The sequence below is a fragment of the Lathyrus oleraceus genome, chromosome 1 (genome assembly GCF_024323335.1).
Source record: "Lathyrus oleraceus cultivar Zhongwan6 chromosome 1, CAAS_Psat_ZW6_1.0, whole genome shotgun sequence".
Classification (NCBI taxonomy): Eukaryota; Viridiplantae; Streptophyta; class Magnoliopsida; order Fabales; family Fabaceae; genus Lathyrus; species Lathyrus oleraceus.
In genome coordinates this window covers 148,819,980-148,892,068 of record NC_066579.1, presented here as the reverse complement: position 1 = coordinate 148,892,068, position 72,089 = coordinate 148,819,980, and the positions used below count along the sequence as shown (strand labels likewise).

The window sequence follows — 72,089 nt, the reverse complement described above, 5'->3', positions numbered from 1 at the left end:
CATTATTAATTTAATCTACCTAACTTTTTTTGTTTTCTCTCTCTCCAACCTTGATCTCTATATAACTCAAGGACTAGTAGGTTTTTCAAGTAACACTCACTAGATTACTCTTCTTTCTTTCTTGTCCTTGCTCCAAAAAATGGCTTCAAAATCCATTCTTCTTCTAGGCATTTTTCTTGTGGTGGCCACTAAGGTATTATCTTTTTTCTACTTTTCACTTACTCATCATAAGCACATAAATATCCACACAAAAAACGGTGATGACAAAAACTTCTTTTTTTGAATATAACTATTTCTTTCTTGAATTAGTGTTATATTTTACTTGCATATATCACCTTTAAAATAATATATCTTTAATTATGTGCAGGTTTATTCCTATGAGGAAGATCTCAAAATAGTGGTATGTTGTTAACACTTAAAAAATTTTCCTTTCTATTTTTGTTTTAATCCCTTATAACATCGTATCAGAATGTTGTTTCATAAATTATATTGTCACTATCTAGAAGATTTTTTTTTATATATAAATCATTTCAATAATATTAAAAAAATTGTTGGTTTAAAAAAAGGGAAAAAAAGTTTGAAAAATTGCATTTGGTGCAGGTGAACTATGCAAACCCTTCAGCTCCTTCTGTTCTTGCTCCACCAGTAAAACCAACGCCAACACCTGTAGTGACGGCTCCAACACCACCTTCTCCGGTGAAGGCACCGCCAACAACTCCACCATATGTCAAGGCACCTCCTTCTCCTCCATTGACAAAAACACCACCTTATCAATCACCACCTTTTGTGAAACCACCTTCACTTCCACCGTTCACAGCACCAACTCCTCCACCAACTTCTCAGCCACCTGTTGCTACAACTCCACCGGCAGCACCTACTCCTATCGTCAAATCATGGAAGGGTAAGTCACCCTCCATTTCTATGTCATGTATAATTCTATAGAATCTCAAATAATTAGCTACGGTCATACTGTCACTAAATCATACAAAATTTGCTACGGTCATACTGTCACTAAATCATACAAAATTTGCTACGGATATAGTGTAACTAAATTAAATAGTGAGATGTGATGAACTAATGATACTTTGTATGTTTATTTTGTGAGCAGATTGTGTTCCACTATGTGGTTATAGGTGCCAATTACATTCAAGGAAGAACCTATGCTTGAGAGCATGCGTGACATGTTGTAACCGTTGCAAATGTGTCCCTCCAGGAACTTATGGCAACAGAGAAAAGTGTGGCAAATGCTACACTGATATGTTGACTCGTGGCAACAAATACAAGTGTCCATAGATACACAGATTCACACACCTAATTATGAGTTTGAAAAAATGTAATAGTGATTATGATTAAGGTTTTAAGTTGCTGGTTTATTAAATAATTTAGGGCCCGGCATTAATTATGCAAGTTAATTAATTACTACTAGTATGTTATATGTATGTGATCTTTGTGGTCCAGAAATTTAACATGGAATTATGGAAGTATATTTTGTTGTTGAAAATCCAGGAGTATAATTAATATGAAGTTATGATCTTGATGAGTTTGATTCTATTTTCTGGAAAATGGGAACATATTGTTTTTGTCCTTTTGGATTTGGTGGCATGGATTGATTCATGGGGTCAGTGTCATATAAATTATGCCAGCTACCTTTGTCAGATTGCTTTCAGTAAAGTCTACCCATTAAATTGGAGGGCACTTTTTTTACAGCTTGATTGAAAGGTACTCCTAAGGGTAGAACCTAGGTAGTCTAACTCCAATGTACTAGTGCAAGTTTAGGTATCTGCATTTTGGAGTAAGGAAAAAAAAGCTAATTCAAGCTGTTTGCCTTTTTTCTTACTTAGACCATTAGGATTTTCTTTTCAAGTGTTGGAACTTTAGTTCAAGCCTTCTCATGAATATAAAAGTTTTATCAAGCCAGCTGTGTATAAGGAGATCTTAATATATGTTCCCTACATGTGATATTCATGATCCATATATACAAGAAATCCAATTTCTAAGTTCAAATTGGACTTAGAAAAGCTAGCCCAAACCCAAAGTATCTTACTCGTACATAATGATATATGATAAGTTAATCTTAAAATATATATTATCTTTTATCTTAAATTTAAATTTTTATCTTAAATTTGAGTTAAGTTAGAAATTAAAAAGTAATATGAGATAAAATTTAAAATTAGTTAAGTGATTATTTTCTAAGAAAAATATATTTTAAAATTAGTAGAATTTAAATTTTAATATATTATAAATAAATAAAAGTAATATGAGATAAAATTTAAAAATAGTTTAAAAAAAAAACAATTAACTTAATATTGGTCCCCGGGCGACCACTCCTCGGGAACTGCAACCCTTATAAAATCTTCTCAATACACGATAACTATATGATAAAATAATTAATTTAATGTTCTTGAAGTGATAAGAATGATGTTAATCCACTTGTAGAAGGTGCAACAAGACTACACATAAGGAAGAGAAGATGAAAGATTTCAAAATTTTATATCTTATTCATTAATGTGTTGATGCTGATAACTTTGAGAATGTTGGTGATTGCACATCCTCAAAGGAAGTGTGAGATATTCTAGAGAAAAGTTATGCATGAGTTGATAAAGCAAAGACACTGAGGTTAAAAACTCACAAGAGGCAGTTGAAATTGATTCAGATGGAAGAGAAGGAAATCATTAGTGAATTTACTACAAGAATCACAAAATTGGTGAATCAAGTAAATACATGTGGAAAGATAATCACTGAGCAGTATATTGTTGGTAAAATCTTAAGATCTATAACATCAAGGTTCAATAATATAGTGATTGTAATTGAAGAGTCCAAGGATCTTTCAACCATTAGCAAAGAAGAGTTGCAAAGTTCTCTTGAGACTCAAGATTAAAGAATGAAGGAGAGTAATGTTGACAAGGCAAAGACTGAGATTGCTTTGTAGTTCCATTTTGTTGGAAAAGATAAGAAGGTGAAGGGAAAATGGTCCATGAATAAAGGTGGAGGAAACTATCAGAACAATGGTGGAATGGTCTCTTAAAATTTTAACAATTCAACGTTCTAAAATGGTTGTAACATCCTAATTTTATTTTAGTTTTTTAATTAAATATTAGAACATTTGTTTGTTGCATGTGGTGTGATTTATTTTGATTAATTGTATTATTTTTAGTGACTTGAGTGTTATAAGAGTATTTTGATAATTTAATAATTATCGAAATGATTGAGTTGAGAGCGTGAGATTTAGAAATTAATATTCATTGAATTATTAGTTAATTTTAAGATATTTAGTAATTATTGAAATAATTCGAGTTTTTGGATTTAATTATAGGTTTTAATTAAATAGTTGTTAATTGAAATTCTTATTTAATTGTAATGTTTTAGAATAATCATTTACGGTAACATTGAAAATATTTTTTAAAATTGGAATGATTATTTAATTGGGATAATTGTTAATAATAAAAAAAAAATTGATTATTTTAACTTAACAGCAATATGGGTGTGTGAGAGTAAGTAGGAGGTGAAGTGTTCAAATGAGATTGATACTATAGATTTTAAAAAGAGCGTGATAACTAGGTCAGAACAGGAAAAATCTCAAAATTGATGAAGCGGCGCATCTGAGAGCGAAAAAAATGAGCTTTGGGAAGGGAGTAGTACGAACAAAAAGATTTTTGAGAAAAGTTTCGATTAAGATAGGGGGGTTGCTTACCGTAAGATGACCTTTAGGCAACAGTATAATGAGGGCTCTCTTACCCTCTCATCAGCGTCAAGGAATGTTTTTGGCCTAATTGTTGAAGGGTAATTCAATATTTTAGTATTTCACCTACCTGACATTATTGTTTGTGTATATAAGTAGTAATGTGTAGCCATTAAGTAATGTAATAGATGTAAGAGAAATCTGTGTAGTAGTGTGTCTGTGTGTGTGCAACCATTTATTATAATCGTTTTAGCAGAGCAATGGAAGTTTGTTATTCTCTTTTCTCTATCTTTTTCCATCATCATCAATTTCACCTTGTGCACCAATAATTGGTATCTAGAGCTCCTTGTTCAGATCCATAGGGAAACATAGGGAAGCACGAGTGAACGGTCTAGAGTTGTGTGATTGATTTTGTTTCTTGAGTTCGTGTTGAACTTTTGATTAAAATCGTAATAGAATCACATTTCTTGATTCTGCGGGATTGGAAAATACTAGTGTTTGGTGAGATCTGAGTTTTGCACAAGGTTGAAGATGAATAAAAATGGTAGTCTGAGTACCAAGCTTCAAGTGTTCGGTGGCAAGAACTGGAGTCGTTGGATGATTCAGATGTGTGTGTTGTTTGGCGCTCAAGATGTTCTCGATCTCATCAACAACTGTTAACAGAAGAAGTACTAATCTAGAGATGATGTGTTACTCAAACTCTGATTGGTGTGGAGACAGAGTTAACAGAAGAAGTACTTCTAGATATTTGTTTAAGTATTTGGGAAGTCCTATTTCTTCGTGTTCCAAGAAGCAACTAGTTGTTGTCTCTCCAACCTGTGAATCAGAATATATTGCAGATATTGTGGTTGTGTGTCAAGTTATTTGGCTTCTGAATTTACTACATGATCTGAAGATCAAGGTAAACAAGCCTCTGAAGTTGATGATTGATAACAAGTATGCAATCAATCTTGCCAAGAACCCAGTGTTGCACGGGAGAAGCATGTATATTGAGACTAAATATCATTTTTTGAGAAGTCAAATTCAAAATGGAGTGCTAGAAGTTATGTACTGTAGAACTCAGAAGCAACTGGCAGATGTTCTGACGAAAGCGATCAAGATTGATTAATTTCTCCACTTGAGGGATGAAATTGGTGTTGTTAGTTTTGATTAGTTAAATCCTGAATTAAGGAATGATGTTGAAGGGTAATTTAATATTTTAGTATTTCACATATGTGGAATTATTGTTTGTGTATATAAGTAGTAGTGTGCTTAGCCATTAAATAATGTAATAGTTGTAAGAGTAGTCTGTGTAGAAGTATGTGAATGTGTGCAACCATTTACTATAACTGTTTTAGCAGAGTAGTGGAAGTTTGTTATTCTCTCTCCTCTCTCTTCTTCCATCTTCATCCATTTCACATTGTGCACCAACACTAATAACCCTGTTTTATTTATCGATCATATTTTGTTTTGTTTTTATAATCTGTATTTTATGTGTTCTGTGTATTTGTTGTTTTAGCCAAATGGAGTTTCCCTTAACCCCTTTGGCTTTGATCTATGTAATATCCTCAATAGTGTTAATAATATTAAAGTTGTTATTATTTATATATATATAGGATTAAATAACACCAAGTGTCAAACTTAGTAATATGACACCTACAATAACTCTTCACTACACATCTCTATAACAAAATCTACCGTTGAATTGAAAATTATTATCATATAAATCATCCCTATAAAATTTAACATCAATCAAAAATCATTTGTTATGTTAAAGAGAATGATCAAAATTAACGGTTTTCTTAAAGTTTTGTAATCCGTTAACTTTCATGTTGACATATCAAATGATTTTCAATTTGATGTTAAAATTTATAAAGATGATCTATATGAAAATATCTTTCAATCCTAAAAAAAATTATATCAAAAATTGGTTTTTTTTCGTTCGAACTCGTATGGCGATACGGAGAAGTCGAAATATTAAAAAAAACTAAGTTAAAATAATTATTTTAAAGATTAATATTATTAACATTGAGTTAATTATTATGGTGATAATATCGAGTTAATAATCATTAAGATAAAATAATTATTTTAAAAATTAATATTATTAATATTGAGTTAATAATTATTTTGATAATATCGAGTTAATAATTTTTAAGGTAAAATATTTTTTTTTTTAAATTTATATTGAGTTAAAAATTATTATTAATATTGAGTTAATACTTATTTAGATAAACTAAGATAAAATAATTAAAATTTTTTAATTAATATTATTAGTATTGAGTCAAACCACCCACCCCTATAATTATAGTAGAATTATCACTTTTGGGGACCCTTTCGATTTTTTTAGAGTAATTTGGATGTTTTAGTGTGGATTTGAGATATAGAATACTATAACATATTTGTTGAGTGTGTTGGAATTTTGGGCGATTATAAGTATTAAGTAATTATTTTGTTGTGATCAGTCTGGTGGAACTATATTGGTGGTCTTTTATTTGACATGTGTGGTTCGTATATGGAACTACTTTTTGGTGAATAATATTATAAATAATTTTTTGGCGGAATATGTTAAAACTTTTCTTTTGTGAAATGCATGTTTTTCTTTTTTATACTACCATGCATGTATATACAATGAAGTTGGTGGGACCTCGGTCCATTTTTATGGCCTTAGATCTATTTGGTGGGATCGTTGGTCTAGTTGAGAGATCAAATACGGGTCTCAGATCTATTTGGTATGGTTCTTTGGTTCAGGTGAGGGACTTGAGACCGTGGAAGAAATCAGTAACATACCTTTGTCATCCACAAAAACTTGGTACCACATGCATATAGGTGATGAAGTTGGTGCATGATAGCATTGCGTATGTTGAGAATGATCTTTGTGTTTGTATTGGTGTATGTGTTTGTCTATTAATCTTAATGTTGCATTCATCTATCATGTTATTGTTAAATTTCACTGTTCTTACTTGCAAGTGTATTCTTACCCCTTATTTACTTTGTTGGATTGGCTTTGTGTATTATTGTGCAAATAATCAACATGAGTGATAGATGTGATGTTCGTGAGATGGCTTCGACGCTCTCTTAGCATTTATCATTTTTCTCTATTTAGTCGAATAAATGCTCTGGTCTGTAACATCGGGGATTTGGGCGCTTGTGATTTTATGTAATGAGCTATAACTCTCTTTTATGGAGTTTTTTTCAGAAATGTTTTATTCAGACTCATGATGTGTTTTTATTTATCTTATGTTGTGAATTATTTAATTGCATGTTTATGTACGAGGGTGTTTGGTGAAGTAACATCCTATGTATGATTTTATCTTTAAAAATTTACGTTTAGGGTTTAGGGTGTTACAATAGTAGCCACAACAGAGGTGGTGGATCAAGCAATCACAAATGCGGCAACAATAGAGGAAGAAGGAAAGATGATAAGAACAATATTCAATGCTATAATTTTCAAAAGCTTAGACATTTTGCTCGTGAATATAATGAAAACAAGAATGATTCACAAGAAGGAATCATTAGCGAGAGAAGGATTTTGTAACTGGTTACAAGCCCGCAATAATCGGTTACAACCAATTGGAAATGTGATGGTGACTGTGAAAGAAGATAAAGAATGTAGCGATCAGTGTTATCTTGACTCTGGGTGCTCAACGCACATTACAATAAGAAAGGATTGGTTTGTATGAAACAATGAAGACATAAGAATAAGGTGAAATTTGCATATGGAAGCACACTAGAAGCAGAGGGGATTTGTGACATATCAATAAAGAGAAATAATGGTGAGCATTATTTGATTCAAGATATGCTTTATATTCCCAGAGTCAAGTGTAATTTTCTGAGCATTGGTCAATTGCTTGAAAGTAATTACAAGATTCACATGGAAAATAAAGTTTTGAAAGTTACGAATGAAAATGAGAGTTTGATCCTAAAGGCCTTTATGGCTCAAAACTGAACCTTCAAGGTTGAACTAAAAGTAATGGAACATAGGTGTTTTGTAACTGCAGCTGGTAGGGAGGAACAAATTCAGCACTATAAGCTTAGGCATTTGAATTTCAGAGATCTCATTACTATACAAAAAATCAACATGGCTACGGGGCTGCCATTGATCAATATGCCAGCTGAAGTATGTGAAGAGTGTGGGTAGGCTACGCAACATAGAGGCAATTTTAGCAAAGATGCATGATCCATAACCAAGTATCATCTTGAGTTGGTGTATTAGGATGTCTATTGACCTTTGCAAGTTAACTCAATCGGAGACAATATGTACTTTGTCACTTTATTAATGATTATAGTAGAAAGTTATGGACTTATTTTATTAAAAGAAAAGATGAGGTGCTTGACGTAATCAAGAAGTTCAAATTCATGGTAGAAAAAGTGACCACAAAATCAAAAAACTCTAAAATCAAATGATGGATTATGTCACAATTGATTTTGGGAAGTTTTGTGATCAAGAGGACATTGTACATGAGGTAATGCCATCCTATACGCCTTAACAAAATGGAGACATCAAGAGAAAGAATTGGTCAATTATGAACATGGTAAAAAACATGTTGAAAGGGAAGCACTTTTCAAAAGAATTATGGGTAGAAGCGGTACAAAGAAGCTGAAAAATATCACACCCGAAGAGCCATGGTATGAATTTAAACCAAGTATGAGTCACTTGAGGGTGTTTGGTTCGGTGGCACATAGACATGTTCTGAATAAGCTTAGAAAGAATCTAGATGACAAGGGAGAACAAATTATACTTGTTAAGTATCACTCAACAGGTGGTTACAAACTCTATGACGCAGTAAACAAAGAATCGTAATTCATAGATGTAGCGGTAAAATTTTGAGATTAAGATATTGATTAACTTAACTCGCAAAGCAAGAGTCGCCACCACATTTTTATTATTTCCAAAGGAAAGGGAAAAAGTACGAACAAAATCCAAAGAAGTTTTAAAACAAAACTAATAAAAAGAGATAAGGGTCCGGGGATTAGTTATGCAAAGGGAGGATATTAGCATCCTAAACATCCATGGTACTCCATGGGAACCTCTTTGAAAATCTGTGCATTTTGGCTTAAAAATGGTGTTGTTTGCAAAAGATTGGGGGAGGTGAGAAGATAAATGTTTTTCATAATTTTTGTGTTTGCCAATATTTTTTAGTTTCATGCCTACATACCAACAAAGTGAAATGGAGGATCAAAACCTCATAGTTCATGGTAAAAATAACAAAGATGTTTGTTTTGATTCATTTTTTATGAAAAGATATTTTGTCGTTTTAAGGGGAATACTCAACTAGTCACCCACAAGTATGAGAACTTTGCATCACCACAGAGAAGGGCCCCAACTTGGATAAGGATCAACAAGCATGCCACTAGCTCTCTTAGATGGAAAATAATTATCATCAATACTATGGGGATATGAGAGTTATATCTCAACTATGGAAATTACTCATGTCTAAACTTTGAGAAAAAAGTTTTAAAAGAAAAAGTGCACAAAAGGCACAAAATAGTTTGAATGAGTTATGTATTTTTTAGTCTTTTTAAAATGGGTATGAGTATGCTTAAGATGTGTTAGCATTTATTAAGAAAGAATTTGAAAATCACTTGACAAAAGTCAAGGTTTATTGGGAAAATGGTTTAAGTTTTAAAACAATAAGGTTTTTGAAAAGAGGGAGAAGATTTTGAAATTTAAAGAAGGGTGAGGAGAAGAAGAAACTATCATAGAAAATAAAGTAAAAGCTAGGAGGAAAGATCTAACCAAGAGATAGCAAGTTTTATGGCATAAGTCAAGCAAGAATTCCCTCCTTTGGATTAAGCCTCAAGCAAGCCAAGTAAGCAAAGAATATATCATGCATCAGATGAAATCAAAGTAACCAAGCCAAGTATTCAAAAGAGGGTCCAAAGTTAAAGTTACCAGATGAATCCCAAGGTCTCAAATCACAACTCCTAAAGTAGGGGGTCAAGATCCTAGTTCTAAGTCCATAACTCCACAACAATGCTAAGGACAGTAGCCTCAAGTCCATAAATCAAGAGAACCAATTTTTTAGGGGGGGGGGGTCCTTTATTAATGTCTTTAAAAGAAAAAGAAATCCAAATAGACAAAGAGTAAAAGAGCATAAACATAAACAAAATGATATGGAATGCTAAAGTAAAAGCATAAAATAAATGACAAAAAAAGTAAAGAACATAAGATAAATGACATTAAAATAAAGTTAATACAATAAAATGTTAGTAGATGATGTTAGTAATCAAAAGGGAAATACAATTTGTCATTTTTTGGAGAATACTCAACTATTCAACTCACAAGCATGAAAACATGGACCTTTACATCATTTGTGAGAAGGGCACCAACTTGGATAAAAGTCAATAAGTATGTCACTAGCTCTCATAAATGAAAAAGAAGCAATATTTTCACACAATACCAAGAGGAGTAGGAGACTTACAATCTCACTTATGAAAATGACTTACTTTCGGGACAAATTTAACGCTATGTGAAGCAATCATAATTGGACTTATATAGAAGTCACAACTATCTGAGACTGGTCAATAATAATGTTTGTGTTAATACATGCTACATACATAATATGTAAATCATTCTCCTAAAGCCATGTCACACAAAAAGAAAAGAAATGATCAAGCACAAAGGCTAGGATAGTGGTCCATTACATTAATTCATACTTCATAGTACTTAGGACAAACTTATACATCAATCCAAAATATCTTAAATGATCCATGGCCAATTAGGAGGTACATTTGAAATTATGGAAGTTCATCAAGTACCAATTCACACATCATGAACAAGATGGACGCAAACCATCCAATTGATCAAGAGGAAAAGAAAGATACGAAGAAGAAGAGGACAAGAGAGATCACACCCAAATTGGATAAAAGGTTTGATCAAGTCATCATCAAAATCAATCATCTATTTTGGTGGATTAGGGTTTTCACCCCATCAACACCCAAAATCCATTGAATTTGATGAGACTTATGATCAAAACAACTATAATCCAAGGCCAACAGAAGTCAACAAATGTCAAACAAATATAAAATGTAATAAAAATGAAATAAAATGCATCAAAAATATTTTTAAAATGAATTTTAAAATGGAAATAAAAAGAAAAATCCATAAGATCCTTCAAAACACCAAATAAATGGCAAAGAAAATTATGAAAGGTTTGAAATAAAATAATAAGCATATAATAAAAATTTTAGAATTTTAAAATGAAGAAAAGTATTTTTAAACCAATTAAAACAAAGGAGAAAAGATAAATTTCATGAAAAATAGAAAATCAATAAACTAAAACGTGGAAAAATAAAAATCAAATGAAGAAAAATAAAAGAGAATTTTAGAAATTATTTTGGGATTTTTTGGATGTAAAATGATTTTTCTATGAATTTTAAAAGAAAATCAAATTAAAAATAAAAATAGATAAAGAAAAAAATCAGAAAAAACGCGGAGCGTTGGATCTGACCTCATTAATTGATGTGGCATATTCAACAATCCTCAAGTTGGGGCGTACGATGGAAATTAGCAAAAATGAAACACGTGATTGCATTTAAATTGAACTAATAAGTACATTTCAAATGTTCAACGTGTCTGGCCAAACTCAGACGACCTGAAACACTTCGGTCATCTTCCCCGATTATCCCTCACCGGAGCTTCATCCTTTGGTAAATTTAGAACATGAGACCACCACCAATGTGATCGTCTCCTCATTACGAATTCAATCTCATGCTACAAATTCATTTATCTAAATTGAGCATGGGGAATTTCAGAGAAGTTTCAGAAGCAGGCAAGCCACAAAAAATAAAACTAAATAATGAACACGATCAATCAACACCGGTTAGGGGAAAGCATCAGAGAGTGAAAGACTATATTGTGGTAACTTGATTGAGTTCAAATGGTACTTAGAACTACCTTGTCCAAATGGTTATCAGAAGTTGATGAAGCTCGATCTGGTTAGAGCACTTTAGGAGGTCTCAGAGCTTGGGAACTGTTGCAAAAGCTTTTGAAGGGGACGAAGATGCTAATGGAATTAAAAAATTGGATTAAAACAAGCTGGAATTCAAAACACGATAGTTGATTTTTTTTTGGAAAATTTCAGATTGAAGCAGGGATTTCTTGGCTCTCAAAAGCTTGGAAATGAATGCAATAGCTTCCTCTATTTATAGGGAATGTGTTTGGATCCAAATACGTGTGGAATCAAGCTTAATTCGTGTAAAACGATTTGATATGAAGTGAGAAAAGTGTGACTTACATCCCCTTAAAATTCATCCAAATGATGCATTTCAAGGGTCAATTAACTTCTGGAGACTTGGTTAAACATGTTTAGGTCGAAAACACATATTAATTTGGCTTGTAATTGAGATTTAGTGAAGTTCAAATTTGGACCATGGTGATTTCTTCAGTTTCAAGTCACCATGTTCAACTCAATGGGGTATCTTACTTAGGAGGCTTTTTGATCCCATTCTTCTTGCATTGCGTTGAAATCATATCAAAGGTTATAATGTGCCAAGAAAGGTTGCATTTGGATGCTTGAGCACAAAGTTATGTCATGTTGAAGTTGACACGAAAAATTGGTCATGTAACTTAGAAAATTTTAAGTATCTAATGGCTGAAAATGACATGTAATGTCTCAATGAGTTTCATGGCCTTCCAAGCATATTTTGACTTTGATCATTGAAGAAAACTTATAGAGGGCATCACAAATGATATTGTGCAAAAATAATAAGCCTCAAATGTTAAGAATTGAATAAGTTATGAATCTTGATGATCCTCAAATGACCTATAATGTCTCCAAATATCTGATGATCCTCAAATGACCTATAATGTCTCCAAATATTTGATGATCCTCCAAGTATAATTGGCTCTTGTTATGTAAAGAGAAGTTGTAAAGGATAATGAGAAGAGTCATATGAAAAAAGAAGCATTAGAAAATGTTGAGAATTGAAGGAGTTGTGATCTTTGGAACTTTGATTTCAAATGTTGACTTTTGGTCAAACCATCTTGGAATAAGCTTATGCATTTGAACTTTTCTTGCATTTCAAGGTACATGATGATCATATGAACTCAAAATAAAGTGTCTTTGAATGTCCTTTGGTTGGATTGCTCAAAGTTTGAGGAAACTTGTTGAAGAAGGCATGGAAATAAACACATGAACCTTTGACTTTTCTTGAGAAATAAGCCACAAAAATTTGAGATACTCTTGGTCCAAATGAGATTGAAAGGTGCTTGAGGACCTTGGAGATCATGCTTGATGCCCTTGTTGGAAAATACCTACCTTGCACAACAAACTTAAAGAAAACAAGACTTACTTTTGCCATTTTGATCAGTGATTAGATAAGCAATTAACATATCAACATAAAGGTAAAACACCAACAAAGGGGTACTTGATGATCCCTACAAAAGAAAAACCCAAAGATGAGAGGGAGAGGACCAAGATATGACCTTGTTTGTATGCAAGGATGTAAGTGGTATATGGGATATTAGGGTTAAAAATTAGGGTATGACAATAGATACATGATTTTTGATGAACTCAGGGACTGGAAGTATGTAGTAATCGATTACCAGCTAGCTCGAATTGGTTACCACAACTCTGGTCTTATTCCAACAATGTTTTAAAGGCCAGAAACTACAACTGGCGAAGTCCAAGTAGAAGAAAATTTGAGAAGATCAATAAGAGAAAGAGGCATGCCTGCGAGATTACAAGATTGTGAGATGTTCCCAAATAATGAAGTAAATGTTAATCGTGATCTTGTCCATTTTTCACTTATGGATGAATTCGAACTAGTGAAAGTGAGGGAGGCTTTGAGTGATCCAAAATGGATATGTACAATGAAGTAGGAGCTTAAGTCAATTAAGAAAAATAAGACATGGGAGCTAGTTGATCTACCTCAAAGTAAGAATCCAATTGGTGTAAGATGGGTGTACAAAGTCAAGGAAAATCCCAAAGGTGAAGTGATCAAGCACAAGGCTAGATTAGTGGCAGGTGAAAGAAAAGGCATAAACTTTGAAGAAGTATTTGCATAGGTGGCTAGGATTGAAAGTATTAGAATAGTTGTTGGAATTGCAAATAACAATAATTGGTCCACCTATCAAATGGATGTCAAATCTGCGTTTTTGAATGGTCCATTAGAGAAGGAAGTGTATGTGGCACAACTACCTAGCTTTGTTGTATAAAAAACCAGAAATCCAAGTTCTATAGATTGAAAAAGGAGTTGTATGGGATGAAGCAAACACCAAGTGCTTGGAACAAGAAAATTGATGGGTTTCTAAAAGAGATAGGATTTCATAAATGTGTATCTGAATATGGAGTGTATGTGAAGAAGGATATAAGTAAATGAGTGATCATCATATGCCTCTACATCAATGATTGACTGATCTAATGAAAGAGTTTAAGATGACTGGCCCTAGTCTCATGACATATTTCCTTGGCATTGAGTTTTACAAGTCCAAAAAAAGGTTTGCTCATGCATCAAAGAATGTATGCGCTTGAGATATTGAAGAAGTTTGAAATAGAGCATTGTAATATGGTAATTACCCTTGCAGAACCAAGATTATAATTGTCAAAGAATAAAGATGAGCAAGATATTAATTCAACACAGTACAGGAGGGTGATTGGATCATTATGGTGCTTGTGCAATATGAGACCAGACTTGGCATAAAGCAGGTGCATAGTGAGCAGATTTATGGGGAAGCCAAAAGCATCATACTTGGCAACAGTCAAGAGAATTCTAATATTTGTCAAACGTTCGATTGGCTGTGCAATTCTATTTTCAAAAATTGACAAAGGTAGAAACTGCAAATTGCTCGATTATACCAACTCAAATTGGTGTGAAGATAAAGATGACAGAGAATCCACTGTTGGATACATATTTATGTATGGAGAAACACGAATCTCTTTGTGTTCTAAGAAGCAACCAGTTGTGGTGCTTTATTCTTGTGAGGCTGAGTATGTTGTAGTGTCTATGTGTTCGTGTCAAGCTGTATAGTTGATAAATTTGATGAAGGAGTTGTGCAGCAAAGAGAATGAAGTTATGACTTTGATGATATACAATGTTTTCGCTATATACCTTACAAAGAATCCCACTGCACATGAGAGAAGTAAGCATATAGAGATGGGATTTCACTACTTTGGAATGAGTAAATTTAGTGTGTGGAAAGTAAAAAAGAAGAATAGAGAGAGAGAATTGAGGGTGGTAATGAGACATTTCATTAATTAGGATGAGAGGGCATCCTACACACTTATATACAAGTTACACAATAATTAGAATGTGAAATGACCAAGTACAATAGCAGAAAACACAAAAACTCGGGGATATAACCGGTTACGCCAAAATTGGTAACTAGTTACATCTAACACTAAAATTAAAATAAATTAATTTAGTTTCAGTGGTAACCGGTTACACCATTTATGGTTACCCCTATGAAAACTTCACTTTTCTACTACTGGAATGCATGTCAGCTCCAGCTGTAACCGGTTATACACCCGATGGTAACCAGTTACATCACATGAAATACATCATAAACTTAAACACACCACCTTAATTCATGTGTTGCAAGTCCACCATGCTTGTGCTTTTATTCAACCTCTTGAATATATCATTTGTGACCCCTTTTGTTAGCAAATAAGGAACTTGGTCCTCACTTATGCAATATCCCAATCGTAGCATTTCATCACTAACAAGTTCACTCAAATAATGTGACATCATCTCAATGTGCTTGCTCCTCCCATGGACAATTGGATTCTTAGAAAGATTAATCATGGAAACATTGTAAACTAAGAGTTTGACAGTTTCACCATCACTGCTGCCAAACTCCTCCAATATATTCATAAGCCATACAACTTGGCACACACATAACGAAGCGGAAATATACTCGGCCTCACAAGATAAGAATGCAACTACCAGTTCCTTCTTCAAACACCAAGAGATTGGTGTCGTACCGAACATAAAGATGTATCAAGCTGTATACTTTCGATCATCCTTTCTCCGCACCAGTTAGAATCGAGAAAACTAAGAAAATTACATTTTCTGCTCGTATCCCTTGTGGGAAAGCGTATTCCGCAACCACCAGAATCTTTGACATATTGAAGGATCCTCTTGACTGCTGCCATATAAGATACCTTCGGTCTCCATGAATTTACTCACAATACCGACACTAAACATCAAATTCGGTCACATATTGCAAAAGTTACGCAAAGATCTAATTAACCTCCTATATTGAGTTGGATTAACATCTTCCTCATCCTCATTCTTAGACAATTGCAACCTTGGTTCAACTGAAGAAATGGCAGCATTGCATTGCTCAATTTCACACTTTTTCAATATCTCAAGAGCATATCTCCTTTGATGCATGAGCAATCCCAATTTTGACTTGTAGAACTCAATGCTAAGAAAATAAGCCATGACACCAAGGTCCGTCATCTCAAATTCATGCATAAGTTCACTCTTGAACTTTTAAATGCACTCACCATTGCTTCTTGTGATAAATAAATCATCAACATATAGACAAATGATGATTACTCCTTCACTAGCATCCGTCTTCACATATACTCCATACTCCAATACACATTTCTTGAAGCTAATGCCCTTTTGGAAACCATGAATTCTTTTATTCCAAGCTCTTGGAGCTTGCTTCAAACCATATAGTGTTTTCCTTAACTTGTAGAACTTCAGCTCTTGATCTTTCACTATAAAACCAGGGGGCTATCCTACATATACCTTCTCTTCAACTGGTCCATTCAAAAAATGAGAATTTGACATCCATGTGGTAAATACGCCAATTATGGTTATTTGCGATACCAACAACAAGAATAATGGTTTCAATCCTAGCAACTAGTGTAAATATCTCCTCAAAGTTTATACCACCTATTTGCAAAAATTTCTTAGCCACTAATCTAGCCTTATGCTTGATTATCTCCCCCTTGTGATTTACTCTCACTTTAAACACCCATTTCACACCAATTACCTTCTTCCCTTTTGGTAGATCAACAAGCTCCCAAGTATTGTTTTTCTTAATGGATTCCAGTTCCTCTTTCATAACACAAATCCACTTTTGATCACTTAAAGCCTCTTCCGCATTAACGGGTTTAGATTCGGATATATGTGAAAAATGAACAAAATCACCATCATCATTAACCTCATTGCCACGAGACAACTTACAATGTTGGAGTCTTTGAGGCAAACCCCTTCCCCTTGTTGACCTCATAACATTTCCTTCATCACGGGCTTCGACGACATGATATTTTGTACTTCCTGCAACCTTAGAATCCAAAATTTCGTACATGTGACCGGTTACAGGATTCTAGTAACTGGTTACAGCCCACTTGTAACCAGTTACAGACTGTTGGTAACTGGTTACACCATGTTTCAACTGCTTCATTTCATCGATTATAACATCCTTATTGATCATGGTCCTCCTGTTAAAAACATCAAATAAATTGTAACCATCGGAAGAGTGATATCAAACAAGAATCATCACCTCTCCCTTGTCATTCAACTTTTTTCTAAGTTGGCCCAGAACATATCGGTATGCAATGGAACCAAAGACTTTCAAATGGTTCAGATTTGGCTTGAACCCTGACCATGCTTCCTTCGTTATTACATTTTCCAGCTTCTTAATAGGGCGCCTATTCAACAAATAGGCATCTATGGATACTGTTTCTCCCCATAGCTCCTTCGACAAGTTCTTCCCATTCAACATGTTTCTCACCATGTTCATAATCGAACGATTCTTCCTTTTGGCTACACCATTTTGTTGTGGTGTATAGGGTGGCACTACTTCAAGTGAAATGCCTTCTTGATCACAAAACTTCCCAAAATCATTTGAGACATATTCGCATCCATCATCCGTTTTGAGCACTTTGAGCTTGTGACCACTTTGCCCCTCCACTATGGACTTGAACTTCTTGAACACTTCGAATACCTAATATTTTCTCTTGATTAGGTATATTCATAGCTTCCTACTATAATCATTGATAAAAGTAACAATGTATTTATTGCCACTAATGAAATCTACTTGCATCGGTCCACAAACATCTGAATACACCACCTCAAGGTGATTCTTGGTTCTCCGGTCAGCATCATTGCTGAATTTTCCCTTATGTTTCTTAGCTTGCACACATTCTTCACACATTTCAGGTGGTATGTTGATAGATGGCAACCCCATTACCATACCGTTATTTTACAAATTCTTGAGATCTCTAAAATTGAGATGCCTAAGAAGATAATGCCACATTCACTCTTCTTTACTTGCTGCAGTAGCAAGACATTTATGAAGGAGAATTGCGATCCAAAACGCAGCGGAAATTAAAATTTTCTCCTTTAGAGATCCTTACGAATGGTCATGATCAGTGATAGAATATTTACCTCTTGTGACGATTGAAACCTTTGGTGCAGATCTTTTGTGACGATCAAAACCTTTGATGCAGATCCACGGAGCGATCACGAACGTTGAACGATGACAACGTCTCTACTCAGTCCACACAAACGGATTCCTTCAATCTCAGTGCTAGCTGGTATGAATGAAGGCTTTGAGTGAGAGAGAGAGAGAGAAAGAAAACGAAAATAATGCAACCGCAACCAATGCTTCTGCACAAGGGTTCTATTTATAGAACCACTTGTGTGGGCTTCAAGCTAAAAAGCCCACTTAAGTGTATTTTGGCCCATATCTTATAATATGCCCAAAATCACTTAAGCTCATGGTACCTTACCATAATTCGTATTCTACTCAAGTACACTGTACCTTTACGATGTTCTACAATTCACTTAAGGGCACCGTACCTTACGGTGTTCCTTAGTTACTCTATCTCTCATCAATCCGTCCTTTGTGTGTGACCCTGTAGGTTTTCGCGGCATTGGCAATTATATTAAATCATGTATTTAACATAATAAACAGTGAGCGGTATCTAGCAACACATCACTGCTACCCAAGACATGAAAATGTCATGTGATCTGACAATTCCTTCTGTGATAATACTTATGTATATAATTACCCTTTTACCCTTATGTCTATATTGAACACAAGGCATAGACCGTGTCATCCTTGTCCAATTCAATATTGGGCCCATAGACATTTATCCTGTTATGCAGGATGGGCAAATTTCATCTAGGTCACTCATGTACCTCAGCATGCTTCGTGGAGTACCATCAACTATCTTTATGGTTATCCAGTTACGGACAACGTTTGATCAGCAATAAAGCACTTGACTCTACATCTAGGGTCCATAGTGGTTTCAGGTAGAAGAGTGGTATACACCATTATCACCATGAGAATAACTTATGACACTTTGCATAACTTTCTATATAGTATTCTCATAGCGGGTCAATCCGGTATAAATATTACTCTTAATATTCATACCTATGTCTAAGACTTGATAACTCCTTATCCATGATCCATGAGATGTGATCATCAGTCTATATACATAATAGTCTTAATGCTTTAATGTCATCCCACTTCACAATAAAGCTCGACTACGGATACTTTAAGAATAATGTCCTTATGTTTAATGTGATCTCATGATTAAGTCATACTTGATACATTAAACAGATTAGCTATTTTAGGGACTTTATTAAACAAACATAATAAAGAAAAAGCCTTTTATTATTAATAAATAATTCGATACAAGTACTAAAAGTATTGGCCTCTAGGGCTTACACCAACAATCTCCCACTAGCACTAGAGCCAATCAGGAATACCCTTAATACCCATAGATCTAGTATGGCCATCATGCTTCTGCTGCGCAAGAGGCTTTGTTAGTGGGTCAGCAATATTGTCAAGTGTAGGTACTCTGCATATTTTCACATCTCCTCTATCTATTATCTCTCGAATGAGATGATAACTCCTAAGTATGTGTTTGGATCATTGGTGAGATCTAGGCTCCTTGGCTTGTGCGATAGCACCATTGTTATCACAGTAGAGACCAATAGGATCCACAATGCTAGGAACTATGCCAAGTTCACTAATGAACTTTTTGATCCAAACAGCTTCCTTTGCTGCACTTGAGGCAACAATACACTCGGCCTCGTTTGTAGAATCAGCAATTGTATCTTGCTTTGAACTTTTCCAGCTCACAGCGCCACCGTTTAAGCAAAAACACATAACCAGATTGCGATCTAAAGTCATCCTTATCTGTCTGGAAGCTAGCATCGGTGTATCCAATTACAGTCAACTCTTCCTGACCTTCATATATCAAGAATGAGTCCTTAGTCCTTCTCAAATACTTAAGGATATTCTTGACAGCTACCCAGTGAGCATCACCAGGATCAGATTGGTACCTACTCGTTGCACTTAAAGCATACGAGACATCTGGTCGAGTACATAACATGGCATACATGATAGATCCTATTGCAGATGCATATGGAATCTTATTCATGCGATCCCTTTCTTCCTTAGTTAAAGGGGATTGTGTTTTTGATAGACACAGGCCATGTTGCATAGGTATGAATCCTTTCTTGGAATCATGCATATTAAAGCGTCTCAACACTTTGTCTATGTATGTACTCTGACTTAGGCCAAGCAGTTTTTGTGATCTATCTCTATAGATTCTGATTCCTAATATATAGGCTGCTTCACCTAGGTCCTTCATATAAAAACATTTCCCCAACCAAGACTTTACTTGTTGTAGGGTAGGGATATCGTTTCCAATGAGTAATATGTCATCTACATATAATACCAGGAAAACGATCATGCTCCCACTAACCTTCTTGTAGACACAAGGCTCATCTTCGTTCTTGATGAATCCATATTATTTTACTGTTTCATCAAAATGAAGATTCCAGCTTCTGGAAGCTTGCTTCAATCCATAGATTGATCTTTGCAACTTACATATCTTTTGGGCTTCCTCTGGTATGTCAAATCCTTTAGGCTGTGTCATGTACACATCCTCAAGAAGATTTCCATTAAGGAAAGCAGTTTTGACATCCATCTGCCATATTTCATAATCATGATATGCAGCGATAGCAAGTAAAATCCGAACAGATTTAAGCATTGCAACTGGTGAAAAGGTTTCATCATAGTCAATCCCATGAATTTGTTTATATCCTTTTGCAACCAGTCTTGCCTTATAGGTATGTACCTTACCATCCATGTCAGTCTTCTTTTTTAAGACCCACTTGCATCCTATAGGGTTAACTCCTACAGGAGGCTCTACCAAGGTCCAAACTTGGTTTGTGTACATGGAATCCATTTCAGATTTCATGGCTTCTAGCCACTTCTCAGACACGGGACCAGTTATGACCTCTTGGTAGGTCACAGGCTCATCTTGATCCATGAGTAATACATCACCTTGATCAGTTATGAGATATCCATATCTCTCAGGTAGTTGACGTATCCTGCTTGACCTACGCTGGTCTTGTTCTACTTGAGCAGGTTGCTCTTCCACAACTTCTTGTGTTTCCTGCTCTAATTCCTCCATAGGTGTATCTATGTTTTGTGATTCTTGAATTTCTTCAAGCTCTACTTTCCTCCCACTAGTTCCTTTGGAAATAAAATCCTTTTCTAGGAAAACTCCAGTTCGAGCGACAAACACTTTGCCCTCAGAAGGATTGTAGAAGTAATACCCTCTTGTTTCTTTAGGATACCCCACAAATAAGCATTTGTCAGATTTGGGCTCAAGCTTAGTTGAAATTTGTCGTTTCATATAAACCTCGCAACCCCAAATCTTTATGTAAGACATATGTGGTTTCTTATAACTCCATATCTCATATGGTGTCTTCTCAACCTTTTTGGATGGAACACGGTTAAGTGTGTAAGCTGCTGTCAATAGTGCATGTCCCCAAAAGGAGTTTGGAAGATCGGCGTGACTCATCATGGATCGGACCATGTCTAACAGGGTTCGATTTCTTCTCTCAGATACACCATTCCATTGGGGTGTTCCAGGAGGAGTAAGTTGGGATAGGATCCCACACTCTTTCAGATGGTCATTAAATACTTACCACCTCGATCTGATCGAAGAGTTTTAATATTCTTACCTAGTTGGTTTTGTACTTCATTCTTGAATTCCTTGAACTTTTCAAAGGACTCTGATTTGTGTTTCATTAAATACACATAACCATATCTACTGAAATCATCAGTGAATGTGATGAAGTACTGAAACCCTCCTCTGGCTGGTATGTTCAGTGGTCCACATACATCAGTATGTATGAGGGCCAAAAGATCATCAGCTCTTTCACCTTTTTCCTGTGAATGGAGATTTTGTCATCTTCCAAGTACTTTGGGCAGTTTCTCTTCCAGTGTCCGGTCTTACCGCAATGGAAGCAGGTGCCTGCCTTTGCTACGCCTCCACTAGGCTTCAAAGTAGCAACAGTGGGTATGGGTTTGGCAACTTCCTTTCCCTTCCCTTTATCACTCTGTTTGGTGGGCCTTTTGTTCTGTCTCTTTCCATTTCTGATCATCAGAATGGACTTCCCTTTTGTCTTCAGATTCTGCTCAGTAGTTCTTAACATGGCTAGCAGTTCAGGAAGAGATTTATCCATATCATTCATATTGAAATTTAGGACAAATTGACTGAATCCATCTGGCAACGATTGCAAGATCAAATCAGTCGCAAGTTCCTTTCCGAGGGGAAAACCCAACCTTTCAAGGTTCTCCACATACCCAATCATCTTGAGCACATGGGGACTTACAGGGGCTCCCTCAACTAACTTGCTTTGAAAAGGGCTTTTGAAACTTCAAGCCTTTCATGCCTTGCTTGCTCTTGATAGAGCATCTTCAGGTGTTCGATCATATCGAATGCTATCATGTTCTCATGTTGCTTTTGCAACTCTGAGTTCATGACATCCAACATGAGACAAGCAGTTTCATTGGCATCATCGACATGCTTCTTATAAGCATCTCTTTCTGCCTTAGGTGCAGAACTAGGAGGTTCCTCTTCAGGAATAGGTTTCTCCAAGACATACAACTTTCTATTATGTTTGAGGACAATCCTCAGGTTTCGGTGCCAATCTAGAAAATTTGTCCCAGACAATTTATCTTTGTCAAGGATTGATCGCAAAATGTTCGTTAGAGGTGTTTGTTGAGATTAATGAAAATATAAGTATCATTGACATATTTAATTAGGCCTTTAATTAAATATGCTCCCACTATTTTACTCAAAACAAATGACCCTCATCATTTGATTCGGAAAATCCCGTTGGAAGATTTTCTAGTGGGTCGAGATCCATATTTCACTTCGTTCTAAGTCCGCGTAGGCGGATTACACAAAACTAGGTTATTTAGGTAGGAACTCCTTCCAATTGTATCTCATACAACTCTCGAAAATTTCAGTTGGGTGAATAACTCCTTATTCCAATCCATCATATGGATCATTACCAACTCTTGATTCTAAACACATATAATATTATTATAATTAAGTTTGACCCATCGTTTTAGCAGTTGGATATTACAATTATCCCATCGCACCTTACCAATATAGAACATGCACCTCGCGTAGGCGAAACCTACATTATCCGATACTAGTCTTGATGAGTGCTAAAACTTGGAAAGCAAACATATATAATATTATTATAATTTGTTTAGTTAAGTTTGACCCATTGTCTTAGCAGTTGGATATTACAATTATCCCATCGCACCTTACTAATATAGAACATGCACCTCGCGTAGGCGAAACCTACATTATCCGATACTAGTCTTGATGAGTGCTAAAACTTGGAAAGCATAAACTTAACATTTAATTTGAGGGAATTGTAATTGTTATGATCTCACCGGCTTATTTATCATATAAATCGTCTCTCACATGTATCAACATATATTCACATGCATCAACATACATACACATGCATCAACATACATAATGAAACAGTTATGGCCCCTAGCGCAATTGTTCTCCCAAGCCAATGAGAGAACCTAAGCTAACCTAATAACGATCTAAGCTTCTCCAAGCAAGATCTTCAAGGCTGTCCTCCTTTGATCTTCAAGGTTGTCCTCCTTTGATATTGAAATCTTCTCTTTCTTTATAACATTGTCTTCTTCTCTTCCCTCATAACATTACATTACAGAAGAAACTCGTTTTACATACGAGGGATTTAGATGAGAAAAGAAGTTACATTAAGAGATTAAAAGGAGAGGCACGACACGCAGGTCGTATTAAAAACCCAAAACAAAATGAAGGAAGACTAAGGCCATAACTGATCACCATAAGGCAATAATGATAAACACATTATTATTATTATTATTATTAATTTTTAATTCCTTTAATTTATTAAAACCAAATTAAATTTCGGCGACCGATCATATTACGCAGAGTTAGCCGGGGGTTCCGCTGCCCGGTCATCGTTTGAAATGGACATCGTTTTGCATCAACACAACCCTTGCGTAGTCACAAAACAGAAACCCTGAGAATTCTGACTCTGTGAGTGTGACGACCGTCACAGGCATGTTACGACCTTCACAGGCCCATGACGAATGTCACGCGGCCAAAAACAAAAACGCCTAGAATTTTGGATTTGTGAGTGTGACGACCGTCACAAAGCATGTGACGACCGTCACGTCCAGCTTGTTACGATCGTCACAAGCTCGTGACAAACGTCACGCGGCTAAAATAACAAAACTTTGAAATAGTCAACAGACGTGTTCCAAAAGCCCTAAATTCACAACTCTTTGACGGCACAACCCTTGCGTCGTCACCAACCCTAATGCACCAATTTCAGACCGTCAAACACACCTCGATTGTTGATTCAGTATGATTGATCAACGGGTCATTGCTTCACCATACTAATGTCGGATTCCGAAGCAAATAACCATTGATCGCTCAAAGTAAAACAACCATTTAGTGTTTGAATGAACGAAACAGAAACAGCATATCACATATATCGTACTTTGCATTAGGATTACTTATATCATATGTAAGTTGATCGGTCTCAATTGCGTAACCTATGGACGATCGATGTATTGCTACTTCACCATACTAATGTCGGTTCCGAAGCATAGTCAACATCAATCATCCAACTCGCACATTCATGATGCCAAATTTAATTACTCGTTTAATTAATTGATTCATTCTGTCTTTTAATCATATTAATACAGAAAATAAACAGCTATCCGAGTCATGGTTTCGTAAGTGGCTCTGATACCACTGAAGGAGAATTGCGATCCAAAACGAAACAGAAATTAAAATTTTCTCCTTTAGAGATCCTTACGAATGGTCATGATCAGTGATAGAATATTTACCTCTTGTGACGATTGAAACCTTTGGTGCAGATCTCTTGTGACGATCAAAACCTTTGATGCAGATCCACGAAGCGATCACGAACGTTGAACGATGACAACGTCTCTACTCAGTCCACACGAACGGATTCCTTCAATCTCAGTGCTAGCTGGTACGAATGAAGGCTTTGAGTGTGAGAGAGAGAGAGAGAGAGAAAACGAAAATAATGCAACCGCAACCAATGCTTCTACACAAGGGTTCTATTTATAGAACTACTTGTGTGGGCTTCAAGCTAAAAAGCCCACTTAAGTGTATTTTGGCCCATATCTTATAATATGCCCAAAATCACTTAAGCTCATGGTACCTTACCATAATTCGTATTCTACTCAAGTACACCGTACCTTTACGATGTTCTACAATTCACTTAAGGGCACCGTACCTTACGGTGTTCCTTAGTTACTCTATCTCTCATCAATCCGTCCTTTGTGTGTGACCCTGTAGGTTTTCGCGGCATTGGCAATTATATTAAATCATGTATTTAACATAATAAATAGTGAGCGGTATCTAGCAACACATCACTGCTACCCAAGACACGAAAATGTCATGTGATCTGACAATTCCTTCTGTGATAATACTTATGTGTATAATTACCCTTTTGCCCTTATGTCTATATTGAACACAAGGCATAGACCGTGTCATCCTTGTCCAGTTCAATATTGGGCCCATAGACATTTATCCTGTTATGCAGGATGGGCAAATTCCATCTAGGTCACTCATGTCCCTCAACATGCTTCGTGGAGTACCCATCAACTGTCTTTATGGTTATCCAGTTACGGACAACGTTTGATCAGCAATAAAGCACTCGACTCTACATCTAGCGTCCATAGTGGTTTCAGGTCGAAGAGTGGTATACACCATTATCACCATGAGAATAACTTATGACACTTTGCATAACTTTCTATATAGTATTCTCATAGCGGGTCAATCCGGTATAAATATTACTCTTAATATTCATACCTATGTTTAAGACTTGATAAGTCCTTATCCATGATCCATGAGATGTGATCATCAGTCTATATACATAATAGTCTTAATGCTTTAATGTCATCCCACTTCACAATAAAGCTCGACTACGGATACTTTAAGAATAGTGTCCTTATGTTTAATGTGATCTCATGATTAAGTCATACTTGATACATTAAACAGACTAGCTATTCTAGGGACTTTATTAAACAAACGTAATAAAGAAAAAGCCTTTTATTATTAATAAATAATTCGATACAAGTATCAAAAGTATTGGCCTATAGGGCTTACACCAACAATTTATGCTTCATAACCTTCAACTCAACCTTGAAGGTTCTATTGGCATCCATAGGCGATTTAAGGACCAAAACTCTCTTTGCATCCAAAACGCGCAACCCCTTGTTTTTCATATGAATTTTGTACCCTTCTCAAGCAATTGGTCAATGCTTAGAAGATTACATTTAATTCACAGAATATACAAGACATATTTGATCAAGGAATGTCCTCCATCCCTTCTCATGATCAAAACATCACCGATACCATCAGCCATTAGAGTGGTGTCATCCGTAAACTTTACTTTGTTCTTCATCGCACGATTGATTTTGACAAATCAATCCTTTCTTCCTGTCATATGAGTTGAACAACCTGAGTCCAAATACCACTCCTCACTGCATTGAACTCTCTTCATACTCATCATGGCGTCTTCCTCTTCACGCAATCGAGCAATCATATCATTAAACCGGCTGCAGCCCAATTTTTCTGCATTCTTTGAGCTACTACAACTGTGGTCCCGTAATTGTAAATTACTATAATTCGCTTCCGTGATCATGACCAAAAGTGTATTCTCTTCATCAAACTCTTACCTAGCAACCTTGGCTTCACCCCCTTGAGATTTCTTCTTGTTCGCATTGTATTCGTTCACAAAATGACCGAATCGTTGACACTTGTAACATTGCTCGTTTCTCTTGTCAAATCTCTTTCTTTCTCCTCTAAAGTTTCCATGACAACCATGTTTTTTCTAGCTGATCTCACCCATTTGACTCATCGAATTCTTTGATTTTTGGGACTCTTTTCCATCAAAATTATGAAAATTCATTTGTTCTTCAAGGGTCATTTTCCTTTCGATCTCATGTCCTTCTCATTGAAATGAGCTTGCAAATGTATCTCTGTCTTTTCCTTATCATTGTTCCTCTCCTCCATCCTTTGCTCATGAACCTCAAGAGAACTTTGCAGCTCCTCTTTGCTCATCATAGCAAGATCCTTCGACTCCTGAATCGCCACAACTATGTTATCGAATCTTGGCATTAAAGAATGCAAGATCTTAGCAACATACTGCTCCGTAATGGTTCTTCCATACACATTCACTTGGTTCACCAAGCGAGTGATTCTCGTCGCAAAATTGTTGATTGTCTCCTTTTCCTCCATTTGAATCAATTTGAGTTGGTGTTTGTGAGTTTGTAACCTCACCATCGTTTCTTTGTCAGCCCCTGCATAAGCTTTCTCTAATATCTCCCAAGCTTGCTTCGACGAATCGTAATCACCAACCTTTTCAAAGTTGTCACCATCAACATATTAATGAACCAAGAACAACACTTTGTAATCCTTCTTCTTCTCTTCTTTATGCGTTGCTTGTTGCGCTTCAGTAGCATTCTAAATAAGAGGAGTAACACCATTCTTGATCACCTTAATAACATCTTGGTACCCAAACAACACCTTTATTTGCTTGCACCACTTGTCATAGTTCTTCGCATCAATAATGGGTAAATTTGTAGGGATTCTTTCATTGGAAATTGAATTCATGTTGCACACAAGGTGTTCGTAGATTTGAATCAGACTCTTAATGTCAAATGTTAGAACAAGCAACCACAAAGTTGGTGAAACTTGATGTAGCGGTAAATTCATGACCATTAAGCTATGGATAAGCTTAACGTCAATAAAACCAGAGTCACCACCGCGCTTTTATTGTTTCCAAAGGAAAAGGGAAAAGTATGAACAAAACCCAAAGATAAGAGGTTTTCAAATCAAAACTAATAAAATGCCAGAGATTACAGGTAAGGGGGTTGGTTACACAGAGGGAAGGTGTTAGCACCCAAAGTGTCCTAGATACTCCTAGGGAGCCCTTTTTTTACGTGTGTATGTGTTTTTGGTATAAAAGATGTTTGAAACAAATAGAGTGTGGGGATGAGGAAATAATTCATTAATTATATTTTTGTGTTTGACAAGACCTTCGGACTTGTGCCTACGTTCCAATATAAAAATGAGGGATCAAAACCTCGTAGTTTGTGGTAACAATTTCAAAATGAGTGGGTTGCTTTTAATAAAAAAATTAAGTTAAAAGAGGCACAAATGGCCCAAAAGTTTGAATGGGTGTTAGTTCTTTTTGTCTTTTGAAATTTTAAGTCAATATTGTTAAGTTTATTTACAAGTTTTGATTAAGAAAAGAGTTTTAAAATGCAATGGCATAAGGCCAAAGTTTCTAATTTGCAATAAAGTCTATGTTTTAAAATCACAAGCAAAGAAAGTTTTTGAAAAGAGGGAGAGATTTTGAAATTTAAGAAGTGGGAGGAGATTAAGAGACTAATCCTAAGTATAAAATTAAAAGTTAAGAGTTGAAAAGATCTGACCAATGAAATGCAATCCAACAGACAAGTATGTCATATAGAAAACCCACTTTCCCTTTGGACTTTGAATCAAGCAACGATCAGCAAGCAATTAATAATATGAAGAGTAAGGCATCAAATAAAGCTAGCCACTTCCAAGCAAGCAAATCCATAACTAACAGTCTCCTTTGTCTTCTCATGTATCAGATGAAATACTCCTTAGTTAACTCAGAATAAAGCATTAGGCATGAGATCAAAATAGCAGTTGCATCAAGACCATGTAGAAGATGAATTCAAGTGGATCCCAGTACTTGCATCAGATGGAAGTTTCAATCACAATAACCTGGTCTCAGAAATGTTGGCATTGACCAAGTCCCTATTGCATATGGAATGTTGCCGAATTCTAAGTCCAAAAGCTCAGATCAAACCCAACAGTCCACACAAACATTTTCTAGGGTTTTTGTTGTTTATTAAGTATTTTAAGGTCCTAAGACCACAAACACAAACAAAATACACAAACAAATATATACAATCACAATATATGGCTCAAATGAGCAATGTGAAAATGACATAAACATAAACAAGTTAAATGATATGAAAATGGCAATGAATGGTAAATGACTTGAAATTAAATTGCACAAAGTAAATGACTTGAAAGTAAGGCAAAGTGAATAATAGTTAGTGTTAGTCAAAGTTAATTAAATGTTATTGAAGTTTTGCTTTTTTATTGATTAAGTCATTCTTCGGAGAATACTCAACCATCTATTCACAAGCATGGATCCTTGAACCAAGACATCTTCCAAAGGAAGGAAAAAAGGCTAAGTTTCCATACAATACCATAAAAGATGGGAGACTTACAATCTCATTTACTAGAATGATATGCCTTTAGGGTCAAATTTAGCTCTATGTTAAGCAATCGTAATTGGACTTATGTAGAAGTCACAACTATCTGAGGTTGGGCAATAAAAATTTAAGTGCTAATGCATGTTAGAGATTTGGTATAATGAACCAAACTTCAAAAACATACCACATACTAAAAGGAAAGAGATCAAAGGAGGGGCATATCTCATCCATACTTGTATTGGTTCATCTGACACAAATTCATTGATGAACCAATCAGCCTTAGGATATTGAGACTTCATAAGTCAATGAAAGAGATTGGAAAGAATGAGACTGAAGATGAAGAGGGAGGGGAGATGAGAGAAACACAAATTGGTCATGCGAGGAATTTTATCAAATTAAAATCATTCATTCATTTTGGGAGATGAAATGTACATTTCATCAATCCCCTAAATCCAATGATTTTAACTCAACAAAAGTCAAATCAACCTTGACCAAGGCCCAAACACATATTCAAACATCACAAGTCAATAAAAATAGCTCAACATAATTCTATACAATTAACCAATTAAAAATCAAATAAAAAATGTATTTAAATTCAATTTAATTTGGTCAAAACCTAAAATCTCTTCAAAACACCAAATAAATGGCTAAGAGATCTATCCTAGGTCAAAAAAGGTCAAAGGACCTTAGACAATTTTTTTTATGATTTTTGAAAAGTCAGAAGTATTTTTAAACAATTAAAAATATGCACAAAAATAATTAATTCATGAAAAATATCAAAATTAATCCAAAAATAATTTTAATTCAGAAAATGAAAGAGGAAAATATTTAAAGATTTTTGGTGAAAGTCCCATATTTTTTGGATTAAAAGTGAAATTAATATGAATTAATCAAAATAAGTGGATTAAATGAAAAAAAAATCAGAAAATACAAAAAATAAGGGTCATCAGATCTCCCTCGTTAATTGAGGTGGCAGATCTTATGGCCAAGCGCACGTGTTCCATGATGCACTACAGTCAACACGTTGCAAACTTGGTATTTAAAACCAAAGACTAAGATTAAAACAAATTGAATGGATCTGATGACTGAGAGGCGTGACAACACACCACCGGAGCTAGGGCTTCGGTCTTCTTCTCCAGTGGACCTCACCGGACTGGTCCACCATCAACCATCACTAAAATAAAAAACAAGGACATGGATTACAAAGAAAAAATGCGTAGGAGCTCGAATCTGACCTCAATTTTTTCCAATTCCAAGTATATAAAAAGATACAGGGATTTGAATTTTGAGGATCATGAACTGAGTTGCTTCGATTTGGCCTAAAAGCAACTCAATTTTCTTGCCTACATTGGTAGGACTGCAGCCAACCAAAAATCACAAAGAATAGTGAAGAATTGAGGGAGAATCGAAGAGATGAAAAATCTGAAAAATTACCTTCGAGGGAGCTTCAACCTTGCTTGATCTTGATTCCAATTGTGCTTGACTTTGTTTCAGAAGCTTGTAGAAAGTGATTAAGATCATAAAATGTCCTGGACTCTTGGAGTTTCAATCTCAAGACAGAATGAGATTTGAAGCTTGATTTTCAAATGAAAACCTCCAAGATTATCCTTTAATGGTGAGGGTTTGGATTGCAGGTTCAAAGCTTGGGCATGAGATCCTTAATTCTGAGCAATGAGGGTTGTATTTATAAGTCATGAGATTCATTTCCACACACTTCCGAATTTTGCCAATTTTAGCACTTCACCTTGTATGCTTCCATGGGCGTATGATAGGCCCATCAAGTGATGTATTCAGGCCCAAAAATGAGTGAGAATCATGCTGAAACCATGTCATGTGGCCATGCATTTGTGTTTGAAATATGGAAGTGAAAATCATCCAAATGGTATCTCACATTGCACCCATGCGCAAGTCCTTCGTTCTTTGGCCAAATGAGATGATCTTGGATTTTTTGGAAAGGTGAGATCAAGGAGAACAACTTTAATGTTTAAAACTTTTTCATTTAAATCTTGGATCATGATTCATTTTGAGGTGGAAGTTTGGAAAATCAAACATGTTTGAAAATTTTCTAAGTACCAAGTCAAATGTTCACTTCTTCCACCTTGAATAACTTTTGCTAAGGACTTCAAATGGAAAACGTTCCTTTATCAAAGTTGTATCTCTTTCAAACCTCTTCAATTTGGTAAACAATTTGGCCTCGTTTGGATTTGGCATGAAGGAGTTGTGCATTTTAGAAGTTGAGGAAAATCACTTGTTCAATGGTAATGGTCCAAAGTGACCTATAATTTTTCCTCTTGGCACATGCATTTTCAAGTTGAATTTGAACTTCCTAACAACATAAAAGTTAAAGTAGACATTCTTGAATTTGATCATGGAATTTTAATGGCTTTCATCTTATAAAAAATGAGCAAGTTATGGTCTTGGGAAGTTGATCTTCAAACAAGGGTTCAAACAAAATGACCTATACTCTTTCAACATAAAAAATGACCTTCCAAGCAAAATTAGATCTTGACTTAAACATGAAAGTTGTTTAGAATGTCATTTTGAGTAACTTTTCTCTTGGATTAATTTTCATATGAAAAAACGTGTAGGAGATAGAGTCTAGGGAACTCCAGTTTTGACAAGTTGACTTTCTTTGGTCAACCACCATGAACCATCTTGCTAGCTTGATATTCTCTTGACTTTTGGGACTCATGGAGGATCATATATGTGAAAGATGATGTAACATGAAGTATCCCTTGAACTATTTGATCAAATGTTGAAGAGGCTTGTTAAGGAAGTCACACAAGATACCCAGATGAATTAGGGTTTCCAAGGCAAACGAGCTTCAAACTCTTGATGATTTCTTGATCAAAATGATATGTGAAGACCATGGGGATCCATATATGATGTCTAGAGTCGTTGTAAACCATCCCTTGGTTGAACTCCTTGCATTGAGGGTCTCAAACCCTAGATATGAGCTTGATAGAGCATAGGTGAGTATACACACTACCTACAAAAGAAACAAAGTTATACATAGACATATTTTTGGTATTTTGGTTAGTAAATAATGAAAAACAAATTATGATACAATCCAAAGTGCTTGGTGACCTCTCCCAATGCTATCCCAATGAATGAGGGGTGAGGAAAATGCCAATGTGTGATCCCAAAGCTAATGTATATGATGAGATATCACGAGGGATCTTAGGGTCAAAATTGGGGTCTTACACTTTGAATGAGTAAATTTGGTATGTGGAGAATGAAAGATGAGAATAGATAGATAGATAGATAGATAGATAGCTAGATAGATAGATAGATAGATAGATAGATAGATAGATAGATAGATAGAGAGGGAGAGAGAGAGAGAGAGAGAGAGAGAGAGAGAGAGAGAGAGAGAGAGAGAGAGAGAGAGAGAGAGAGAGAGAGAGAGAGAGAGAGAAATTTCATTAACTAGGGTGAAAGTGCATCCTACACACTTATATACAAGTTACACAATGATTGGAATGTGAAATGACCAAGTACAATAGCAGAAAATACAAAAACTCGGGGTTGTAACCGGTTACGCCAAAACAGATAACCGGTTACACTTGACACTAAAATTAAAACAAATTAACTCAACCTCAATGATAATTGATTACATCATTTCTAATAATCGGTTACCCCTACAAAAACTTCATTTTTCTACTACCGGAATGCATGTCAGCTCTAATTGTAACCTGTTACACTCGGATGGTAACCAATTACAACACATGAAATACGTTCTAAACCTCAACACTAAACTTCCATTTTGGTTAGACTTTTCTAAAACACAACTGGACTGGTATGTATAAGTTGCATCCGAAAAAATATTTTTGAATTTGAATAATAATTTTAAATTGTCACAAAACAACTTTTTACTGGTGGTTAACAAAATCTATCCTAGATATTGATAGTTCGTTTAATAACATTACTTTCGCTAATTGATATTATTTTAAACAAAATTAATAGTTTTTTTTAATTATAAATCATTTTAACAATTCTACGAATATTAAAAAAATATAATGAATCTAGTATTAAAAAAATATATAAATTATTATAATTTTTTTTATTAATAATATGTGAAAAATAAATTAAAAGAATTAAAATAAATTTAAAAAAATAAATATTTAAATCTATAACAAAAAAATAACATTGTAAAATAACTTATAATCTTGTATAAATATTTTTTTCTAAAGCAATGTGTAATAAAAAACGTATGGGTTATTTTATACTCCATATGTTATGTAAAACTTATTTTCAGCTGGAGTGTTTTAGAGGGGGCATCAGCTTTCTATCAAAGTAGTTGCCATTAATTTTTGAGACATTTTCCCTCTCCCAATTTAACTATATATTTCCTTCACTTTTCCTATGAGTTTCCTTTGTCTCTTCCAAAGAGACTTTTCACTCACTATTTATATATCAACTCTTTCAATTTCTTCACAATTCACAACCTTCAAATTCTTCAACTTGCTTTTTCTCTACCACAATGGTCCAATCTCAACTGTATATTAATTCCTCCTTCTCATTTTTCTTTTCTTTTATCTTTCTTTTATTTTGCTTATTTTTGCATGGAAAAAAATGCATATGCACGTATATGAAGAAGTATTACTTTATGAGTATATTTAATTTTTGAATTAATATTTTGTGTGTTTGTAGATTTAGCAATGGAATTGAACTTGCATCTTTTGTCACAAGTTCTAATCTTCTTCGAAAATCATGGAACATTATCAAATCTCGTAATGTAGATATTGCTTCAAATGTTGGTGTTGGACTATCATGGAAACTTTATAAAGAACCAAACACTGATGTTACAATCATAGCATTTGAAGCTAACCCTTTAGATTCTTTCATTCTTGGATCAGAATTGGTTTCATTTACTAAACTCAAGGAAAATAATTCCCTTAATTTTGAGTTTTTGTCTAGTAAAAACATTTCTCTTAACATCACTCTTGTTTCACTCTTTTATGAAAATCATGATATGTTTGATCACTTGAAATCGGTGGTACATCTTTTTTTTTTTTTTGAATTTGTGTTTTTATGAATGAATCGTCTTTAACTAAAATTTATTAATCATTTGAATTTAATAACTTGATTTTCATATAATGATTTCTGAAAATATTTTTGCATAATGTGACAAGTATTTATCTGTAAAAATCATCGGATACTTGATCATTTGAAATTTGAGGTATATCTTTTTCTTTTTTGAATTTGAGTTTTTCTGAATGATTTATCTTTAAGTGAAATTTATTAACCATTTGAGTTCAATAATTTGATTTTCATAATTTGATCTTTAAGTGAAATATTTATTTGATAAATGCTTAATTAAGGTGTTTATCCATACTCTAATGCGGGTTATTAGCTCCTCTAAGTTGATAATTACCGGAGTTGCTCTTGGAGGATCAATTGCTTCACTCTTCACTTTATTACTATTAGAAAGCATTGATTCGAAAAACAAAAAACCTATTTGCATCACATTTGGTACTCTCTTAATTGGTGACAAAATATTAAAACAAGCCAAATCACAAAGTTGTACATAGAATTCTTGCTTTTTGCACATTGTTTTTTGCAATGATTGACTTCCAAGGAAGTTTGTCCAAGATCATACTAGTTCTTATGTGCCATTCGGAACATTCCTTATATGTTATCATTCATATTCTACTTGTTTTGAGAATTCTGATTCTGTTTTGATAATTCTTGAGATTTTAGTCCATGATCGAAATCAAGTGTTTGATTCTATAGATATGAAAACATTGTTGAAAGTATTTATCGAAAAACAATTTGCAAGGACATAATAAATCGAAATCAAGACATGAGTTATTCTGATCCACTACTTGCGTGTATTAGCTTGCAGTTGTTGGCATTAGGATTGTCTCCACATATGCAGGTAACTCATTAATTGTTACACAATGTTTGAAATTATAACTTTAATTGTTTCATAATACTTACATGATGGAGATTTACGTTCAAATGGAGTCTCGATCACATTTGTATTCAAGTCATATACACGTAAAAACTATGATATTGCGACTCAGGTTGTGACGATTTACAATTTCTTCAAATCATGTCGCATCCTAATCTGAGCTTAAATATAAACAAAAAAGTATATGCGTCTGATCTAAAAGGAATAGTTCTTGAATTAATTTGCTTTATAAGTTAATCCTATTATAATTATTGTATAAGTAATTTTTCTTTGGTATGGACATTTTTTATTGATCTCTCTCACTTAAATTGATTTTTCAGCGGCAAAAACAAGACATTGATATCACTACTTTGGTAGAAAAGATGGAGGTCTTAGAGAAAAAATTTATTTTTCAAAAGAGGGATAAATTTGATCCATTCTAAAAATTGAATATAGTGAAGAAAGACATGGTTGATCTCGAATGGTACAAGAAGGATTCGAAAGATGGAAATTTAGGATACAATGATAGCTACAAGAGAATGAAGTTAAAATGTGACCAAGATGTTGTTTTAAACCATAAAAGCCTCACATTTTATTGGAAAGAAATGGTCCAAAAACCATTTATTAAACCACAGAAAGAAGAGGTGTCGCTTCGTACTCGCTGGCTCTATGGTGGAACAACTTATAGGAGAATGGTTGAACCATTAGATATTTCTCAATACTATCTCAAAGGTGGTAAAGACTATGTGACTAAAGCAATATCTAGTCACTACAAACAATTGGAGGGTTGGCTTGAGGAAGAAGCAACAACAAATTCTACCACAAATGGTTCACAAAATGTAACTAGAGATGATGTGGAATCAATTTTAACTCTCGATTCTTGCTTTTGGACACATGTTGAAGATGCTCTAATTTCATGCAAACAATTGAGGGATGTGAAATCTAGTGTCATTGAAAAGGAAGATGCAATAAGAAAATTGATTGAGTTTGAGAATTATTTTTATGGATTGCTTATAGAATATGCAGTGTCACCAAAGATTTTCTTAAGTGAGAGTAGCTATATAGAATGGTGGAATGAGTATAAGGAAATTAAGGGAACTTCATATAACAAAACTCACATGTTTTATGAGCAATGCTCGTAACTATAATGTACAATATGTTGGAGGAAGTTATAATTTTGAATGAAGAATTGTCATCGTTTTTGTGGTTTTAGCAATGTGAAATATCTAAAACATCTTTTACCGTGATATTGAGGGAGGTGTGAAAACAACCCGTCTTTTAATCATGATTTCTCTAAGAAATGGAGAAATTTTGTAGCATTGAGGGAGGTGTAAAACAACCCGTCTTTTTTAGTTCCAATACATATCCAAGCTTCTTATTTATAAACTAAAATAAGAAGATAACATATAGACGTAGATACTTACTACAAAAAAAAATTGTATAAAAAATTTCTTATTACCTTTTATTCGTTTAAGTATTATTTAATCATATTCACATATCCAAAGTTTTCCACTCTAATATGAGATTCACAATCTTTTCAATACACTATTCAATACTCTTTTTAGATTTGGTGCATGGATATAAATGTTAGGCAGTTCATGGTTCGATTAATAAGTTTATCTCGCTAGAACGTAAAGGAATGTTTGACAAAGTCAAATGAAAATGAGCTTATTAAATATTTTGTATGCTAACTCTTTTGCAAGTTTATATCATGAAGATTTGTACACACACCTCACGAAATTGTACAAAATTATTGGTACGCTATGAGCTCTAGAAAATGAGGAATAAACAATATTCTTACAATTATTTCCACAGTCTCTGATTGGAAAATCAAATGAGTGGTATCTAGATCAACCCACGTTGACGAAGAAGAATAGGAACTTGTTGGAGGAAAAGTTGTTAAGCATATTATTTTCTCATAACAAATTAATGGAAGCTAAGACAACCATCGTGGGATTTCCTAAGACACAATGGAAACTCTCTATGATGCGTAGGAAAGATATAAGTCAATGCTGAGACGATGTCAAAACCATGTTTTTGACAAGCTCGCGCATATACACGTCTTTAGTAATGGACTCCAATAACAACCGAAGTTGTTACCGGATGCTACTTGTAATGCCCTAATTCTCTGATTCTTGTTATATGGCTAGTAGTGATGAATTTGGGTTGCTTAATGAAGAAAATTAGAGCTAATCAACCCTAGAGGAAATCATTAGTATTTTGGATAAGACTCAATGGAAAAAATGACCTTTCCTTAAGTCATTATATAAGTCCAAAGTGGGACCAATTCTCTCATTTTACTCCTTCATTTCTATTTCTACAAACTTATAAATTGAAGTGGGAATTGAGATGAGAAAAAGGAGTTAGGCGGAACCTTGAAGAAGGAGGAAGAATTCTTCATAAACCACCATCTTCTTCAAGTGCATGCGTGGGAAAGTTATGGATTCTTGAAGAAGGAGCATAGAGGAGGAAATTGAACATCATCATCTCCATCTTTCCACCTTTATTTCCAAGTTTCATCACCCTTAAGATGAGCCTCTTAGCTAGAATCTTAGCACATTGCATGTTAGGATTGAAGTAGAGCGATGATCTATGCTTAGAGTATGTGAAAATGCCTTGTTTTTGTCATTTCATGTTGAGTATAATATAATTTTGGGTGAACCTTGCATGTGTTGTTTTACTTTATTCTTGATCCTTATATCATGCTAGTATATGTTAGGGATCAATTGATCATGGTGCTGGAAACTGAGTTAAAATTGATATTTTTTAGAAAAATTGCAAGTGTAATCGATTTCACTATGAACAGTAATCGATAAGCACCCTAAAATTTTGTTATTTTTGAAATAGACTGTTCATGCCATCGATTGCACCAAAAACAAAAATCGATTAACTCTCTTGATAATTTGAAAAATGAAAGAGAAAAAGGTCTTACAATCGATTGTAGACATAAAGAAACTGATTGCAATAACAGGATGGTTCATGGTTAATTATGGTGTTGCTTGAGTGCTAAGACTTATGCTTGTGATGCAGTAACATATTGGTTCATGGTTAATTGTGGTTGAGTAGAATGTGAATGATAGAAATGTAAGAACAAGATTTGGTTCTGCATCTGCCATTTAGTTTTGATGATAATAATACAATGTTTCTTAGAGAACAAGTTTGCACCCTAATGGTTTTTTCTAGTGTTTAATTTTTGCTTACAGGTTCTGATTCTAAAGATTTGACGAGTGACTTCATCAGATTCTGGAGTCAACACACTTTGACTCTGAGGATATAGAAAAGTGCACTTTACAAGATTATATCAAGTTCTAGGACACTCTTAAACAATGGTTATGATGAACGTTTATACTAAAGCTTCTGACTGTTACTATAATTGAAGAGCCTCTGAAGATTTGTCAAGTTCTCAAGATTCTGCGTTGTCGAGTTATGAAGACTCTGAAGACTCTAAAAACAAGGTTTTGAAGAATCTCTACTCAGTCCTGGTCCTTCTAAACATGCTTCGACAATATTTATCGATAAGCCTCTAAAGATTAGAAGATAAGATCAAGGTTTTATGTGAGAAAAATAATACACAGTACAGGTGAAAATGCTCATTCCACTACGCTGAAGATTATTACTTTGTTGCTTTATGTGGATGACATCCTCATATAAAGAAACAATGTCGAAGATGTTACGAAGGTGAAGTTCGAACTCAATAAGGAGTTCGACATAAAGGATCTGGGAGCTGCATCCAGGATTCTTGGGATTGACATCCGGAGAGATAGAAAAAAAGTCGAGATTATGCTTATCTCAAGAGACATACCTAAAGAAGATTCTCGACAAGTTTGGTATGTCGAATTCGAAGCCTGTTGTAACACCGACTAATCCTCATTTCAAGCTGAGATCGACTCAAAGTCCTAGTACTCAAGTCGAAAGAGCCTATATGAATAACATTCCATATGATAGTATAATAGGTTCTTTGATGTATGTTATGGTTTGTACGAGGCCAAACATAACGTATGGAGTGAGTCTTATAAGCAGGTATATGGTCAATCCTGGGAAGGTGCACTGGAAAGCATTAAAGTGGATTCTAAGGTACATAAATGGATCTCTGAATAGATTACTTATTTATGGTGGGGCCTTCGGTGATGATAGCAAAGTCAAAATTGAAGGATTTGTGGACTCTGATTATGCAGGATGTATGGATTCTAGAAAATATATTTATCGATATTTGTTCACTATGTTTGGCACACAATCATTTGGAAAGAAACACTTTAGAAGTTTGGTGCCTTATCAACTACTGAAGCAGAGTATATTTCCCTTATTGAAGCTGTGAAGGAAGCATTGTGGCTTGAAGGTTTGACTAAAGAGCTGAAACTTCAAGGCTGAGTTATCACTGTTAAATGTGATAGTCAAAGTGCACTACATATGTCGAAGAATTCAGTCTATCATGAGCGAATCAAGCACATCGATACGAGGATACATTTTGTCAGAGAGACTATCGAGCATGGAGAAGTCCAAGTGCTGAAGGTTTTGACTGAAGACAATGATGTTGATATGATAACCAATATATTGTCAAGCTGCAAGTTTTTCCATTGTACACAGTTGATAAAACATCATGAAGAAAGATAGTTTGTTCCCTTGATATTTGTATAGTTTGTTCCAAGGTAGAGATTTGTGAGAATTTGGATCGAACACTAATCTCGACAGAGATAGCCTGATATTTCGATAGGAGTTGTGCATGTTGTAGTCGAAGTCTGTTCAAGCTTGTTGTCGAAATATGTTAACTTATATATGACAAATATGCTCTCAAAGTGCACGCTATATGTTGCACAACCTGTTATGCATTATGCAGTTGTAATGTATACAAGTTCTCTAGGAATCAAAATCTAGCATGAACCCCTCAGGTGGATTCTAACTCCCTCACGAATTCCTCAAGGTCAGCTCCCAAATAGTCTACCAACACCTCCAGTACCTCATCTATTTTTATCTTATCGTGGTCTAATAGTCTCCCACTGATCGGAAGATATAGTAGGCATGAGACATTGTTTAGTGTGATGGACATCTCACCATGTGGAAGATATAATGACGACGTATCTGAGTGTCATCTCTCTACAAAAATGGAAATCATACCATGGTTAACTATAACATAACCGGTCATGCACAAGACGCTTGGCCCAGATAGATTCAACACATTCGTTAACCACTGCTCATTAGGCACCTCTAAACCCCTAATCCTCTAGGCGTGGTTGATGAATTTTAAAGCATAATGGTCCTGCATCAAAATAAATCATCGTCAAACACTTCGAATATTATAACAAAGATGTTTTTCAAATAATAAATACGATTGAATCTTACCTCTCCATCGCAGACATGTCTAGCAGTATGATCCTGGTAAATAGGCAAGATCAACAAGTCTGATGGGACTCCTCCAAACCCCTTTGGTGTCTAGGGTGCCTCGGGTACCTCTGATGCCTGAGTAGGTGAAACTTATCTCCTATGGGAAGACGGAGACAGAGATCCACGAGTAGGTGACATATGTCTCCTATGGGAAGACGGATGCGGAGATGTGTGTGCATGTGAGACCTGTCTAGGAATCAAAACTGATAAATTTCGGAGATGCATCTTCGGGCTCTAGGAATCAAAACGTTGAAAACTTTTTGAGATCCATCTCTGGAATTTTTTGCAACTCAAACTGATGTTAATGGCGGAAATGTAATCCCTATAAACATCCAAACAATTAATTAATCATTAAAACTAACTATCAAACACGTTGATCATGTAAGTAACATGTATAAACTACCTATTACATAAGCTAAACCTCAATTCTACAAACGTATGTAGAAAATAAAAAAAAACTTAGAGAAAAAAAAACTTACAAAATGCAGCTTTAGTTTGATGTAGAGTGAGCTCTTTGATCGATTTGATGTTGATGGAAGAAATTTTGAAGTTCGTTGAATGATCTTGAAAGAGTATTTTGAAAAGTGAGGAATGAGAATTGTTTCTGATGCATTTTTGATTAAACATTATCGAAAGATGAATCTTCATATATTACACAGAAGGTGTATCTCCATAATTTTTTTAGCACAATCTTAAAACCTGATTAAAAAGCGTATGAATTTTAAATGTGACCGAAAATGTATATCTAGATTCTGTAAAAGAAATTTTTAAGTTTGTAGGATAGCAATGCCTTATGTATTCCCAAAAAAAAAAAAAAAGTGTTTTTGTCTCAATGTTGCTATGTATTCCCAAAAAGAAAGTGTTTTTGTCTCAATGTTGCTATAAGTTGGTTTTTTTTTAGTGAATATCAAATAAAAATAAAATAAAAAGTATCACGGCTTCCAATCATTTTACTATATTATTTAATCATATCCCCGTGTTTAAAGTTTACCCAAGTTTGTCTCAAAATATGCATCTCTCTCAAGTTACTCTATGTTACAAAAATAAATTGTGACACCATATATAAAATATAAATGCTATTTATGAGAGGGAACATGAATCTGAGAGAAAAAAATTGTAAACATCAAAAAAATATAAGAAAACTGTACTGTTTTTTTTTTTTGGATTTTCACACACTCTCCATCTATTTGTATTTAATAGGATTTTTAAGTAAGGTGTCGATAAAATTTGTTAAAATAACAATTTTCTAAATATAATCTCTTAATTCAGAATATTGCTTACAAATTTAAAAAAATAAAATAAAGTACACACGTTTGCTTCGTTGACTTCACCAAAGAGCACCCTCCTTCTTTGCAATTTCATAACATCAATTCTCCAAAGACTATACTTTTTCTTCTTTTCCTTAACCATATAATATATCATTCCATTTTACCTTCACTTCATCACATATCATAATCTTCTATATTTCAATTCAATCACCATGACACCCCTTAAACTGTAAGTAACATAGCATACTATTATTATTCATTTATATTATTACATAACACTTTTTATTTATTTTATTTTATTTTATTTTTTGGATTTTTTTTCTTCAGATTTAGCAGTGGAATTGAGCATGCATCATTTGTGACAAGCTATGAAATCCTTAAAAAAACGTGGAATGTTATCTCATCTAGTTATGAAGACATAGTTTCAAACGTTGGTGTTGGATTGTGTTGGAATGTTTATAAAGAACAAAGTTCAGATTTGACTATTATAGCCTTTGAAGCTACTTCAGATTGTTCTAATCTTAAAAGTGGTTTGGTTTTGTCTTCTGACCTTAAAGGGAGGAATTTTCTTCAGTTTGAGTTTTTGTGTTCTAAGAGTAACCCTTTTTTCTCTCTTAATAGTGAAGCTGTTTCGCTCTTTTGTGATAATTTTCAGAAGCTGGATCAGTTGATATCTGAGGTATTTCCCTTTTTTGTTTTTGATTATTTTTATGAGTTCTAAATCTAATTAGATTTTGGATTAAATTTTTCTTTAAAAGTTTCTGTTTTGCTGCAATTCTAGTGTTTGTTGTGTAAACTGATTTAGGAATCAAAGTAAAAGCACTCTTTTGAACTGAGGTATTTAACCTCCCAATTTATCATAATCATAAAAATATTGAATTTCTTAGCTTTGCAATTTCAAGACATAGAAAGCAAAAAGTAAAGGGAGTTAGATTCTCTCCAATAATGACACTGACCCATTGGAAAAAACGTTTGTCTCGGTCTGTGATAGTGTCGGATATTGACACCTACATAACACCAACACTCGTGACTAAATTTAATTTATTTATTTTTAAAAATTATTATCAATGTTAACGTATTACTATTAGTGTTGTGTCCGGTGTCCATGTCTCTATCCGTGCTTCACAAATGATACCTCAATTCAAGCAATCAACACACAAATCGATGATAATTGAATTAAGTTTTGTTGAGAATGACTCATAGGCAGGGGCGAGGCAGCGGAGCGAGCTTCACCCCCTGCCCTTATAGTTTGCGATTGGGGTATAGTTTACGGGTATTATTGTAATATAAATCGTAGTATTTATATAAGTCTTGTATGAATGTAAATCCTAATTTGTTCACTATCAATAATATGTTTCTAGACATGTTTTGGTTTCATGTCTAAATCCTTATGCAAAAATCTTAATGCAGATTTTAAGTAAAAATCCAGTGACTCCATTGATTGTTACTGGAAAAGGTCTCGGAGGATCGATTGCTTCGCTCTTCACAATATCACTATTAGATAACATCGGTTCAACGAAGAATCGACCACTATGCGTCACATTCGGTTCGCCTCTTGTTGGTGACAAGAAATTGCAACAAGCTATATCGCGTAGTTCCTATTGGAATTCTTGCTTTTTAAACATTGTTTCATGCAAAGATCCTCTTCCAAGGCTATTCATTGCAAATCACGTGCCTTTCGGAACGTTTCTGTTTTGTTCTGATTCAGATTCTACTTGTTTCGAGAATCCTGATTCGAATTTGGAAATAATCTTGACATTAAGCAAAGTACATGATCAAAATCAAGGATTTTTATCGGATGAATATGGAAATATAGTCGAAAAACTCAGACGTAATGCGGTTTTCAAGGATTCTTCTATACCGGCCGGCGATAGGACTCGTTCGGATTCACTTGTAATTGGTATCAGTTTGCAGTTGCATGCATTAGGATTGACATCACAAATTCTGGTATGTGAATATTTCTTTATCTTTTTCTTGAAGAGCAAGAATCGTTTATTCGAGCTTGTTTGGATAAGTAATTTAATTAAGTGCTTATGTATATAAGTTAATTTCTAAAACTAACTTTGGATGCAGAAAGAGCATAACATTGATATCAATGTCTTAGAAACAAAGATAAAAAAGCTAGAAGAAAGATTCATTCTTCTAAAGAGGATATCGTTCGATCCGTCGAAGAAACTGAATCAAATGAAGGGACACGTAGCGCAGCTCGAATGGTATAAAAAGGAAACGAAAAACCGTGACATAGGATACTATGACAGCTACAAAAACATGAACTCGCCGTTTGATCACGATGTTGTTGAGTTTCATAAAAAGTTAACAAATTACTGGGAAAAAATGGTTGAAGAAGTTGAAATGAAGCCTCAAAAAGAAGGCGCGGCATTTCGTACTCGTTGGATCTACGCGGGAACGACCTACAGAAGAATGGTTGAACCGTTAGCTATTGCGCAATACTATAAAGAAGGTGGAAGAGATTACGTGAATGAAAAAAGGTCGAAACACTTCAAGAATTTGGAGGAGTGGTTAAAAGAAGGTTCGAAAAAAGCTAAAATCGAATTAAATAGTACGAGTAGGAAAACCGTGGAAGTGATTTTGACAATAGATTCTTGCTTTTGGGCACATGTTGAAGAAGCTATACTTGCATGCAGAGAGTTGAAGGAAGTGAAAGATAAAGATGAGGTAGTGAAGAAATTGGTTGAATTTGAGGACTATGTTTATGGTTTGCTCAAGGATTATGCTGTTTCGCCTGAGATTTTTTTGAGGCAAAGTAGCTTTATGAGTTGGTGGAAAGATTATAGAGCTATTAAGGGATTTTCATACAGTTCAAAACTTGCTGATTTCATGAATGATTTTGGTAAGGTTAAGCAATATGTTTTGGGAGCTTATAATTTTCCTTGAAGTATATAGTTCTAAATTGCGGTTGCAGTTGCGGTTATGATGTATCTGTGATTTAATTGTGATTTGATTGCGATGCAGTTGCAGAGACTTCTTAAATCTTTTATGTTGCAGAGACAATTGTGGTTGCAACTTGCAAGTCAATTTACAAGGACTAGATAATAATGCGAGTCTCGTATGTGTAATAAATTACAACTTCATCATATTTTACTCTTATGAGGCTTTTTTAATATTTCCTTTGTCAATTTTGGTGAGAAGTATGCTGTGTGTATATTAATTCATATTGAGTTTTTGAAAAATATATTAAGATTTAGAAACATTTATGTTTATGATCCAACATCAATATTTAGATAGATTTTATGCATTCTGAAAATGGAAGTTTGATTATGGTTTTCTTCATATTTAGGCATTTCATGTGCACGAACATTCTTTTTACCTGGAATTAGGGAAATGCTCGTTACACTTAAAGGAATGCATCCCACACATATGAAAACTAATGCTTTTCATACGTCCCGATACCCAAAATCATATCAAGTTTTACTTTTATGACATTCACTTTTTTTTAATCAAAATATAATCCGGAGAGACATCTCTTAATGTTATTTGGCTGTGTTCAAAAATGTATCTTTGAAATGTTTACTGAAATTCTTTAAAAAATATGTGAAGCGTGTTAATGGTGTTAATGGCCGAAGGGATTATTTCAAGATAAATCTATGCAAATCCTCCTTAATTATTTTAGAAAAACATCATTGTCCCAACATTACAATTTTTTGATGTCACCTTATATTAAAGTAAAATAAAGTTTATATTAAAGTTAAATGAAAGTAAAAAATCATACATTAATTCAAAAAGTCAATACCATACATAACATTTGTATGAAAATACAAAAAAATATTACATCCAAAAATAAACTATTGGGTATGTCTAACCCCCTACCTTCTCCTCCTCCGCCTCTACTGCACGGCACTCCGTAACTCAGCAATCATGCTCTCCACGAGGGCCAACTAGGGTATGTCATCCTTAAAGAGTCTTGCATCTATGTCTGCTCTACCCATCTCCACAACAAGCTAACAAACCGTCGACACGTCCTCGATGTGGTCATCCCTAGCCTTAAGTACCTCCTGGTTAGCTTGCCCAAGTGGGCTTCCAGGAGCGTCTGGTGTCATGATATGGTGTGATACCCTATAGAACCATGTCATGTAGTCGTATGCAAGGCCCAATGTAGAGGAGCTAGTACCTTGTAATACTCCTCTAGTACCATGTGACTCTCGAAATTGTTAAGTATTGCCTCGAGATCTCTGCAGCAGACTCATAGGGGGTCTCAAAATAATATGTCGATAGTCAAACTTCCGCATCACTCGCTCTGGAAAATAAAGATAAATAAGAGATTAGTCACATGTCAGCCATCCAGAGTATAAGAAAATGAAGTCAACTGGACGCGTCTCGCAGTGACCCCCCGTATTGGTAAAAGGCAATGTCATCTGCTACAAGACGCTCAAGATGCACTCTAAATGATTCGACCGTGTTATTCCCCTTATATCGCACAAAGAAGGAAGCATGCAGCCAATTCTCAGCATATGTAGGCACAACTTTCCACCCAGTGATGTGAGAGAAGTGGGAGATAATACATCCCTGAAATATGGTTATATACAATATTAATAACATGTGTAACAAATGAATTATTAAAATATTAGTAATTGTAAATTACCGTAAGCAATGTGCAACTCCCTATCATTTGCTTTGTCTTCTAAAGACAACTCTCACCTAACTTCGAATACAGGTAGACCAAACATGCGGCCCCCAGTTGAACTCGTGAATCACAGTCAAGTCGATGAAGTACTAAAGATAGACCACATCGACATAGGTTTCACTTTTGTCCACAAAACATGGACGTGTCAACAAAGAATACGAGGTAACATCTCAATCCACAAGTTTGATGGTGCTTAACCTGCCTATCATCACCTTTCGTATCCACAACCCATTATATGTGTTCTTTATAAAGATTTTCCCAAAACTAAATCTAGCATGAGCACCTCTTGTGACAGTTTCCTCCTCTGAGGCATTAGTTGGGACAACCTCCAAATGGGTGTCCATCATCTCGACGACTTCCTCTCGACCGATCCTTCCTGTGGCCTAGTAATTTTCCCTTTATGGGAAGATGCATGAGGCATGAGACGTCATTCAAGGTGATGGTCATCTCGCCTATAGGAAGGTGGAAACACAAAGTCTCTGAATGCCACCTCTCTACAAAAGCCGCATGCATGTCGTGGGATATGGTCATGTACACAACAAAACATAAACCGACAAGACTGGAATAACGGAAAGCATTATGAAACCAAACAGCAGTGGGTTACCCCAACTCCAATATCTTATGGTCGTGGTTTACCGATTTCAAACATGTACGATCATGTAAAAGAAAAATATCACCATCATTATCGATTTAATTAGTTGAAAACATAAGTATTGCAAAATAAAATAAAATATACCTCTCCTTCCCAGACATGTCTAGTTGCATGAGCTGCATAGAGATGAAGTACAAAGGTGTCAAATGGGCTTCCTGGATAACTCTCTAATGAGGCATCGACAACGGCCTCCTCCTGAGCTTTAGGGGCTTCAGGTTTTGCTACATCATCTAGGAACGCGTGGTCTCGTGAAGTGGACATATGAGAGAGGCGGCTACGAGAAGAATAATAAGGTGGTTGGGAACCTCGATGCTGAAAACCAAATGGTTGCGAACCATCAAATGAGTTATCATTAACTCGTGGCCTCGCAGTCCGGGCTGCGACCCTCTCACATTGTATCGACGCAGTTTGGGACACACGTTCGAGCCTAACTCTGTCAGGACAAATCCACAAATTCCATAAAATCAACCATATTTTAGTCTGAGACAAATCCGGAGATCCATCTCCAAAAATAGCAATGGGAAAATCCTGATATGTCTCTCCAGACAAAAAAAATAGTTATACCGGATAACCAAAAAGAGGTTACATTTGCATCCATTAAAATCATTTCCAAGTGTTCTTTGTTAGACATGCTTGTGACATATCATAAATCTCTAATTCTAACAACAAGCTTCCATAAATCCTTGGAATCATTGAAATCCTTCACATTCTCAACCGGACATGTCATTGATAATAAAATTGACATGATAATGATATTAAACAAATTCATTATTACATAAGATAAAACAAAAAAATTTGTATGATTATTTTACAGTATTTTGATAACAAACAAACACAATAATGTAGAACATGAAGCAAACCAATGAAACACAAAAAAACATATACAATCAAAAAAATCATAACAAATCCAATTAAATAGTAAATCTGGTGAGAAGGAAAATGAAATATTCAACAACATTTGTAAACAACAGTAAACACAATAAATATACAATCATCAAACTACCCATTTGAACTTCAAAAACTCACCATTAACAACTAAAGGAGAAACAAATAATCAAAGCAAATGTTTTATATCTTACTAACGATAGAAAGCGATGAATTTGTGAGTGAAAATCGTCTAGTATTAATGGCAGAAAAAATGTGTAAGGCAGAAGTTGGATAGTAGCAGCCGAGTTTTATGTTGTGATTTAATTGAAGAGTTGTTGTATGATATGAATTTATTGAAGTAAAAACTTGCCTGTAGCCAAAATGAGATGTATATTTGTAGCTTCGTTTGGCTTCCTAATAGGAAATTGTAGCTACTCAAAGTGACTCTTGAATTACTTTTAAAACGTATTTGAAAAATGTTAAGTTGTGCAAATAAATTCAGCCGTGAAATGCAATAATGAAAATGATAAAAGTTAATGGTTAATTTGGGTTAAAACATGAAAATTTTGTATTAATTAGCTTAAATGTAATTTTCCAAATTTGACTTTGAAAATAATCAGTTTGAACTAAAATAAAAAAGAGCGTAAACATGATTTTGGTAGCATGTAACTTTTATAGATAAATATTAGATCTTTAAATTTTAATTCTTAAAAAAACTCTAATATTTATATCTAACTGAGATTTTTTTTTTATAATTTAATTGAAATACACTGACAGTGTAAAAAAAATTTACACCACCAATTAATCATATATGTTGGATATTGAAATAAGTTTGACTTTTATTTTAAAAATCTATAAAGTAATGCAAACGGGTGATGAATCAATAGTGTAAATCTTTTTACATTGACAGTGCATAGTAATTATTTTTTTTTTTAATATTAAAGAGTGTATTAATTTTTTTTACGAACTACAATATTGAAGAGAATTGAAATTTAAAAACTAATAATTTTATAAAAACTAAAAAAATATTTAAATTCATAATTTTTATCAACATCATGTGATATATGTGAAAAATATTTTAGTCACTTTTTTTTAAATTGATGGAATCGGATGAATTGAAGTGAAATGAGATGAAATATAATTATATTTTATTATTTAGATCATTTAAAATTGGATGAAGTTAAGCGGAATAGAGTGATATAGATTTCATTTAATTTCATCATTTACCACCATATTCTTTCTCCTTCGATTTGGGCGAAATGAACAACTTGTTTTTTTCTGTCCTAAAATTTGTAAATAATAAAATGGTATCTTCACTCCGCTCCACTCTATTCCATTTTATTTCACTCCATTCCATTTTTTTTCGATTCATTTCATAATATCAAAAGTATAGTGTATCATTTAACTTTTAGTTTATGTGAAAAAGAAGTGTTGCTAATAGTCAACCCTTAAACTACTTTGTGTGAGAGGCTAATATATAAAAGGAATAATTAGTCTTCAGGGCCCATAAGTTAAATTTTAGTTCTGCTTTAGTCCCTTAATAAAAAATTGTTACAGTTTGGTGTAATATTAGTTATGTTAGCAATGTTGGTCTCTTCCGTTAGTTTAGCTGAGAAAATGGTAGTATTTGCCAATGTGGCGTGTCAACTGTGTAATGACTCATCAAAATAATTTAAAAAAATAATTATTTAAGGGCATCACATGTATCAAACATGGCTATTTTTTTCTTGATATTCAAATGTCATTCCAGAAAGTGATTCAAGTTGTGTTCTTCTGTTTACTTTCTTCCTCAATCCCATAGTGTATCTTGTCTACGCTAAAATCAAGGTTATGTTGAACTTTCATCTTGTATACGTTTCTAGGGTTTTAAACTTCATCTTCTCCAATGTCAAAGTTGTCAAGCAGTGCTTTGGATTGGTTCTTCGTAGAAACAAGAGGAGGGAGTGTTATTGCGAAGAAGAAAGTGTCCTTCGTACTGTAAGTGACATGAATAGTGTTAATTTTGGGAGGAAATTTTGGGATTATGGAAATTACATGAATCATATGCATAAGGGACACAATTATTTCAAATGGTTAGATGACAATATTGTTGATGAAAGTGATCTGAAGATTCAAAGGCAAAAGAAGAAACTGTACAAATTGATGAACGAAATAAGTCAAACTAGAGAATTGTTGAAAGTGTCCATTGTAGTTGAAATATTGAGCTTAGTGTTGAATGTTGTATTTGTAACAATGTATTATTAGATTTGGGTTTTTCCAGTCTATGAATTTATCTGTCTTTTATGTGTATCTGTCATGAAATGTATCTGTCAACATTGTTATGTATGTTGGTTGCATTTGGTGAACAAAAACACCTATGTGTAATGAGTTTATGAATGAAATGAATTTGTCATGATGTTATTAGTGAAATGTCACTTTTATTTCCAATGAACATATCAGAACAAATGTAATTTTATGTAATGAGTTTATGAGTGAAATGTAACATAACCATAAGTCATAACAAAAGGTTGCTTTATAAGTCATAACAAAAGGTTGCATTATAAGTCATAATAAAAGTGGCATTATAAGCCATAAGTAAGAAACTACAAAATAGACATTATAAGCCATATGTTACATAGCACAACCAACAAACGTGGCATTATAAGTCATAACTCATAAACAACAAAATAGGCATTGTAAGCCATATGTTACATAACATAGCCAACAAAAGTGGTTAAGAACAAAGCATAAGTATTAGGGTTGGCTAAGAAAAGGTTTTAGGCCTTTTTGAAGTCTCCTTTTATTTTTGGGTGGTTGTTGAGTTGAACCTCCAGTTGGTGTTAGCTGACTTGAAGCAGCAGGTAGTGATGGCTGACTTGAAGCAGCAGGTAGTGATGGGCGACCTTATGCAACAACAATTAGAGTTGGATGACTTAAAGCGGCATTTAGAGTAAGCTGAGTACCAGTAACAATTGAGGTAGGCTGGGTAGTAGCAGTAGTTGGGGTAAGTTGAGTAGCAGCAGTTAGGCTAGGCTCAGTAGCAGCAGTAGTTGGGGTAAGCTGAGTTGAAGTTGTAGGAAGCTTGAATGTGGTCTTGTTGTGACCATCCTTATGGCATCGACTGCATTTGATGCCAAATTGTGCTCATTTGAGCCATGACTCATTTCTCATTTGTTCTCCATCCTCCTTGTTCCTTTTCTTCTTAGGTCTACCAGTTTGCCTTTTTATGGGGGGTGGTTGCAGGTCAACAAAATCTGTTTTTGTCCAAAGAGATTCCTCATTGACTGGATAAATCACTAATGCATAGCAAGCCTCATAGAACTCCTTTTTGTAATACTCGGGCATAAAATTATCAACATGTAAATGATGATCTTTCATGCATGAAATTGCATGACAGCATGGCAACCCTGTCCCATTTACCTTTTCCTTTTCCCTTCCCCTTTACTTTAATTTTTCCTTTTCCCTTCCCCATTCTTTTATCATCCTCTTTATCCAGAACAATTTATTCACCAATTCCTATAGTATCCTCATCAGAATCCAAAAAGTTCACATTCAAAGCATTGTCATTTTCACTACCACCACCATCTTTTTGGTTACATTTCATCCCCTCATCTTCTTGGTTACATTCCATACCCTCATTTTCATCTTGGTTACAAATAAGTCCCTCAGCTACTGAATCTTTTTTAACATGTATCATATAAGGTGTGCCATCCAATATATTATCTTCTTGATCACATACCATATAATCAATGGTCCCCTCTAAAGTAATATCCACTATTGCATCCTCAGACACAGTGCCCCTCCCCTTTCAAACTAACATCCTTACATGAATCTTTTTGGTCAATTCCCTCAGTGGTCCTATAGCGGTAAATTCATGATCATTAAGCTATGGATAAGCTAGACATCAATTAAACAAGAGTCGTCACCGCGCTTTTATTGTTTCCAATGGAAAAGTACGAACAAAACCCAAGAATAATAAGTTTTCAAATAAAAACTAATAAAATGCTGGAGATTACAGGTAAGGGGGTTGGTTACACAGAGGGAAGGTGTTAGCACCCAAAGTGTCCTAGGTACTCCTAGGGAGCCCTTTCTTGTGTGCATATGTGTTTTTGTACAAATGATGTTTGTAAATAAAAAGAGTGTGGGGATGAGAAAAGAATTCATTAGTTATATTTTTGTGTTTGACAAGACCTTCAGACTTGTGCCTACGTACCAACATAAAAATGAGGGATCAAAACCTCGTAGTTCGTGGTATCAATTTCAAAGTGAGTGTATTGCTTTTAACAAAAATTTAAGTTTGAAAGGCACAAAGGCCTAAAAATGGTTTGAATGAGTGTTAGTTCTTTTTGGCTTTTGAAATTTTAAGTCAAGTATAGTTACGTTCATTTACAACTTTGATTAAGAAAATGAGTTTGAAAATGCAATGTGATCGGAAAAATAGAAAGTGTACTATTTTTACCGATATAGTAATACGGAGTTTTATTTCCAAGTATCGATCTCAGGGATTGCGTAGGAAATACTTATTTAACTTTGATTCTATCAGAAAAAAAATATAATGGTTTGGTTGTTTTAGGAATTTCAGCAATAAACACAAAACACGGTAAAAATGTAATTGATTAAGTTAAAGCATGCTAGGGGAAGTGGTTGATTTAACCAGTTATGAATTCAGTCAAGATTTCCTTAATACATATGACACATTCAATTACCTAACCTCATAATGTTCTTCCTTAAGTCCGTAAGGAAGAAACTATTAAACTACCAATTCTTACTCAAATGTCCATTCAATTAATTATTGATTTTAATCATAAACAATATCAAGGTTTGCGGTGGTTTACAAAAGTTACTAGTCCTAGATGATGCAATCATAAACCTAATTGTGTGAAAACCCTAACAATCACAATCCTGTTATTGATAGTCATAGATCAATTTGTATTTGTCCGATACAAATGCATAATAACATCACACAATTGAATTGAAATAAGTAACATAGTAATAAGGAAATCATTTGTTCAAATTCATAACATACGATCAAATCAGGACCACCCCCCTAACATAGGGGGTTTAGCCTCTCATAGTAGGAAACGAAATCATAGTATGAAAATTAGACATTACAAAGAACTAGGAGATTTGGATCTTCAATGGTCGGAACCCTTGAATCTTGCCGTCTTCGAATCCTCCGTAGTAGCTATCTTCTCAATGTCGTGTTTTCTTTCGTGCGTCAAAAAGTGTTTTCTCCTTTCCCTTCCAAGTCTTCTAATAGCTTCAGATGAATCTCCTCCAAGCAAAAGGTCCAAACTACCCTTAATGAGCAGAATAGGTTCACAAAGCAAAAGTTTAGGTTTCCAAGCCGCGCCCAACAACACGGGCCGTGTGTGTACACACGGGTGCCCGTGTGTGCTCTCCAAAATGGGCATCTTCAAATCAAGCTACAGAGGCAACAACACGGGCCGTGTTCCTCCACACGGGTGCCCGTGTTAATGCACTGTTTTAAACAACACGGCTGTGTGTCACCACACGGGTGCCCGTGTTGATCTCTGTTTTTCTTCTCCCATTTTGCTTTGCCTGACCAACAACACGGGCAGTGTTGTAGCACACAGGTGCCCGTGTTGACCCGTTGTCTCTTCATATTTTTGCCTTTCTGAGTATCCATAACTTCACTATTAATGCTTTTAAACCTGTGCAATGGCCTGTAACAATAACACTACCAAACGAAGCGTAAAAGAGATCTTTTTGACATAAACTTGTAATTAAATGCAATGCGATACCAAACCAACAAAACATGATAAATGACTCTGAAGCAACTATAAACAAACATAAATCTTACCAAAGTGATGAAAATATGTCGGATTAACGGTGGGAATTCAATGGAAATGGTGACCGATCACAACCCCAAACTTGTCTCATTGCTTGTCCTCAAGTGATGTATTGAGTCCAAACAAAGGTCACCCACAAATTCATTTTCCACAATGCAACCTAGTCTTTCACAATTTGTGTTATTCCTTTCCAATCGAGTTTCAAGTCTCTCCGACTCAGGCAGTTTGCCACATTTCCACATCAGAAGCCTCGTCACCTGCAAGCTTTTCACACACTCACAACATCTCTCATGGTTAGGGGTGTACACTCACAGCACAGTATGCAATACCAAACTCTTAAATTTGAATACATTCTAATGTCACGACAACAGCAGATTCCACACACTTTACGAGGTCTTTTTGGGTTGTAACGGGGCTTGGGTACGGTGGGATAAACAAAAAAAATGGATAACAAAAGGTTTTGAACTCGGCAGTCATGTTGTGTGATTTTTCTTTCTCTTTTTCTCGTGCATCACGTATACTTTGGGGGTTAATTTCACTCTTTTGACTCTCTTTCTACTCAAATTTTTCGAGCATTTTATAGGTGTTAGAGTCTTAAGTCTCGGCAAATGCATTTTTTCTCTTTTATTTTTCTTTTTTTTCTTTTTTTTTCTTTTTGGACATACACAATTCTTTTCTTTTTGTATGATCTCTTATTATGCACTTGCCCTATCTTTCTAGATTACTACCCCAAACTTAGCTTTATGCACATCTTGCAACTCACAACAATCATGCCGAGTGATGGAAGGAATGAATGATTAGTGGTTAACATGGGTTTATGATGAACAAAAGGCTATGGCTCAACGGGGTTCACGAAGGGAAACATACAGATAGGGATGGCTAGAAAGGCCCTGGCTAAACAAACAACTTGCCTCAGTGTGTGTTGTCATGCTGTGACGTGTCAAAAGGACATACGCAAAATCAGAGTGATAGAGTCATACCTGGCTGAACTCTCATGTTGATATTCAGTGTCTGGCTTTTTATAATCTCACCATGTTGGTTAGCCTTACAAGTTCTGAAGCCTCCTCGTGTCATGTGGTTTCTTTTCTGATTCGGTTCTACCATACCGCTCTGTTGGTCCAGTGTCACCAAATTGTGTCAGACTTTACTTTCTCATGGTTGCATCAACTTCCGGGGTGCCTTATCAGAATAAGTATGAGGGGTGTCTTTCATCCACTACCATTGATCCCAGATTCGTCCATAATTTCTCATCACTCTGTACACACAGGTAAACAATAAAAACACAATACTACGACAACAGAAGCAAAAACGATGAAGGAAAACATGAACAAAATGAAAACAAAATAAAACATGATAAAACATGAAAGGAACCCCCCCCCCCCCCCCACACACACACACCTGAACTAAACATTGACCTCAATGTTTAAATCTAGATACAAAGGGGACTCACAGCGGCTACTGTTGTTTTATTGCACTTGTGTGGTTTCCTTCCATTTTGAGGTGTTTGTAACTTTGCCCTTCTAATTATCCTCTTCCCCTACAACAAAATTTTAGCACACACAAAGAAAAAGAAAAACGAAATAAATTAGAAATCAAACACGTGGGTTGCCTCCCATGAAGCGCTTCATTTAACGTCGCATGGCTCGACGGTTCATTTCCCTTATCATGGGGGGTATTTCAGGTTCAAAACCTTGTTGCACCTCTTGTCTACAACTTGGACGTTGTCTCTTTTGTCAGTGTGGACTCCTTTGTGCCACGATTCCTTTTTAGCTTTCATTTCGGTGTTAGGAATCTTTCCGTTTAGGGTGGCTACTGGCAGTGGTGAGACTTTGATAGTATTCAATGTCCTGATTAAGCCTACTTGATACCGAGATTCTGTATCTTCCTCCATCTCCTGGTCTTCAATAGCATTCAATGTTATTTCCTTATTATGAACTTTCAAGGTTAACGTGCACTCATCCATGTCGAGCTTGCATTGACTCTTCTTCATGAAAGGTCGACCCATAATGATGGGTGCCTCATTGTCTTCAGGTATGTCTAGGATTGCAAAATCGACTGGGAAAGTCAAGTCCGCTATTGTTACCAGTACATCTTCAGCTATACCATATGCATCTTTTCTTGACTGATCCGCAAACTTCAAATTGGTCTTTATATCACTGATATTTTTAATACCCAGCCTGTGATAGACCGATAATGGCATCAGATTCACACTAGCTCCCGAATCTATTAGTACCTTTTTGAAGATTCTTTCTTTGATTGTGCATGGTACTATGACGGTTCCTGGATCCTTTTGTTTGTTAGGAATGTTCTGCTCCAGGGAGTTTGCATTATATTGTTCCTTACCGGATACCTGTTCTTCAGTGGTTGGTTTCTTTTTAGTCATTACCTCTTCGACGAATTTCTTGTACATGGGCATCCTTTCAAGTGCTTCAAACAAAGCTATATGACCCTCAATCCTTTTAAACATTGTCATGAATTTCTCCAAGTCTGACTCACTAGGTTTCTTCTTTGTCATTCTCTGAGGATAGGGCAACTTAATCACATGTTTAGTTCCTTTGGTAGTTTCTTCTTTAGTCGGCTCGCTTGGTGATGTAATTTTTTTCTTTTTAGCCGCCTTTTTCTCTGTCGTCGTGACAGTATTAACATTCTCCTGACCTCTCGGATTTTGAACTGTTTCACTTGGTAGGGAACCTGGTGTTCGAGAACTTGCCAGTTGCTGGGCTATCTGCCCCAGCTGAACTTCGAGATTCTTTAGGGATACGGCGGTGTGTTTCTGATTGTTTCTAGTCTCTTCTTCAAATTGCCCATTTTGAGTTGCCATCTTTTCAATCGCAATCTCCCAATCTGCCTTCTTTGGGACTTGTTATTACTGTTGCTGATATTGGTTTTGATATTGACCTTGCACCTGTTGTTTCACATTCCCTTTCTGATCCTTCCATGCAAAGTTGGGATGATTCTTCTACCCCGGGTTGTATGTGTTAGAGTAGGGATTGTTTTGCTTTAAAAACTTGATATCTTCTATCTGTTGTGGTGTTGCAAAACAATGAACAGTATTGTATGGTCCATTACAAATGCCACACACATCGTTTGGTGCCTGTTGCACTTGAGCCACTTTCTGAGCACCTATGTTTAGTGCCTTCAACCTTTTCTCCACCTCTGCAGCAACTGCTTCTTCAATTTTTACCTGTTTGTTTGTTTCAAGCTTCAAATCAATTATTGCAGATTTGCTTGACACCCTATCATACAACTCCAGATGCTCATTTGAGGCAATTGCTTCAATTATCTTCTTCATACCGGTGGCTATTGCAAAGTTAGCTGAGCCACCAGCTGCTGAATCAAGGATTTGTCTCGTTTGAATTCGAAGACCATTAACAAACATTTGTATTTGCTCAGTTTCATCCATGTTGTGAGTAGGACAAGCCACTAGGATTCTCTTGAATATTTTATAGGCATCTCCTAGTGACTCACCCTCCTTCTGCTTGAAGTTTAGGATCTCGTATCTTTTTCTCAATGACACAGATGCGGGAAAATATTCCTGCAAGAATGTTGTTTCCATCTGCTCCCATGTAGTGATACTGCCAGCAGGTAAGGAATAGAACCACTCTTCGGCTTCATCTGGTAAAGTGAATGGGAACATACGAAGCCTTATTGCTTCTTCGTTATGTCCAGGCATTTTCAGCGTTGTGCTCATAGTCAAGAACCTTTAGAGATGCTTGTTGGCATCTTCATTCACTCTTCCAGAAAAGGACCGCCTTTCGAGTTGATTAATTGTGCTGGGATGCAGCTGAAATTGTTCTACATTAACCGGTTGGTTGACAATTTTCATACGACCACCCGCAGTGTTGTTTCCACCATAGTCACCGAGAAGTCTCTCTGGTGGTGGTGGTGCTGGTGGGTTTGCAGCCATGATTTCAGGAACTGTTTCCGCGTCTGAATCTGAATTCTCTGAGTGCACTAAAACAATTTCCTCCTCTGCTTTCTCTGCTAATTCCAGTTTTTCTCGCTTAGCTTGTCTCAGTCTAGCGCGATAAAATTTTAGAATTGAATAACAAGATTGTCACAGATAAAATTTTGGTTGACGAGCAACAAAATTTCGATAGAATAAAAATTAAAATAGGTATTTTGGCAATCCCCGGCAACGGCGCCAAAAACTTGATCGGAAAAATAGCAAGTGTACTATTTTTACCGATGTAGTAATACAGAGTTTTATTTCCAAGTATTGATCTCAGGGATTGTGTAGGAAATACTTATTTAACTTTGATTCTATCAGAACAAAAATATAATGGTTTGGTTGTTTTAGGAGTTTCAGCAATAAACACAAAACACAGTAAAAATGTAATTGATTAAGTTAAAGCATGCTAGGGGAAGTGGTTGATTTAACCAGTTATGAATTCAGTCAAGATTTCCTTAATACATATGACACATTCAATTACCTAACCTCGTAATGTTCTTCCTTAAGTCCGTAAGGAAGAAACTATTAAACTACCAATTCTTACTCAAATGTCCATTCAATTAATTATTGGTTTTAATCATAAACAATATCAAGGTTTGCGGTGGTTTACAAAAGTTACTAGTCCTAGATGATGCAATCATAAACCTAATTGTGTGAAAACCCTAACAATCACTATCCTGTTATTGATAGTCATAGATCAATTTGTATTTGTCCGATACAAATGCATAATAACATCACATAATTGAATTGAAATAAGTAACATAGTAATAAGGAAATCATTTGTTCAAATTCATAACATACGATCAAATCAGGACCACCCCCCTAACATAGGGGGTTTAGCCTCTCATAGTAGGAAACGAAATCATAGTATGAAAATTAGACATTACAAAGAACTAGGAGATTTGGATCTTCAATGGTCGGAACCCTTGAATCTCACCGTCTTCGAATCCTCCGTAGTAGCTATCTTCTCAATGCCGTGTTTTCTTTCGTACGTCAAAAAGTGTTTTCTCCTTTCCCTTCCAAGCCTTCTAATAGCTTCAGATGAATCTCCTCCAAGCAAAAGGTCCAAACTACCCTTAATGAGCAGTGTTGTAGCAGACGGGTGCCCGTGTTGACCTGCTGTCTCTTCATATTTTTTCCTTTCTGAGTATCCATAACTTCACTATTAATGCTTTTAAACCTGTGCAATGGCCTGTAACAATAACACTACCAAACGAAGCGTAAAAGAGATCTTTTTGACATAAACTTGTAATCAAATGCAATGCGATACCAAACCAACAAAACATGATAAATGACTCTGAAGCAACTATAAACAAACATGAATCTTACCAAAGTGATGAAAATATGTCGGATTAACGGTGGGAATTCAATGGAAATGGTGACCGATCACAATGGCATAAGGCCAAAGTTTCTAGTTTGCAAAAATGGTCAAAATTTAGAAATCAACAAACACAAGCAAAAAAGACTTTTAAAAGGAGGGAGAGATTTTGAAATTAAAGAAGTGGGGAGGAGATGAAGAGACTAATCCTAAGCATAAAATTTAAAAGTTGAGAGTTGAAAAGATCTGACCAATGGGCTGCAATCCAATAGACAAGAATGTCATATAGAAACTCAAATTTCCCTTGGACTTTAGAATGACACAACAATTAATATACAAACAGCAAGTTGAAGAGCAAGGCGTCAAATAAAGATAGCCACATCCAAGCTTGACAACTTCATGATCTTCTTCAAGTTTTTCCCATGTAGCAGATGAATTTCAAGATGGCATAAATCACAGGTTCAATATAACAGCTTCACCATGATCATGTTGCAGATGAACTCAGATGGATCCTCAATGATGTATCAGATGGAGTTTCAAATTTCAAGCACTTGGTTACATGAAAATTGACATTGGCCAAGTCCTTTGCATAGGGAGTGTTGCCTAAATTCTAAGTCCAATTGTCTCAGATCAAACCAACAGTCCACATAAGATATTTTTTAGGGTTTTTGTTCTTATTATGTACATTAATGGTCAAAGACCACACAAACAAACACAATATACACAAACAAAATATATCACAAAATATGGTTCAAGTGGACAAATTGAAAATGTCATTAACATAAACAGTTTGAATGGTATGAATAATGACAAAATGAATAAATTTTGAAAGTTAAACTGCATTAAAAATAAATGACTTGAAATTAAATGTTAGTTGTTAATGAGTTAGAAGGTAGTATTGCTTTTGATTTGATTTTGTTTTAAGTCATTCTTTGGAGAACACTCAACCCACTTATCGCAAGCATGGATCCTTGAACCAAGACATCTTCCAAAGGAAGGAAAAAAGACCAAGTTCCCACATAATACCATGAAAGAGAGGAGACTTACAATCTCACTAACTAGAATGCTATGCCTTTTGTTTCAAAATTTGGCGCTATGTTAAGCAATCGTAATTGGACTTATATAGAAGTCACAACTGTTTAAGGTCGGACAATAGAATTTTGGTGTTAATGCATGTTAGAGACATAGTATGATGAACTATGCTCATGAAACACACCATACACAAAAAGAATATGCAAAGTGGGGGATCTAATCTCATCCATACTTATGTTGGTTTTGCAATCAACTAGCCTTAGGATATAGAGATATCATAGGTCCATGACATGAATGCATAAAGAAGGGGAATGAGATGAAGAGGAAGGGGGAATGAATCAAACACAAATTGGACAAAGAAGGACTTTTACTAAGTTAAGATCATTCATTCATTTTGGGAGATGGAATGTACATTCCACCAATCCCCTAAATCCAATGATCTTAACCTAACAAAGTTAAATCAACCTTGACCAAGGCCCAACAACACAAGTTAAACTCACAAAGTCAATTAAAATGGCTCTACACAATTAATTTGGCAATTAATCAATTAAAAATATTAAAAATAATGCATTAAATTAAATATGGTTGGTCAATTTCCTAAAACCTCATCAAAACACCAAAGAAATGGCCATGAGATTTATCATAGGTCAAACAAGGTCAAAGGACCTTGGAGAAAAAATTTCAGAATTTTTGGAAACTTAAAAGTATTTTTAAACAATTAAAAATATTCAAAAAATCAATTAAATCATGAAAAATATTAATAATGATCCAAAAAATAATTTTAATTCAGAAAATGAAAGAGGATTTTATTTAAATTTTTTTGGTGAAACTCTCATATTTTTTGGATCAATATTAAAATTAATATGAATTAATGAAAAACAAAGGAATAAAAATAAAAATCAGATAATCAAAAAAACGTGGACCACTTGATCTCCCTCATTTATTCAGGTGACATATCAAGTGGTGGAGAGCGCGCGTTCCATGGTACGGGCTGGTCAACATTCCACACGTTTGGTAATCACAATGAGCGCTCTAGATTAAAATGTTTTAAATCAAATCAATGGCTCTGAACACTTCCAACTCATCGCTGGAGCCAAAGGCCGGTCATCTTCTCCGATGACCTGGCCGGACTGGTTCATTCATCACCATATAATAAATGAAAAAGGAGGACATGATCTTAAAGAAAAAATGGCGTAGATCACGAATATCACCATAATTTAACCTAACTCCAAATATATAGAGAGATACGTGGAGTTGAATTTTGAGGTGTGTCACCTGAGTTGCTTCGATTTGACCTCAAAGCAACTCAATCTTCTTGCCTTCAATGATGTGCAGAAATGGATCTCTCTTGCTTTAATTCTTGCTTGATCTTGCTTATGGAGCTTGGAGAAGTGGATTAAGAAGGATGCAAAGCTTTGGATTCTGGAGTTTTTGAATCTCCAAACAGTGAGATTCAAACTCAAATTTCAATTGAAATTTATCAGGTTTTCCTTTGAATGGTGAGGGTTTGGAGCTAGGGTTTCAAAACTGGCGCGCAAGGTCCTTGAAACTGAAGCATTGGACCTCTATTTATAGCAAAATATGAGTGTTATTTGCACACTTGAAAATACTTCCAAAATTGGCAATGCAATGTACATGCTTGCATGGGAGTGTGCAGGCATATGAAGTAACTCCACTAGATCCACAATCAACTGAAATGAGGTCTGAATGAAGCTTGGGTTGCAAGGCAAATATATTTGAATATTTGAAGCATGATTCTTGCCAACTGATACAATCCTGTTTAAGCCATGCGCAGACCCCTCAAACTTTGTCCAAAATGAATGAATTAGGACTCTTTGGAAAGCTTAGATCAAGAGGAATAACTATTATGTTGAGCATTTTTCCATTTGGAACTTGTATCATGGTGAATTTTGAGGTGGAAGTTTGGAAATTTCAATATGTCAAAATATTTTCTAAGTGTCAAGCCACATGTTCAATTATTCCACCTTGCCTAACTTTTTATGTGAGCTCCAAATGAGAAAAGTGTCTTCATAAAAGTTGTATATATTTCAAAAACCTTCATAATGGTCACAAACATGACATCATTTGGATTTGGGATGAGTGAGTTATAAATTTTTGATGTTGAGGAAAATCACTTGTTCAATGGTATTGGTCTAAAATGACCTATAATTTATCCTCATATCACATGCTCATAAAAGTTGAATTAGCTCTTACTCCAAACATAAACATTGTAGTAGACACCTTGAATTTGATTATGAAACTTGGAAATATTTCATATCATAAACATTGAGAAAGTTATGGCCTTGGGAAGTTGACTTTCAAATTAGGATTTAGACAAAATGACCTATAATGTTTTAACATAGAAAATGACTTTACAAGAAAAATTAGCTCTAGACTTCAACATGAAAGTTGTTTGGAATGTAATTTAGAGTAATGTTGCTCTTGGAATCTTTTTCATATGATAAAAATTGTAGGAGATAGGGTCTAGGGGGCCCCAGTTTTGATCAGATGAATTCATCTGGCCAACCACCATCAACCAACTTGATAACTTGCAACTCTCTTGACTTTTTAGGATCATGGTAGATCATATATGAATAAGATGATGAAACTTGAAGTGTCCCTTGAGAAATTTTATCAATTGGTGAAGAAGCTTGTTGAAGAAGTTACTTAAGATACCCAAATGAACTAGGGTTTCCAAGGTAAACCAACTCCAAACTCTTGAAGAAATCTTGATCAAAATAACATGTAGAGATCATGGGGACTCATATATAATTCCTAGAGCCATTATGGATCATTCCTTGGTTGTGATCTTAGCAATGAGGGTCTTAAACCCTAGATGTGAACTTGATAGATCAATAGTGATCATGCTCTACCTACAAAAGAGTTAGGCAAATACAAAGACATATTTTTGATATTTTGGTTAGTGAAATGATAAAATACAAGTATGATGCAATCACATGGTGCTTGGTGATCAGTCCCAAAACAAACCCAATGAAAGAGGGGTAAGGAGGATGCCAAGGTATGATCCAACGCTAATGCATATGATGAGATTGCATGAGGGATCTTAGGGTCAAAATTGGGGTCTTACAGCTGCCCCTAGTTAAGGACATTCTAACTGAGGAGATGAAGGTTAAAATTTTCGTATCAACTCAGTAGAATGGGCTTAAATAAAAACATATAGAAACAAATTTTGGTCCCTAAGAGACCTTATGATGCATATGATATATATTTAAAAGCAAATCTGTGTGGGGAAATATTGCCACAGAGGAAAAGAAGTCAGAGAGACCGAAGGTCCGTAAGAGCATGATGCATTCCATAAGGAAAAACTCACTGGGGAGATAGAGACTCTGAGGGGATAAAAGAGGTTGTGTGTAGGCCAGACTATGACTTAAAAACTGCTGGGAGACTAGAGGAATTCCATGAAAATGGAAAGACTCATTCGGAGAAACAAAAGACGTCTGCAGGGGAAATAGGTAGATCAGAATAAAACTGAAATACTTGAATCATGCAGGAAAAGCGATTTCACCAAGGAAATACGCACTCAACTCATCTAGGGAAGAAATAAACTTCAACTCAGAAATCTGTTATCCACTACCTATTATTGGGTAAGGAGATAATAAAATCAGATCAGAGAGGACGCCTGTTACCGGTTAGGGTAAACATATCAAGGATGACTCACTGAGGGCCTCCAGGAAGTGCATTCATTACCAGTTACTGGGTAAGAATAGACTTGCTGGGGAAAAACTACAGAAATAGGATTTACAACTACCGGTTACTAGGGAGAAGACCAAAGATGAGAATATTCGTCACCGATTAAAGTGATCATATCAAGGATAGACTCAAAGGAAATAAAATCCGTCATCGGTTAATATGAACATATCAAGGATAATCTTGCCTGGGAATTGTTAAGGAGGATACTCGTCATCGATTAGGATGAACATATCAAGGATAAACCACTTGAACAAAAAGTAGGAATTACATCTACCGAACACTGGATAGAATACCACAGAGAGGATATCCGTCACCGGTTAAAGTGAACATATCAAGGATAAACTTTGTAAAGGGAGAAAAGCAGGGTTTACAACCACCGGTTACTGGGCAGAAGACCGCAAAGAGAAGGAAACTCGTCATCGGTTAGGATGAACATATCAAGGATTATCTCTCTAGGGAACAAGTAGGGATTACAACTACCTTTTACTAGGCAGAATACCAAAGATGAGAATATCCGTCATCGGTTAGGATGAACATATCAATGGTAGACTCAAAACAGGGGAAGAAAATATCTATCACCGGTTAGGATAAACATATCAAAGATATACTTCATAGGGAAACATGAAAATGAATCTGCTGGGGAAAAAAGGTTACTTTTTCCAGGTATTGGGAAAGAAGTAGCAAATTGAAACCTAAGAAGAACATTACCAGTTACTGGGTAATAAACTCTTAGGGGACCTGAAGCATCGATCTAGGTAAGATTTAGAAAGAAAACAATCAATCAAGACTTAACCCAATGAGGATATAACTCAAGGGGAGTAGTTCCATCCAGATAATCAACTGGGGAGGAAGTTGAAACAAATCATCATCCACGAGGAAGTAACTCAGTGGGGAAAGGAGAAAGGTTAAAGTGTTTCTGCTTAAGAGGCCGACACTCTACAATTGGAGGAGGATAGACACCAAACTTGTATGGGGATAAAGTACCACCATAACAGAGAATTAAAATCACAAGAATGAATCAACAAGTGTGATGATGCAATAATGAAATTATATGAGTGTATATGTATATGTGTATGTATATATGATGATTATGTTGACAAAACGATCACGAAGGATACAAAGATGTCGCAGATTTGAATCATCGATACAATTCCCGGCCATTTCATAAAAGAGGGAAACAACTACTGGAGAAAAGTGAAATTAATATCCCGAAGGCTCAACCCTAGCTGAGGAAACAAAGGAGATCTGCTGAGGAAAACCATTATCAAGTCTGCGGGGAATTTTAGGTCAACACCATATCAAATGGGAGACAACCAAGTAGGGGATACACACAACTAACTACTCAGAAACCAGGAGGAAACTCTGACTGGGAGCGAATCTGATGGCGACTGGTGGGGAAACCAAAGTCCTATCAGAACCATGCAAACTGCTGTGAAGAACCATTCTTACCCTACTGGAGACCAAATATAAACTCGGCTGGGGAATACATACCAAACTCCGCAGGGGATTAATCAACCAACTCAGCTGAGGCGACGAAGAAGAAATAGTCGTATGGAGAAAACAACCAACACCGAGTGCTGAACAATGCTGTCGGGGATGAAAGATAAATTGCGCTTACTGCTTGGGGAGAACCAATAATGCTCCACACTTAGGGCTTACTGCTTTCGAACCATTGTTAATATTCCTCTTAAATGAAATCATTTCTTAAAATTCATGCTTTTATATGTTTAAGAAAAATGATTTTGATTTAAAAATTTTAATTTCAAAAGTGATCATAATAAAATTAAAATCTATTCGACTGAATTAAACAAGAGTAGAAACAATTGGATAAAAGTTCAACTTTATTTAATAGAATGGTAGTCTGTAAATGACAAGACTCCATAGATCTTTATAAAGTTGAAGATGGTAATTTACATGGAAAAGGGTTACATCGAATACAATGATCATTAATCCTTCCACCAACTCTTGATATCCACTGTGCTCTTGGCCGCTACTGGGGATCAGAATCCAACCGTTGTGCTCAAGAACATCTTCAAAACTGAAGATCACTTGCCAAAATACCTAATTTTTGCATAAATTTCCCCAAAGCGGGGTACTCAATTTATCGGGATAATTCTTTCTAATTTATGTCTCTAATTTTTGCCTGGATCGCCCTTTCAGGTTTTCATTTCACTAAGACGCTCATTTTTACCTAAGCCCCCCTTTTGGGTTTTCAACTTAGCGAGTTATTCTTTTCTTTTGATGCGAAGTATTTCTTGACTGCATCTGCGTTCACAAGACGAGTGAACTCTTCACCATCCATAGTTGCAAGAATCAAAGCGACGTCTGAAAAGGCTCTCTTAACAACATATGGGCCTTCATAATTAGGAGTCCATTTGCCCCTAGAATCTGGTTTGAAAGATATAATCTTCTTGAGCACAAGGTCACCTTCTCTGAACACACGAGGTCTAACTTTCTTGTCAAAAGATTTCTTCATCCTCTGCGGATATAACTGACCATGACACATGACAATCAATCTCTTCTCTTCAATCAAATTCAGCTAGTCATATTTGGTCTGACACCATTCAGCCTCAGTCAACTTGGGTTTCATCAAGACATGCAGTGATGGGATCTCAACCTCTACTAGGAGCACAACTTCCATACCATATACAAGATAGAAAGGGGTTGCCCCTATTGAAGTGAGGATGGATGTACGATACTCGTGCAAAGAAAATGGGAGCATCTCATGTCAATCCTTGTATGTTACAACCATCTTCTGAATAATCTTCTTGATGTTCTTGTTTGCAGCTTCAACATCCCCATTCATCTTGGGTCTGTAGGGAGAAGAATTATGATGTGCAATCTTGAAGTATTTGCAAAGAGCTTCCACCATATTATTATTCAAGTTTGATCCATTATCAGTAATGATCTTACTTGGCACACCATATTGGCATATAATCTGATTTTTGATAAACCTCACGACAACTTTCTTGGTTACATTCACATGCGATGCCGCTTCAACCCATTTTGTGAAGTAGTCAATAGCCACCAAAATGAAACGATGTCCATTCGATGCTTTGGGCTCAATCATGCCAATCATATCGATTCCCCACATGGAGAAGGGCCATGGGGAGGAAATGACATTCAATAGTGTCGGAGGAACATGAATCTTATCTGCATATATTTGACACTTGTGGCATTTCTTCACAAACTTGCAACAGTCAGATTCCATTGTCAGCCGATAGTAACCTGCTCGCAACATCTTTTTCGCCATTGCATGTCCATTGGAATAAGTACCAAATGAACCTTCATGGACTTCAGTCATCAATAGGCCTGCTTCGTGTCTATCCATGCATCTGAGCAGAACCATATCAAAATTTCTCTTATATAACACATCACCATTCAGGTAGAAATTGTCGGCTAATCTTCTCAAAGTCTTCTTATCTTTCAACGATGCCCTAGACGGGTAAATCTGACTTTGGAGGAAACACTTGATATCATAATACCACGGCTTTTCGTCTTTGATCTCTTCAATAGTAAACACATGAGTTGGCCTATCAAGACGCATCACAGTCAAATTGGGAAACTCATTCCAATATTTCACCATAATCATGGAAGCCAACATTGCAAAAGCATCTGCCATCCGGTTGTCATCTCGAGGGATATGATGAAATTCAACCTTTGTAAAGAAAGTTGAAATCCTCCTTGCATAATCTCTATATGGTATCAAACCGGGTTGATTCGTCTCCCATTGACCTTTGATTTGATTTACAACCAAAGCTGAATCTCCATAGACATCCAAATACTTGATTCTGAGATCAATGGTCTCTTCAAGCCCCATAATGAAAGCTTCATATTCTGCCATATTGTTTGTACACTTGAAGGTCAATCTAGCTGTAAATGGAAAATATGTGCCTTGAGGAGTAATAATCACCACCCCAATGCCATTACCATATTGATTAACAGCTCCATCAAATACCATGCCCCAACGGGAACTAGGTTATGGCCCTTCTTCAAGCAATGGTTCATCACAATCTTTTATTTTCAAGTACAAAATCTCTTCATCGGGAAAATCATATTGCACTGACTGGTAATCTTCAATCGGTTGGTGAGCCAAATGGTCATCTAAGACACTACCTTTGGTCGCTTTCTGAGATCGGTATTTGATATCATACTCGGATAACAACATCTATCAACGGGAAATCCTCCCAGTTAAAGCAGACTTCTCAAATATATACTTGATTGGATCCATTTTGGATATCAACCAAGTAGTATGATTCAACATATATTGACGCAGACGCTTAGCAGCCCAAGCCAATGCACAACAAGTCTTCTCTAGCATAGAATACCGAGTCTCACAGTCGGTGAACTTCTTTCTAAGGTAGTAAATTGCAAATTCTTTCTTTCCAGTTTCATCTTGCTGACCAAGAACACAACCCATACTCTCTTCAAGCACAGTCAAATACATGATCAATGGTCTTCCTTCAATAGGTGGGGATAGAATCAGAGGTTCAAGCAAATATTCTTTGATACTGTCAAGAGCTTTCTAGCAATCTTCGTTCCAGTCACAAGATTGATCTTTCCGAAGAAGCTTGAATATAGGCGCACATGTGGCAGTCATGTGTGAAATGAATCTTGAGATATAATTCAAGCGGTCGAGAAAACCTCTGACTTGCTTCTCAGTTTTGGGCGCAGGCATCTCTTGTATTGCTTTGACCTTGGCAGGATCAACTTCAATACCTTTCTCGCTGACAATAAAGCCCAATAACTTACCAGAACGAACACCAAAAGTACATTTATTTGGATTCAAGCGGAGTTTATACTTCCTCAAACGCTGGAATAGATTCAACAAATGCTCAACATGTTCCTCTTCATCAATGGATTTAGCAATTATATCATCGACATAAACTTCAATCTCTTTATGTATCATATCATGAAAAAGAGTAGTCATTGCTCTCTGGCACGTTGCACCAGTATTCTTTAAACCGAAAGGCATCACTCTATAACAGAATGTTCCCCAAGGTGTAATGAATGTGGTTTTCTCAATATCTTCGGGTGCCATATTGATTTGATTATATCCGGAAAATCCGTCCATAAACGAAAAGACTTTGAATTTAGTTTTATTGTCTACCAACATATCAATGTGGGGCAGAGGGAAATCATCTTTCGGATTGGATTTATTCAAATCTCGGTTATCAACATGCTTACGGACTTTTCCATCCTTCTTCGGAACAGGCACAGTATTGGCCACCCATTGCGGATACTCAACAGTTACAAGAAAACCAACATCAATCTGCTTCTGCACTTCTTCCTTAATCTTTACTTCCATATCAGGATGAGTTCTTCTCAACTTCTGCTTGACTGGCGGGCATTCTGGCTGCAACGACAATCTATGCTCCACAATCTCAGAATCCAAAGCAGGCATGTCTTAACAGGACCAAGCAAACACATCTGAATATTCTCGGAGAAGATCAATCAACCCCTTCTTCACTTCAGGACACAGTCGAGTCCCAATCTTGACTTCCTTCACGTCATCTTCGGAACCCAAGTTGACTAGCTCAATCTTCTCTTTGAATGGCTGAATGGCTTTTCCTTCATGCTCAAGAAGACGAGACAATTCATCACTCACTTCCTTATCACTTTCCTCCTTAACCTCAAACACAGGGAATTCAAAATTTGGAGAAGGAGAAGGATCATTGTATTCAATGGGGTTAGGGACCAACCTGCATAATGATTTGATATTTTGATTTTAGAGAAGTGAATTTGTGACCAAATATCATGCAGATGGACAATTATATTATTTATTCATGTTTTTTGTGATTACCATTTTCAAAATAAAGCAAAAAGTAAAAAAAACATCATAGATGCGGATGAATAGAATTATATTTTATTAATGATCAAATTGAAAATGCCCAAACAATGTTCGCTTCTCCCTTAGGCATATGAGAAGGATTTTAAAAAACAAATAAAAGCAATTACTTAGATCGATGCATAATAACAGGAATATCAACAGCAGTCCAATTGTTGCAAGTTTTTCCATGCGTCACAAAATTAGTGCAGTCTTCATCCAAGTGTTGTTCATTGCCATGAATGAACCCTCCGTTATAGAAGTTGAGTTGCGTATCTTCAGATCTGACAGCTGACGAACCTCGTTGGAAGCCCAAACTGGTTCTGTTCTTATTATCGGAGACCTCTACCATTTTCCCCTACTGATCAAGATTTCCATCTTCAACAATCTTCCTTGCATCTTTGAATGAGGACATAGGTTCCCCAACTCCCTTTTCAACAGAAATAGATAAGGCTTGGAACGGAGTTCCAACCTCATCCTCAGCTTCAACGTGATAGAAAGATGACAGGTGGATGACCAACAACGCCTTCTCCCCGCCAACAATAACAAGCTTCCCATTCTTGACAAACTTCAGCTTTTGGTGTAATATTGAAGTAACGGTTCCCGCCTCGTGAATCCATGGCCTTCCCAATAGACAACTATAGGACGGGTGGATATCCATTACTTGAAAAGTAATCTGGAAGTCACTCAGACCTATCTTCACCGGAAGGTCCACTTCGCCAATCACAGTTTTGTGCGAACCATCAAAAGCTTTGACGATCACGCCACTATATCTCATAGGCGCTCCTTGATACGACAACTTGGACAATATTGACTTTGGAAGCACATTCAATGAAGATCCGGTGTTAACTAGCACATGTGACAAAGCGTCATCTTTGCAGTTCATGGAGATATGCAAAGCCAAGTTATGATTCCTACCCTTCCGTGGAGTTCTTCATCGCAGAAATTGAGATTATTGCAGGAAGTGATGTTAGCCACAATATGATCGAACTGATCCACCGTAACATCGTGTTCCACATAGGTTTGCTCAAGAACTTTCTACAGTGCTTCTCTGTGTGTTTCAGAATTCATCAACAGAGACAGTACTGAGATCTTCGAGGGGGTTTGGAGCAGCTGCTCCACCATATTGTATTCACTTTTCTTAATCAGCCTGAGTACCTCATCATCGTCATTAGGCTTCAAGCCGTTGGATCAATACATAAAATACATAAAGTAAATACAACACAACATCACAAGATACCCATCATAATTAAATCAAATAAACTGATTTTAGCTAAATCTATACATAAAATACAATACGACATCACAAGATACCCATCATAATCACCTACGATTCAAATAAATACACTAAATTCAATAATATTGAGCATAATAGAATGTATCATAAGAAACTCAAATTTAATAAAAATAAAACTTAAAATTAGTTTTAAAAAATAAACATGACATAAAATTAATTTTGTAAATATTCTATTAAACACACACTAAACTCAATATTAATGAGCATAATAGAATGCATCATAAGTAACTCAATTTCAATAAAAATAAAACTTAGAATTAGTTTATAAAATGAAACGTCACATTTAATAAAATAATTTTGTAAATATTCTAAATTGGAACCGAGAATGTTTGGAAGGTTGAAGATGACCATCGTAAAAATGCTTTTAACGCGGTACTGACAATTCTCTAGTGATTATATGAAGTACATGCAAAACATTTTAGGATTATGGCGCTCAAATTAGAATAACAATGAGGTGGAATTTTGTCCATATGAATTGATATATACATGGGTGTGTGCCTCAGAGTTACACTTATACAGGAGAGGCATTTACAATTATCTCCAGGTTGTTGTCATGGAGCATGAATAACAATTGGATGAAGATCAATTGTTGTAATAGAATGAGAGGGATGTTCATGTGTGGGAGCCATGTTGTAATTAGTTTAGTGCATGAGGCACTTGTGTGAGAGAAGGATTTATGATATATATATATATATATATATATATATATATATATATATATATATATATATATATATATATATATATATATATATATATATATATATATATATATATATATATATATATATATATATATATATATATATGTATATATAGATAGATAGATAGATAGATAGAGAGAGAGAGATAGATAGAGAGAGAGAGAGAGAGAGAGAGAGAGAGATTATCATTATTGAATGAGTAGAATAGTACACAATTGAATTACAAGCTATATTTATTTATATACATGTCCAACCCTAATTAACTTTTGGGCTTTAGCCCAACAAAGTAACTAAATTGGATTATATTCACAACATACCCCCTTATAATCCAAGTTGTCGAACGCATAAGCTCGTCAAACACGAACATACACACTTGTCGAACACACTAACTAGTTGATATGTACTATTTCTAATTTCTTTCTCAACATTAGAATTTTTTTTATCTTTAAGCCTTTGGTGAAAATATCGGCCAATTGTGCTTCACTAGAGCAATATCTCACTTCAAG

At 35.3% G+C, this 72,089-nt stretch overlaps 2 protein-coding genes and 1 pseudogene across 3 annotated transcripts; all 3 read left to right on the top strand.

Moving 5' to 3' along the window:
- Window positions 1-51: 51 nt before the first annotated feature.
- LOC127123113 (gibberellin-regulated protein 14) lies at window positions 52-1,551 on the top strand. The gene is made up of 4 exons (XM_051053372.1): window positions 52-193; window positions 368-400; window positions 601-901; window positions 1,109-1,551. The coding sequence occupies exons 1-4, from the start codon at window positions 140-142 to the stop codon at window positions 1,291-1,293; spliced, it is 573 nt and encodes a 190-aa protein (XP_050909329.1). The 5' UTR covers window positions 52-139; the 3' UTR covers window positions 1,294-1,551.
- A 32,178-nt stretch (window positions 1,552-33,729) lies between these two features.
- LOC127096396 (senescence-associated carboxylesterase 101-like) lies at window positions 33,730-36,327 on the top strand (annotated as a pseudogene).
- A 5,508-nt stretch (window positions 36,328-41,835) lies between these two features.
- Window positions 41,836-45,010, top strand: LOC127123098 (senescence-associated carboxylesterase 101). Of its 2 annotated transcripts, XM_051053364.1 has the most exons (5): window positions 41,836-42,018; window positions 42,117-42,468; window positions 43,200-43,736; window positions 43,863-44,640; window positions 44,763-45,010. In XM_051053364.1, the coding sequence occupies exons 1-5, from the start codon at window positions 42,002-42,004 to the stop codon at window positions 44,777-44,779; spliced, it is 1,701 nt and encodes a 566-aa protein (XP_050909321.1). In that variant the 5' UTR covers window positions 41,836-42,001; the 3' UTR covers window positions 44,780-45,010. The 2 variants fall into 2 exon arrangements, with proteins under 2 accessions (XP_050909321.1, XP_050909315.1); XM_051053358.1 differs by having other exon boundaries at window positions 43,863-45,010.
- Window positions 45,011-72,089: the final 27,079 nt, after the last annotated feature.

Bases quoted from the DNA above. Each gene is read 5' to 3' on its own strand.
- LOC127123113 (XM_051053372.1), top strand. From the start codon at position 140: ATGGCTTCAAAATCCATTCTTCTTCTAGGCATTTTTCTTGTGGTGGCC. The intron at 194-367 runs GTATTATCTTTT...AATTATGTGCAG, and splicing joins TTCTTGTGGTGGCCACTAAG to GTTTATTCCTATGAGGAAGA. The intron at 401-600 runs GTATGTTGTTAA...CATTTGGTGCAG, and splicing joins AGGAAGATCTCAAAATAGTG to GTGAACTATGCAAACCCTTC.
- LOC127123098 (XM_051053358.1), top strand. The intron at 42,469-43,199 runs GTATTTCCCTTT...ATCTTAATGCAG, and splicing joins TGGATCAGTTGATATCTGAG to ATTTTAAGTAAAAATCCAGT. The intron at 43,737-43,862 runs GTATGTGAATAT...CTTTGGATGCAG, and splicing joins GATTGACATCACAAATTCTG to AAAGAGCATAACATTGATAT.